At 35.9% G+C, this 72,089-nt stretch overlaps 5 protein-coding genes and 1 pseudogene across 5 annotated transcripts; all 6 read right to left on the minus strand.

Moving 5' to 3' along the window:
• Positions 1-12,809: 12,809 nt before the first annotated feature.
• Positions 12,810-14,439, minus strand: LOC112721888 (uncharacterized). The gene is made up of 3 exons (XM_025772909.1): positions 14,119-14,439; positions 13,881-13,982; positions 12,810-13,733 (listed from the first exon to the last, which is right to left on the minus strand). Exons 1-3 carry the CDS (start codon positions 14,437-14,439, stop codon positions 12,810-12,812), a joined length of 1,347 nt encoding a protein of 448 aa, XP_025628694.1.
• Positions 14,440-14,673: 234 nt separating this feature from the next.
• On the minus strand, positions 14,674-15,273 carry LOC140176224 (uncharacterized mitochondrial protein AtMg00860-like). The gene has a single exon (XM_072206149.1). The coding sequence runs from the start codon at positions 15,271-15,273 to the stop codon at positions 14,674-14,676; it is 600 nt and encodes a 199-aa protein (XP_072062250.1).
• Positions 15,274-33,234: 17,961 nt separating this feature from the next.
• Positions 33,235-33,588, minus strand: LOC112721889 (cortical cell-delineating protein). The gene has a single exon (XM_025772910.1). It carries the CDS (start codon positions 33,586-33,588, stop codon positions 33,235-33,237), a length of 354 nt encoding a protein of 117 aa, XP_025628695.1.
• Positions 33,589-40,767: 7,179 nt separating this feature from the next.
• LOC112721890 (uncharacterized) lies at positions 40,768-43,281 on the minus strand. Its single transcript, XM_025772911.1, has 7 exons — positions 43,059-43,281; positions 42,887-43,001; positions 42,361-42,775; positions 42,128-42,288; positions 41,725-42,040; positions 41,218-41,436; positions 40,768-41,133 (listed from the first exon to the last, which is right to left on the minus strand). The coding sequence occupies exons 1-7, from the start codon at positions 43,279-43,281 to the stop codon at positions 40,768-40,770; spliced, it is 1,815 nt and encodes a 604-aa protein (XP_025628696.1).
• Positions 43,282-43,409: 128 nt separating this feature from the next.
• On the minus strand, positions 43,410-44,333 carry LOC112721891 (uncharacterized). Its single transcript, XM_025772912.1, has one exon. The coding sequence runs from the start codon at positions 44,331-44,333 to the stop codon at positions 43,410-43,412; it is 924 nt and encodes a 307-aa protein (XP_025628697.1).
• A 4,890-nt stretch (positions 44,334-49,223) lies between these two features.
• On the minus strand, positions 49,224-49,998 carry LOC112721892 (dnaJ protein homolog ANJ1-like; annotated as a pseudogene).
• Between the last annotated feature and the right edge of the window lie 22,091 nt (positions 49,999-72,089).

The raw sequence follows: 72,089 nt of genomic DNA on the forward strand, positions 1-72,089 counted from the left end.
TTTTGCCTCCCCCCTTTCTAGTACCAACAATTGAAGCTGATAAGAGGCAAAGGGTGTTTGCCAGAATAATAAATGCCTAATTAGTGTTTTTTGTTTTGGGCCTCTGCCCCCTTCTCAATAAAAAAACATATGAACTCAAGGCAATTGACACTTCCTCATCACGGTTAAGAAACACTTTCTTTTTCTTAAATAAATTTGTGGTCTATATAAAATGTTCCAATTTTTTAAGCTTTATAAAATTTTATGTTTAATTTTGGTTTCGAAAATAATTCGTCATATCACTAATAGATCAAAACTAAAATATAAATTTTAAATTTTACTAAACCAAAACTAAAAAAAATTATAGAAATAAAAATTTTATTTAATTTTTTCTTTTTACTGTATTTTTTTTCGTAAATAAACTTTTAAAATGTATTTCATTTGACTTTTTTTTCTCACATAATTAATAATTCTTTTATTTAACTATATTTAACTATTTTAGGTTATGAATTATTTTTACCGTTCTAATATAATATACTTTTCATTATATATATATATATATATATTGTGTATAAAAGGATGAAAGATTTAATGTACAAATTTTTATTTCTAAGTGTAATTCATAAAAATATATATTTTTTTATTTCTAAAAGTTAAACTCAATATTACTTTGTTAAAATACAAAGTATTTAACATCTTAACCAATATATATATATACGGCGGTGTGGATATTGTTCGTTTTAATATTTTGAGTTTCGCAATTTTATTCTCAATAATAAAAATTATGGTAATAAAATCTATTATACCACTTACCAAAATGTATCCAAAAGATATTCATATTTTTATAAGGTATATTTGATTTTCTTTTTTGATGTGGGATTTTACATTATACACATTTAGTAAATAAAATAATGGGTTAATAATTCAAAATTTTAAATCAATATGAGCAAAAACTTAACTAGATACTTCCAGAAGTTATTGCTATGGGAAGTCTAACTATGTCGCATCCATTCCCTTGAAAAGGGTTTGACTAGGTGGCTTAGAACCGAACACAAAATAAGACTTTTAGACTTAAAACAATCTACCAATCCTTGCTTAGTAATTTTGAACCTCTTGACTAAGACGTGAAAGTGGAGAGGTCCGAAAAGGATCAAATATTTCATTTGGCTTATTGTGCATAAAGTCGTTCTTACAAATATTGAGAGAAAAAGAAAACATTTATCAAATTCAGCTATCTGCTCAAGATACATTGAACATAATGAAATTACTCTCTATGTCATTCATGATTGTTCATTTGCAAAATGTGTTTGGTAATTCATGAGGCCCCATGAAGTAACTCGTGACTTCTTTAGATTAGACCTAGGAGATTGGATGATAAACAATTTATCCAATAATCATGATTAGGCAGTTCTATTTGAAGTAACAATCTCTTCTCTTTGGTACCATAATTTTTTTTTTTTGTTTTTTAAGGAAAGAATATTTTCCTAGTTACAACTTCTAAATCGGCTAAAGTTTGTAGTATTGAAATTCTAAATGTTATAAGAAGTAATATTCTTTCCAACAAATTCTTAGGGGAGGAAGCTCGATTGATTCGGTGAATTTTCTCTTCAAATTAAAGGATATTACCAAGTTAAATGTTGATGGTTCCCTCTTATCCCATCCTAATGGTACTACTTGTGGTGGAGTTTTCTGACATCATCATTAAAGATATATGACTGGGTTCTTTTGTAGCTTGGGGAGTTGCTCAATCTTACATACGAAACTTTAGAGAATTGTAAAAGAACTTCAAGTGGTCAGTCCAAACAACTTTCACCACTTGTGATGGAGTCAAATTTTTGAGTGGCTATACATCTTATTAAGAAGGATGTCCTACAATCTATTCATGCAAACCACTTCTAATTGATATTGAAAATCTGGTAAAGAGGTTGCAGATTGTTGATTGGCACCATGCCTTGCGTGAAGCAAATAGTGTTGCTGACGTTCTTGCTAAAAAAGGACAACACCTCCCAGTTGATCTTCATTTGTTCTACCGTCCCCTTTTAAACATTGTGCAAGTTTTGGCATGGGATCACTCTAATACTTTTAGATTGACAGTACACAGTAGACTAGTTTTGTTTTAGTTTAATTACTCTGTTGATCCCTATAGTTTTACTAAATTTATAATTAGGACTCTATAATTTTTTTTTTCAATTGAGTTTTTATACTACTTTTAATTTTGTAATTAGATCTTTTCTAGTGTAAAAAAATCTTAGAATTAACTGAATATTTTTCTACAAATTGAAGCTATCCACAATTAAGAACCTAATTAAATATTTAACCATATATTTTTTAGGAGAAGTATTCCATTAATTTTAACACTTTGACATAAAAAGAACCTAATTACAAAATTAAAAGTAGTGTAAAGATTCAATTAAAAAAATATAAAATATAAATACAAATTTAATAAAATTATAAAAATTAATACAACAATTAAATTTTTTATTTTTTTTCTCTATGTTCTTGGGTCCTTGACCCCTTCATTCTAGAAAAAAAAAATGTATAATAATAGCGTGATTTTTATAGTTCTTTTTTTCTATTTAAATTTTAAACAAAATAATGATAGACTTATAAATAGTATTTATGGATAAAATTTTAGTAACAATTCATCTGAATAAAATGATTGGCATTTTAAATTATATGAATGTCTTAGACAGAAATAAGTTATATATCTATTTTAAATAATTTTGTAAATTGAATCAAGTCAATTTAATAGTATGTAACTTAGTAAATCGAAAGATGCTAGTTCGATTTGCTAGAGCAAAATCACACATTTAAAGCAAGGAAAAAATTATTGGAAACATTTCAAATACATTGGGAAGTATCGGTGCACCAATTGTTTTAACCGTTGATTTCAATTAATATATATTATATATATTTTTTATAAGTCAGATCAACGGTTAAAACAACTGGTGCACCAGTACTCTCAGTGCACTTAAAATGTTTCCAAAACTATTTAACAAGTCTAAGGTAAATCGTAGGGCCTTCTTCGATTTGTCTTCGTATTTTCTTGCTGGATTGATTATATTGCATCCCATCTACTGATGTCAATGGGGCAGGACGGGGGCGGAGAATGCCTTCCTGCTCCCCATCCCCGCCCTTAGATTTACTCCCCGTCCCCGTTCCCGTCCCCATTTTTCGCCGTGAGGGAATATTGCTCTCCATCCCCATTTCTCACAGGACCCCATTCTCTGCGGGGACCCATTCCCTATTTATCTGATAGTTCTAACTAATTATTAATTTCCATATGAATAGAGGTGTAAGTATCCATTCTATACAAAAACAACAAGATTTATACAAAAAGTATAAACGACAAGATGGTGACTTCTTTTGAAATGACGCAGTGGGGAGACGCAATGGCGAGCCAGAGGACAGAGAAGTGGACAAGGTGGAAGACGCAGCAACAGAGAGGAGAAAGGACACGAAGACAGAGTTACGGAAAGAAACGCCGCAAATAGAGAGCACGACACGGTGAGGATCATGGCACGGTGAGGTGTGACGATGCGGTGAGAAGAGAGAGTGGCGAGATGATGGCTGCAAAGAGGTTGGATGGAGTATGGACAGCGTTAGGAATTTCTAAATTGAAGAAGAGTTATGCAAATAATGATTAGGAGTTTTGGATTTCTATATATATAATAAACTATTAAGGACAATTCAGTAAATTTATGAATTTCGGGGATTAGCGATCTCCGCTCGAGTTCCCGCACTTACTTTGGGGAAATTTTGTCTCCCGTTCCCATCCCACAGAGAAAATTTTCCAGAGTCAGATCTCATTCGGAGCAGTCCCTGTAGAGATCCTCGTGTCTCGAGGAGTTTTGCCATCTCTAATCCCATCTCATATATAGAGTAAGAATTTTGTGGGCCATTGTAATAACTATGGGTGTCAACTTTTAAGAGGAAGAAACATATATATTATAAGAAAGATTTATAAATAAAAGATTATATACTAAAAATTAAATTTAGATAATTGAATAATTATTAATTATATATGTTTATTTTTTAATTACATTTTATCTATTTATAATAATTTAAACAAAACTTACTTTTACTTTTATATTAATGTATTTTCTGTTTTGGACAATTATTTTGAAATAAACGGATTAAAATTATATATATGTGTATATTTCATTGTTTATATTCATTGTTCTTTTAATGTCAGTTACTTCAGTTTTTTCTTCTTTTTTTATTCTCTAATATTGTTTACTCTCATTTTTCTGTATCAATGTGTATTTTTTGTTTACAACTATTTATTTTTGAAGCTTTTAACTACTTTTAAATTAAAAATTTGGAATGCGTTTAGAATATACATTATTAAGATGCTATAAGGATGGTATAAAAATTTCTTCTTATTAAAACACTGATCCCTTTCTGTTTATTCTTTTTATGTTGATATAAATTCTAAACAAAGAAAGAAAATTAATCATTTTTTTGGGTTAGCTTTGTTTTGTAGGGGAAAAAAATATAACTAAATCATATTTATTAACATAATCACGAGTAAATTTTTATAACGGTCCCTGAAATTCATACAATTACCTGATTTGATTGTCGAGATCCTAATTTTTTTATAATGGACTCCCAGATACAACTCTAAACACTATAGTGGTCCTTGTTCTTGTTTTCGGTTGCAGTGCTAACATGTCATGATTTGTCATGCTGGAGTGAGCCAAAATATTGTCGTTTTAGTTTGGCACCCACTTTAAGCAAAAACAATATCGTTCAAGTCAAATTAAGTATGTAAAACAGTTTTGATAAAACATCCTCATTTCACTCATCTTCTCTACTTCAACCTGCCCTGTTAATCTTCTTCTTATTCCTCCTCCTCTCTTCATCAATGGCGCTGTCGTAGGGTTTTGTTGGTGGGGTTAAAATTCTTGCATTCGGAAGACATCTGAATCAGGTCTCAGTTCATCATTCGTCTCCTCCTCCATCATAAGCAAGAGGTTCTGTCATTGTCGTTGTTAGCGAAGGTAATTTTTTTAATTCGTTTTTTGCAATGCGTGATAGTTCTTCATTATGTTTATGCTGTGAGTGTTGGTTAGTGTTTTTTGCTTTTTTTTTTGTCAGTATAGTTCTAGGGTTTGATTTGGTTAGGGTTTTACGAGGATGCTCTGTTTGATTATTTTACATTTAAATGAGACAAAATATTAATTTCTAATACTTTATAAAAAGAGACAAAATATTAATTTCTAATACTTTATAAAAAGATTATTTGGTTTTTAATCACAGTTTCATAATTTTTTTCAATAATTTTATTGTGTTTTTCTAATTATGTTGGCAATCTTTGCTTGTACTTGCTTTGTTTTTGAGCAAGTATAATAAATAAGATGCAGGAACAGGATTAACCCTTGAAAGGGCTTTATTGTTTGTCATTCTTTCACTGGTCATTTTTATTATTTTGTTGTGGTTGTTTTGACGTTTTCTTGTTTTCTGTTATATAAATTACAAGAAAAATGTTGAATATCGTCGGATGTTAGCAGCAGATTTATCGGCGGATATGGCAATAAATTTGTCGGCTAAAAAATTTACTGTCGGATTAGATTTTTCGACAATAAATTCGCCGGTAATATTTGGAGGGAATAAAAGAAAAATTGGTGTGAGTATTACCATCGGAATTACAGGCAGATTTATTCGCCGGTAAAGCTCAATTAATGAATTGCTACGTTTTGGTCATACGCAATGCATTACCGTCGAATTTATCCACCGGTAAATCTGACGGTAAACTTGATCTAAATTCAAAATGCGCGGCCGTCTCCCCTCACTTTCGAGAACACTCTTCTCTCTCCCCCATTCTCCTGTCTCTTCTCTCTCCCCTGTAACTACCTCCGGCAGCCCCTCCGACCACCCTCTACCAGTGCTGTCCACCTCCATTCTCCTCCAAAGTCTACATCAAGTCGTCTGTATCGTGTTTCATTGTCTCAAACGGAGTTTCTCTCTTTGTCTCCTCCACCGCCGTTGGAAGAGCTGCCGCTACTGCTCCCTCTGTCGCCAGAGTTGTGTCTCTCCTCTGTCATCTAGGTAGGTTACCCTTATCCCTCTCTCTATTCCATCTTGTTTTCATTTTTTCAAATAAAAAATTCTAACCCCTTTTTGCCCTCTCCGAGGTGCGTCCCCTTCCTCTCCCAGAGTTTGAAGCTTCGAGTTCCTCTGTCCACCACTCTGCGAGCTTTGCCGTCGCCTTGTCATCGCCTTCTGCCTCTCGTCACCGTCACTTTTAGACTTGCTTGCCTCCAGCTCCATTCTTTCCAGCGTTCAGGTATAGTGCACGACTCTGTTACTCGATTCAGTTCTTCAGCATCTTGTTGCTGATTGTTTTTCTTCAACCTCTGTCAGTTGTTCTTCTTGTTGCTAATTCTTCTTGTTAATTGTTATGTTGTTGTTGCATAAATGTTCAGTTCTTGTAGTTATTATTTTTTTTGCTGTTATTGTTCTTGATTACTTAAATTTTTTGCTACTAATTATTCAGTTCTCATCGTTATTGTTGTTATGGTTCTTGTTAATTTGTTAGTGATTATTGTTATTGTTGTCATTGTTCTTGTTGATTTGTTAGTGATTGTTGTTGTTGCTAATAATTGTTCAGTTCTATCTTGCTAATAATTCTTTTGCTAATTGTTTGTTAAGTGTTATTAAATTTTTTTCTATGTAATTATTGAAATTATTTACATAGATATTATTGTTCTTGCTATCTATTTATTGTTCTGGCGGTTATTTATTTGCATACTAATTTCTGTCTATTTATTAATCTTGTTTGGATATTTCTTTTGTTATTTGACTTGTGCAGACTTGGATGAGATTATATAACACTTTGATTGATGTAGAATTTTTAATTTGGATGAGATTTTATGGTTTATATTAGAATATAATTATGATTTGTGTGTTTATTTATATATTATTTTATTATAATTCAGTTATTCCAATTGAAGTACGGTTGAACTTTTGATCCAGTGAACCAGTAGCTAGATTGAATAATCATTCACTGTTGCTAATAAATTGTGTCAGCTAAAGTAATAAGATGTCGCTACAGCATTTCTTGGAATTTTTCGATGGCGAGCTAATGAGGTCTGATGCAAAACCTTGCTCCAGGTTGCTGAGACACACTGCCGGGATATACAGTGTTGGTGGAGCCTTAGAATTTTGGGTCCTTTATCAATTACACTTTGGTTTGTTTTATTCTTTTGTTCCCTTATTTATGTCTATGTATCTTATTGTTCAACCACACTTGCAACCCTTTGATTCTTCAATCACACTTGCAATTAGTCAAAGAATTGGGATCAAGATAGATGAATGGGAATATACGATAAATTAGTTAATTATTAATATTATAAATAGTTTAGTATGGTTGATTCTTTATGTAATATAGTAGTATTGGTATAGCCTAATCTCTAATGCTAATCTATATTGCTCTTTCGATTTCTAATTTAATTTTGTTATATTTTTGTAATTGAGGGTTTGGTGCATTTTAAATATGATTTTCCTACTTAATTGAATTCTCTTTTTTTTTTATAATAAACTTTGATATTTAAACTTGTTTGTGAACTTTCAACTAAAAATTATAGACAAATTATTATAAGAAATTGTAAAACTTTGAATTTTGTTAGTTTATAAATTATTAAATTTAAATATTTAAAATTATATATTGAATTTTCAAATAATTTTTTTTAAAAAAATTAAGATTTAAGTTTACCGTCAGTTAAATCCATCGGTAACTATTAATTTAATTATAAATAATAAATATATATTAATGTCGGATTTACTGGAAAAAAATTCGACAGCAACAAGCTCCAGAATTTTGCAATTAAAAGTTTATATCCGCCGGTAATTAGCGGCGGACGAAAAAATCTACCAGTAAATAGTTATTGGCGAGGTTTATATCGTCAAATTTATTCTGCCGCTAAATCCGATGGTAAATAGGTTACTGGTGGATTTTTTTTGGTAAATCTGCTTGTAAATCCGAACAACATTCTTGTAGTGGAAAAAGTTAAAGCTCAAATGGAAGGAGATTTTTTTGTGTAAGTGAGAGTTGAATAATCATATGGGAGTTCTCACACCAATCATTAAAAGTAGGTTGGACAATGTCAGAAAGGAGCCTAAGTCTTGAAAACCTATCTGAATAGGGGACAATGGTTATGAAAAGATTAAAGTTCATGGACATCCTACTAACCATGTGGTTGATTTAGGTAAAAGAATATGTACCTGCCAATTTTAGATGCTCACAGATAATATACATTAAAGTTATGAATTTTTATTAGCCTTAGTACATGTGGACTCTAATTTTGTTTGCAATGTTGATCCGATGCTGGAATTCCATATGTACATGCCTGTGTCGCACTTTCTCGGGTCAACAAGTTTCTAGAAGAATTTTGCCACAAATAGTTCACAATAGAGGCATATAGGGAGACCTAAAACCACCACATCAATCCGATTCCTAACCCACCTTTGTGGTTAAAGGTAGATGAATATTACAGGCCTCGAGCACCAAAAGTTAAGAGAAAATCAGGGGCACTTAAGATGAATAGGAGAATAGATGCAGAAGAAAATGGTAGAGGTTCTAAACAGTTACAAGCTTACCCCAAGGCCCTTTAAATTAGTGGAGACAATATTCATTTAAAGAGGCACCTTGGGGCATTCACATGTGGCTTTTATGGTGAAAATGAACACACAAAGAGAGTGTGTAAGAAAAAAAGAGCAACTGGCTATAAATAAAGAAATTGGAGGAGATGCACCTCCAACCGAATAACAAGATGAGAAAACTAAGCCAGCAGTTGAAGAAGTTGTATCTGACAAGACTCCATATGATCAACTGCCTATGACAATTATCAATGCACTAAACAATCATCATGCATATACTCAGGGTCAGCCTGTGGAGATCGAGCTCTCTTAGCCAACTGGGTCTGAGTTAGAAGACTCTCAGCAGTTACATTGATTAATATTCAATCTAAGTTCATAATTGAGTATTGAGGATTCTAATGTTATTTTTAATCATACAGGTTATTGTCTAACCAAGGCCTCCAAAGTTGCTCCATAGGAGAAGGTCCTCCCCATCAGCATATTCTGTACTAATGAATTCAATGCAAGGTGCTAGTTCTAGAACAGCAATAAAGATGGAAAATTTTTTAAAGTTCGTGCTAACTCCAGGATTCAAGACACCAAAAAAGACGAACTAAATAGTTTAGATAATACGTTTAGGGCTTTATTTTATCTAAAAAAAACTTTTATTGGTTTTGATGTAGCTCTCTAATTATGGTGGCATGTTGGTTTAGCACATTATTATCTTTTGAATTATGTTTGCTTATTTAAGTAAGAGTAATTATCCAAATCAGTTCCCAAGGATTTTAAAAGCGGACATTTTAGTCCCCAAGAAAAATTAATACACAAATTAATCCCCAAGATTTTACTCCGGCAGACAAATCAATCCCCAGTTTATTTTCTGGCAAAATAATTATCCAGATCAGTCCCCAGAGATTTTAAAAACGGACATTTTAGTCCCCAAAAAAAATTAATATACAAATCAATCCTAACGTTTTTCTCTGTTAGACAGAACAGTCATCCATAAAAAATATTATTATTATTATTATTATTATTATTATTATTATTATTATTATTATTATTATTATTATTGTATCATAATTTATTGTATTTTTTGAACAAAAGTAATAATAAATTTATTCATCAGAATTTTATATATATATATATAGTCACTAAATAATAATAATAATAATAATAATAATAATAATAATAATAATAATAATAATAATAATAATAATAATAATAATAATAATAATAATAATAATAATAATAATAATAATAATAATAATACATTCTTTTTCGTTAGAAACAAGTAAGGTGAATAATGATGATTTGAAATTCAAATTAAAACATTTTCATTTAATACAAACATGATTTTTAAAATAGGACATTTTTTGATTATATTAGATTCAAAAATATCAAATGGTTTCAACTTTAAATTTTTTGTAGAATAATCTTTAATAATTTATTGATTATTATTATTATTATTATTATTATTATTATTATTTAGTGAATATATATATATATATATATATATATATATATATATATATATATATATATATATATAAATCTAATGAATAAATTTATTATTATTTTTGTCTAAAAAATACAAAAAATTATGATACAATATTATTATGCAATTAATAATAATAATAATAATTTTATTTTTTTTGGATGGAGGATTGTTATGTCTAACGGAGAAAAACATTAGGGATTGATCTGTGTATTAATTTTTCTTGGGACTAAAATGTTCGTTTTTAAAATTCTTGGGGACTAATCTGGGTAATTATTCTGCCAGAAAATAAACTGGAAACTGATTTGTCTGTCGGAGTAAAACCTTAAAAATTGATTTGTGTATTAATTTTTCTTGAGAACTAAAATATCCACTTTTAAAATCCTTAGAGACTAATTTGGATAATTACTCTTTTAAGTAATTTTCCTTGAAGTTTGTCAATTATATAAATATATTACTCTTTATGGTTATTTGTTGTTTAGTTATTTACTTGAAGTTTGTCAATTATCTAAATATATTACTCTTTATGGTTATTTGTTGTTTAGTTATTTACTATCATATCTTAAGCAAGCACTAATCATGGAATAAATTCTTTAGGATCTCAACGATGCCATAAAGATCATTCATTCATATATATTATTTAGCTCATTCATTACATAGATTAAACAACAATATACACCCTTTACACCTTACATAACATTACTACAAATGACACCAGTTACAAACAGAACCAAACCAACTAAATGGATGATCGTTTTTTGACCCCAAACTTCATCTTTCAACTTGCCAATTCTCCATGCAAGATTCATCTTTAGTTCATCATCATGAGTTACAGGTTCTTGAATTTTCATTTTCATTATATCCAATATCAGCCCCCACAAACAATCCATACCACCTCTTTTCACTTATCTGAAATGAAAATAAAATTAGAATATGCTGAAAAAATAGAGAAAACGAACAAATCCACACAAAGAACTAACTTTTTCACTCACATTATAATTGAGACAACTAAAGAAAGGTTTGTTTAGATTTAAATTTGTTCCAGACCATCTCAAAACAGGACGACAGCTATAGCCACACCATTTAAGCACTCATACTGCCCTCCCTCGATTCTGCATCCTCACAGAGTAGCCATTAGAATATGATCGGATGGAGCTCCTTGCGTTAGTGCTACTATCTCCTATCATAGTTTCTAAACATCAACATTAATCATCGAAGAAGGAAAAGAAGATTAGAGTTATATACATATTGAGTGAGAGAACAAATTGAGTATAAATTGAAATTAAGCCACGTCACCTAGTTGTTGAGAATGTCCAGCGTGACAACAGATGACTACATCAGCATTTCAAAAATTGACTTATTACCGAAAATGAGAACAAAGACCACTATAATACTTGGAACTGTATTTAGAAAATCACTATAAAAAAAATTAAGATCTCAAAAATTAAATCAAATAATTACGTGAATTTCAAAAACCATTATAAAAATTTACTCACATAAAAACTGACGCCTTTATAATGGCCCACAAATTCCTACTCTATACACTTGAGATAGGATGCATTATAATCAAGTAGGGGTGAGCACGGATCGGTTTGGTTCGAATTTATGGTAAAATTAGAATCGAACCAATCAAAATATAATTGGTTCGGTTTGGTTTGAATTTGTATTTTTTTGTACATGTATCCTAACTAAACCAAACCGATTAAGAACGGATTGGTTCAGTTCGGATAATTGGCCAGGTACCCGATGACTTTGAAATTCATAAAAAAAAGCCAAATTTTTATCTTAAAAATTTAACAAGTACAATAAACATGTAACATCAATAGAAATAATCCAAACATGTTAAACACCAACTACATTAAAAACTAAACTCATTAAAATTCAAACATATTAATAATGAATAATCATTGTCTAATGAAAAATCATATATATATATATATATATATATATATATATATATATATATATATATATATATTATTTAATTAATATATGATCGGGTTCGCAGGTTGGTTCGGGTTCCGCACCCCCAAAACCGATACCCGAACCAATCACTAACAAAAATCATCGGTTTAGTTCGGATTAGATCCGATTACCCGTTGATTTCAGAACCAATTTAATTGATTCGATTCGGGTTCGGACAGGTAATCGGGTTCCTGCTACCTGTGCTCACCCCTATAATCAAGCCATCCACTGGAACAATACCAAAACAAATCGAAGAAAGGTATTACTATTAGAATTTTTAAGTCAGTTTTTGCCTTACTTTGAATTTGTGATTTTCTCTAATAAATTGAATTTGTGATCTCCTCTAATAAATCGAATTAGTATATTTTGATTTATTAGATTAAATTACATGCTAAATTAAATTGACTTAATTAAATTTATATGTAAATATTAAACTCAAGTCAATTTGATTTAATTTACATAAAATTATTTAAGATAGACATATAACTTATTTTTTTTTTAAAATATCTGATAGATTAGAAAAATTATAACAGGATTTGTGAAAAATTTTTATAATGGGAAGAAAGTATACTAAATTAGTGTTGTATTACTAGTGAATAGCATGAATGAAAAGGAGTACGAACATAAAACGTTTCCCTGCTTTGAGTGAGGGTGACACTTCAGAGTCCAATTCTCTAGTGGACAAATGATAATTCTCTACTCTTTTCTGATGCTACTTTTGCCCTATATCAATCATTCTCATACTCAATCGTAACTAACTTTGCCACATAAGCATTCTAGAAGCAATTTGTTACATCACATAATCCTGGTGCCAAGTTGGGCATTTCTTTCTTCTAGGGCCCAACATCTCTGGCCCATGACTCTCTTCTTTTTCATCTTCAATTGGTTCCTCTTCAGCTGGGCCTTGTTGGTTTGGATTTGGGGTTGCATCAATTATCCCCATCTCCACTATGACCTTGTTCTCAAGGTCCACATCTGGGAACTCCCTGCTAAGTTCAACCATATCTACCCACGTGGTCTCATGGCGAGGAACTCCTTCCCAATCAATAAGAAGTTCAATTCGAGATCCTGTCGGAGTGGAGACAACACGACTTACTATGATGGCGGCTGGGCACGGCTGCAGAGAAGATGAAAATTCAGCTGCTGATGGCACTGACACTGGCGGAGGACCGTGGAAGGGTTTCAGCACTGACACATGAAAGACCGGATGAAGGGCACACGACTCCGGCAACTCCAACCGGTAAGCTACCTTCCCTACCTTCTGAATGACTTTGTAGGGACCATAATATCTCTTCCGTAGTTTATTATGTGGCTCCAAGGATAGGGAGCGTTGCCTATAAGATTTAATCTTGAGTAAAACACAATCCCCAGGGTTAAATTCCATGTCCCTTCTATGTGAATCAGCTTGCTTCTTCATTTTATTTTGAGCCCTTTGAATAAAGTAAGTCAGTTCCTTATTTAGAACTTCCCTCACCTTTAACATCTCATCCACCTCTATAACACTCGTAGTACCTGAGGAGTACCCAGGGAGTACATTCATGGGAAATCCAAATAAAGCTTCATGCAGAGTCATGTTAATAGTACAATGGTAGGAGCCATTGTAACAGAACTCTGCCCATGATAAATAAGAGGTCCACTGTTTTGGATAGGTGTGTGTGAACACGCGTAGGTACTGCTCAAGTGTTCGATTAACCACCTCTGTTTGTCCATCACTCTGAGGGTGATATGCAGAGCTATAAAGTAACTTAGTCCCACTTAATTCAAACAAATTCTTTCAAAATCGACTCAAGAAAATCGGATCTCGATCCGAAAAAATAGTAACAGTAAAGCCATGTAACTGTACTACTAAATTGATGAATACCTGTGCCACATCCTTGGCTGTAAACCCAGGTTTCAAAGCACTGAAATGACCCACTTTGATGAAACGGTCCACCACCACTAAGATCCCTGTAAACTCAGCTGACTTAGGAAGTTGCACAATAAAATCCATGGAAATATCGGCCCATGGTCTAACCGGAATTGGTAAGGGCTGTAGCAAACCTTTAGACTTGGCGGGAATGTACTTAGTGACTTGGCACTCTTGACAGTTCTCAACAAACCTGTGAACTTGGGCTCGCATTCCAGGCCAAAAAAAATGACTCCCCAAGGGCCTTATAAGTCTTGAGAATTCCCACGTGACCGCCCCTAAGTGACGAGTGAAACTCTTGCAACAATAATTCCCTCAACCCTTTGAAATCGGGAACCCAAACCTGCCCTTGATACATCAAAAGACCCTCCTTCATCGCATAATCTGGTCCTAATTCCCCTGTTTTCAACTTAGCAAGGAGGCGCAGCATGGCTGAATCAGTTTGATTCCCTTCCAATAAATCCTCCATCAGTGTGAGATGGACTGAGGTGAAAGCCCTGAATTCATGAGCCATAGTTGTCTCTGGATGCCTGGACAGTGTGTCTGCCACCTAGTTTTGTTTTCCCGGTCGGTATTCTATGTCAAAATCATATCCCAGTAATTTGTGCAAATAAAATTGTTGTTCAGGGGTCAACACAACCTGTGTCAGCAGCTCTTTTAAACCCCGATGATTAGTTTTTACGGTAAATTTTCTGCCTAGTAGATAATGACGCCATTTGGCAACCGCCTGAGTAATGGCATACAACTCTCAAATATAGGCAGAAGACATAGCCAACTTTGGATTTAGTTTCTTGCTAAAGTAGGCTAAAAGGTGCTTATTCTGGGACAGGACAGCACCTATCCCAGTGTTAGATGTATCGGTCTCGACGGTAAACCTCTGAGAAAAATTCGGAAGGGATAGCACAGGTGTGTGAGTCATGGCTGTCTTCAATTTGTCAAATGTCATGTCTGCTTCAGCACCCCAATGAAAACAGTTTTTCTTTAGCAATTCAGTGAGTGGATGAGCCAGTTGAGCATAACCCAAAACAAATTTTCGATAATAGCCTGTTAACCCAAGGAAACCCCTCAATTGCTTAAGGGAAGTTGGCTTCGGCCAAGCTTGTATTGCCTCAATTTTAGAAGGGTCAACCTTAATTCCCATAGAGCACACAACATGTCCCAAATAATCAACCTGATTTTGACCAAAAGAACATTTAGAAGCTTTAGCATATAGATCATGAGTACGTAGGACAGCAAGAGTAGTTTTGAGATTCTCTAAATGATCCGCCCATGTACGGCTGTAGATGAGAATGTCATCAAAGAAAATAGCTATGAATTTTCGTAGGTAAGGTTGAAAAATCCGATTCATGGTAGCTTGGAATGTAGAAGGGGCATTAGTAAGGCCGAATGGCATTACCACAAACTCATAGTGACCCAAATGAGTTCAAAAGGCTGTCATGTGCACTGAATTTTCATTCATTCTGATTTGGTGGTAGCCCGACCGCAGATCAATCTTAGAAAAATATTCGGCACCAAAGAGTTCATCAAGTATCTCCTCTATAGTTGGTATAGGAAATTTGTCCTTAACCGTAATTGCATTGAGAGCCCTATAATCAACGCAAAAGTGCCAACCCCCATCCTTCTTTCTTACCAAAAGCACCGGGCTAGATAATGCACTATGGCTTTCTCTAATCACACCAGTTTCAAGCATCTCTGTGATCAAACGCTCCATCTCCTCTTTCTGAAATTGAGGATATTTGTAGGGTCGCACCTTAACTGGCTGGGCACCCGGTATGAGCTCAATTTTATGGTCAATCTCCCTAGTGGGAAGGAGCCGTGTAGGTTCCTCAAAAACCTGTTGGAATTCTTCCAAAATATGCTGAATATCTATAGGGGTTGTTGGTTTGTGTTGGTCTCTCCCTCAATCATTCTCAGGTGATAGAATGTAGTAATGACCTCATTTGTCACCAATTTCTGTAGCATTCTATTACTGAGCCCTTCTGATTGCAATAGCGTTTCCCCTTGTAATTTCACCTTCAAATCATGCACCACAAACTCCATAGTCTACAACCCGTAATGAGTAGTGACATAACCAAGACCCATAAGCCATTGGACACCTAGAACCAAATCTGCACCTTGCAAGTCCAACATATACGTGCTGATGTTAAACTTGTAGCCTTGGAGAATCAAGGCAATTTTCCCACACTGTACCTGACAGCCAATACTATCTCCATTTCCCACTAGTACTTGTAAAGGAGTCACATCACGCATAGGAATTGCAAGTCTCTGAGCCACACTGATTTTAACAAAATTATGGGTACTGTCCCCATCAATCAACACCATCAGGGGCTAGCCATTATATGTTCCCTTCAACCTGAAGGTAGCGGGCTGGTACTGCCCCACCATAGCGTTAAAGCTAATCTCAGGTTGCACCGGTTCAATAATTACCGGTTGTTCTAGTCCTTCAGTAATTACCTCCTCTGCTGGTGGTTCCCTCAACAGTTCCTGCATTGCATCCTCTCCAATTAACATAATAGCATAATCCTTTAGACATCTTTAGCTTAACCTCCTCTGCTGATAAGTGTTTGTAAGGGGTGTTTGGGATGTGCTTAGGTTGTGGTTGGGCTGGATGCTGGTAGGGTTGTTGTAGGATTGTGTGTGTGTGTTTTGTTGTTGGGTTTCGGTTAGTTGGTGGAGTTGGGTTGCTGAAGTATGTGTTGGTGTTTCGATTGTTAGGGTTTGTGTATGGTTTCAGAATTTTAATTGAGTGTGTAGGGTTCGTGTTCACACCCTGGTTTGAGCTATCCGATCCGGGATGATCAGCAATAAAGCGACCGACCTCTTCAGGTCAGGCTGTCCGACCTCTTCTCAAAAGAAGTTGGTCAAATCGACAGAAAAGCCCAGTAAAGGGCCCAAATAGAGGAACACGACCCAAATCCAAAGGCAGTCCAAGCCTATAGAGATAAGAGCGGTTCCCTTGAAGATAAGCTGACCACAAATCAAAGATAAAGATAAAATAAGATAACTAACTTATCTTATCTAGAAAGGTCACTCTACAACCACTATAAATACACTGGAGCACCCAGGTATAACTCATACTCTGATTCTACAATAAACCTGCTTAATACCCGTGCTAACTTAAGCATTGGAGTCTCTTGCAGGTACCCCCCACCCTCCGGTGACCAAGGATTAGAAGTGCAGCCAGTCCAACAAGTCGGACACAACAGCTCCGGCCGCCATCAGCCAGCCGGACACGTCATTTCCGACCAGTACAGAAGATCTCATCCGAGATCGACCTACAGTTTCAGGTAACCCTCGGAACATTGGCGCCGTTGCCGAGGAACCTGGAAGTCATCCCATCCCTATGGCGGACGACCATGACAACGACCACGATTCAGATCTGGAGGACAGAACGTCGCACAAAAACACGGATGCTACACCAAAAGATACTCCAAAATCTAACGGAGACAAAAACTCATCAAATCCAGGAGTAATAGAAGCACTTCAAAATCGTTTAAAGCAACTTGAAAAAGAAAGCCAGCATCAACGAGAAGTTGGCAAGGATCTACAAAGAGAGCTAAGGCGGCGTCGAGAGCTAGAAGATAAAATCCTACAACTCGAAGCCGATCTCATAGCAAAGGCTACCCGGACCACCCCTGAGAACAATTCACGCAAAGATCAAGATCCATTCACTAGGGACATCATGAAAACTAAAATTCCTAAGGACTTCAAACTCTTGGATATGACTCTGTATGATGGCACCACAGACCCCAACCATCACCTCAACAACTTCAGAAGTAGAATGTACCTCACCGACGCCTCGGACGCTGTTCGCTGCAAAGCTTTTCCAACGACCCTCACAAAGACAGCAATTAGATGGTTCGACAACTTACCTCCTAAGTCCATCTCAAGCTTTGACGACCTAGCCAAAAAATTTCTGGCCAGATTCTCCATCCAAAAAGCCAAGGCCAAGCACGCCCCCAGTCTACTAGGAATCAAGCAAGGAGATCGGGAAAGTCTTTGCAACTACATGGAGAGATTCAACAAAACATGCCTAGACATACAAAGCTTGCCAACAGAGGCCGCCATCATGGGCCTCATCAATGGCCTACGAGAGAGACCTTTTAGCCAATCTATATCGAAGAAATATCCCACATCTCTGGATGAGGTGCAGGAGCGAGCGGAAAAATATATCAACATAGAAGAAAACTCTCGGTTGGGAGAAACCTCAAAATCTGGATTCTCCTACCGAGACAAAGATAAAGAATCCAAAAAGAAGGAAGATCGACAAGGGGAAAAAATTAAAAAATATCACAATTACACCCTTCTTAGGGTATCCCTGGTAGATGTCTACAAAGAAGTCTGCCATACGGAAAAGATACCCCCAGCTCGACCACTCAAAGGCAAAAGAGGAGGAGAAAATCGGAATGAATACTGTGAATATCACCGAGTCCGAGGGCATTCCACCAACGAATGCTTCGACTTAAAAAACATCATAGAAAAATTAGTGAGAGAAGGAAAACTAGATCGGTTTCTGGCCACCCGAGATGATGATCAAAGAAAGAGAAGAAGGGATGAAGATGTCGGACGAATCGAGCGATCACCTCGTACGCCAGAAAGACATGTCCATATGAGACACGAAGGATTTGCAGGAGGAGGAATCTCCAAATCATCCCGCAAAAGATATCTTAAAGAAGTATATCATGTCGAAGGAAAGGAGGAAGCACTCGACATCCCTGCAATCACATTCACCAAAGAAGACGCATCCGGTATCATCTCAGGACAGGACGACCCCATGGTCATCACCATCATACTGGAAAACGCCAATCTCCACCGCACATTAATAGACCAAGGGAGCTCCGCCGACATCTTATTCAAAACTGCCTTCGATAAGCTCGACTTAGAAGAAAAGAACCTTAGAGCATACCCTAACAGCCTGTTCGGACTGGGAGATACCCCAGTACAACCGCTGGGATACGTGTCACTACATACAACCTTTGGAAAAGGGAACCAATCCAGAACACTCAAGATAGACTACATCGTGGTCGACGTGAGTTCAGCCTACAATGCCCTAATAGGTCGGACAACACTAAATCAACTCGGCGCAATAGTCTCAACTCCACATCTATGCATGAAATTCCCAACTACAGAAGGGATAGCTATGATAAAAGCAGATCAAAAGATGGCACGCCGCTGTTATAACGAAAGTCTAAACCTCAGAGGCAGAAGAGAAGAGTTCCATACAATTGAGCTTGGTGGAGTTTAGAGACGAGAAGAACTCCGTTCACAGCCCGAAGGAGAAATAGAGAAAGTTCAGATCGGAGATACCTCGGACAAAACAACTAATATTGGCACGATCCTGAAGGGAGACGCAAAAGAATTACTAGTACAGTTCTTACGAGATAATGTCGATCTCTTCGCATGGAAAGCTGCAGACATGGCAGGCATAGACCCCAAGCTAATGTGTCACAAGTTGGCGGTCTATCCAGGATCTCGACTGGTACAGCAGAGGCAAAGAAAACTTAGGCCAGAACGATCCCAAGCTGTGGAAGAACAGGTACAAGCACTACTGGAGGCAGGATTCATAAGAGAAGTCAAGTACCCACTATGGCTAGCTAACATCATCTTGGTGAAAAAATCAAATGGGAAATGGCGAATGTGCACCGACTACACCGATCTCAACAAAGCCTGCCCAAAAGATCCTTACCCACTCCCAAGTATCGACGCTCTGGTAGATGCTTCATCCGGATATAGATATCTCTCATTTATGGATGCATATTCCGGATACAACCAAATCCCCATGTATCCACCAGATCAAGAAAAAACCTCGTTTTTTACACCAAAAGCAAATTACTGCTACATTGTGATGCCTTTCGGTCTCAAGAATACGGGAGCTACTTATCAAAGGCTAATGAATAAAGTCTTTTCAGATCATATCGGAAAAATCATGGAAGTCTACGTGGACGACATGTTAATAAAGACACAAAGCGAAGAGACATTACTGTCCGACCTGGCTCAAGTGTTCGACACTATAAGGAAGCATGACATGCGACTCAATCCCGCAAAATGCACCTTTGCAGTAGAAGCAGGAAAATTCTCAGGTTTCATGCTCACACAAAGAAGAATTGAAGCAAATCCGGACAAATGCCAAGCCATACTCAACATGAAGAGCCCAACTTGTGTCAGAGAGGTACAACAACTCAACGGGAGATTGGCAGCCTTATCCAGATTCTTAGCGGGATCAGCGATAAGACCTCTCCCCTTCTATACCACTTTAAGGAAAGGAAAGAAGTTCGAATGGACAATGGAATGCGAGCAAGCCTTCCAGGATTTCAAAAATTTCCTGGGACGACCACCTATCCTAACTCGACCACGAGAGGAAGAACCATTCGTATTGTACCTTGCGGTAGGAAGTCAGGTAGTAGCCTCAGCACTGGTTCGAGAGGACGACAAAGGGCAACAACCTGTATACTTCATTAGTAAAGCGCTGCAGGGATCCGAGCTGAACTACCAAAAAATAGAAAAGTTCGCCTATACTCTCATACTGACATCTCGACGACTTCGCCCGTACTTCCAGGCTCACACCATTAATGAAATCTCTACGTGGACAGATCTTCGAATAAGACTGGAAACGGCGCAGGTGTGATAATAGAAAGCAACAAAGAAACCCAAGTTAAGCTTTCCCTCAAATTTGGGTTCCCGGCCTCAAACAACCAGGCGGAATATGAAGCGTTACTAGCTGGTTTGAAGCTGGCTAAGGAGGTTGGAGCTCAAAAACTCAACATCTTCAGTGATTCACAAGTAGTCACCTCACAAATAACAGGGAGCTACCAAGCCAAAGATCCCACCATGAAAAAGTATTTGGACAAAACCAAGGAATAGTTCGGACAACTCGGGGAATATAAGATCTGCCAAATATCCCGCGAACAAAATGCCCGAGCTGATGCACTCTCAAAACTAGCCAGCACTAAACCAGGGGGCAACAATAGAAGCCTCATGCAGGAAATGCTGCAGAACCCGTCAATCTCGGAAGAGGAAAAAGTCCTAGCCATAACAAGTCAGGATCAAGGATGGATGACCCCCATAATTAATTACCTCAAAACAGAAACACTCCCCACAAATGAGAAGGAGGCAAAGAGGTTAAAACGGGAGGCTCAGTACTACACTATCATAAACAACACCCTATATAAAAGAGGGATTTCAATACCACTATTAAAATGTGTGCCGACCTCCAACACAAGGGAAGTTTTAGAGGAAGTACACAGTGACATTTGTGGTAATCATCTCGGAGCACAAGCTCTCACTAAAAAAATACTCCGGGCGGGATTTTATTGGCCAACTCTACAAAAGGAAGCTACAGAGTTTGTAAGGACATGCCCACCATGCCAGAAACATGCCAACTTTCACATTGCCCCGCCAGAAGAGCTCATCAGCATAACCTCGCCTTGGCCATTTGCAAAATGGGGACTCGATCTTCTCGGACCATTTCCCCAAGGATCGAGACAAGTTAAATTCCTCATAGTCGGGGTAGACGTCTTCACAAAGTGGATCGAGGCAGAGCCCCTAGCCAACACCACTGCTCAAAGGAGCCGAAAATTCCTATATAGGAATATTGTCAGAAGGTTTGGGGTTCCATACTCCATCACTACAGACAATGGCACCCAATTCACAGACGCGGGTTTCAGAAAGTTAGTAGCCGACTTAAACATAAAATACCAGTTCACCTCCGTTGAACATCCCCAAGCCAATGGACAAGCCGAAGCGGCCAACAAAGTCATATTGGCTGGGCTGAAACGGAGACTGCAAGATGCAAAGGGAGCCTGGGCCGAAGAACTTCCACAAGTCCTATGGGCATATCGAACAACGCCACATTCCACCACAAACGAATCACCATTTCGACTAGCATACGGAGTAGAGGCAATGATCCCAGTAGAGGTCGAGGAAAGGTCGCCTAGAGTGGTTCATTACAATGAGGAAGCCAACTCTCAACTTCAAAGGGAAGAGCTCGACCTACTTCCTGAAACCCAAGAAAAAGCTCAGATTAGGGAAGAAGCACTAAAACGTCGAATGGCTTCCAGATATAATCAAAAGGTAGTGCCGAGAGGTTTCATTGAGAATGATCTCATCCTAATCCGAAATGATATTGGAACAACTCAACCCGAAGAAGGAAAGCTGGCAGCAAACTGGAAAAGACCCTACCGAGTCATAGAAGTACTTGGGAAGGGCTACTACAGACTGTCCGAACTCGAGGGATGAGAGCTTCCCAGATCATGGCACGCCTGCAACCTAAGAAGGTACTATAGCTAGAAAAAGTAAAAGATCTCATCATAGGATGCACTCTTTTTCCTGAAAAGGTTTTTTAATGAGGCACCAAGTTGAGATTCAGAAATTATCCGACTTAAAGGGATAAAAAACTCCCACATGTATATATTTGCATTTTCTTTTAAATAAAGCATATTTTAGATATTCTACAAGTTCTCAAGATGCATTAATCTGAAGCATTCATCGTCCGATTATAAAGCAACAGATCGGCAGAAAAGTGAAAAACAGATTCACTGCACGATCACGATAAAAACCAATAGAGATGAAAACGCGATTCATCTAAAGGTCGACCAAACAAAGATAGAAACCACCTTCTACAAATCGGCAAAGATGAACACAGAATAATGCAAGAAGTTATTGAAAGTGATCCGGAAAAAGAACCTGACGAGGTCTTATGGATTGCTAAATAATAACTTAAAGACTGGCCGACGTTAAAAAGTCGGACCAAGTCAACCCAAGTTATCAGCAAATCCCTGGAAAGAGGTCTGGCCAACCCTATAAAAGAGGAATTGCTATAACTTAGAAGAGATCGACATGACGAAGTCGGTCTCCTAAGAAAAACAAGTTATAAAAGTAATCCCTGAAAGAGACATGACAAAGGTCCAAGAAAGAAGATTACAAAAAAGGTCCAAGAAAGAGGATTACAAAAATAACTTAGAAGAGATCGACATAAAGAAGTCGGTCTCCTACAAACGAACAAGTTATAAAAGTAATCCCTGAAAGAGACCTGACAAAGGTCCAAGAAAGAGGATTACAAAAATAACTTAGAAGAGATCGACATAAAGAAGTCGGTCTCCTACAAACGAACAAGTTATAAAAGTAATCCCTGAAAGAGACCTGACAAAGGTCCAAGAAAGAGGATTACAAAAATAACTTAGAAGAGATCGACATAAAGAAGTCGGTCTCCTACAAACGAACAAGTTATAAAAGTAATCCCTGAAAGAGACCTGACAAAGGTCCAAAAAAGAGGATTACAAAATAACTTTTAAGAAATCGACATAAAGAAGTCGGTCTCCTGCAACAAACAAGTTATAAAAGTAGTCCCTGAAAGAGACCTGACAAAGGTCCAAAAAAGAGGACTACAAAAATAACTGGAACGAGAACCAACGTAAAGAAATCGGTTATGGATGGCCAGAAATAAATACAAGTAAGAGCCAGAAAACTGAAATACAAGTTGGATCCACACATCCACAACCTCAAAGGATCCAAGCTACAAGCAATAGGTACAAAGCAATCCAAAGAGGCCGAGCAGCAAGGCTTCAGCATTCTCAAAACCCAAAAAGGTGCCAAGACAAGTGCAAACAAGCATGATATGAAATACAATATTATAAACAAGCTTCAGGATCAGGCCCAAAGCTTGAAAGCTACTTGTTGTTTTTTCAAAACGAAAAGTTGCGAAAAAAGCAACCAGAAGGAGTATCAACAGTCAGCAAAATATTCAAATTACAAAATAAAGAGTTTAAAAGCCCACAAGTCGGGCCATCTACACAAACATCCAAGAAAAATCAGCTAAGATCGGGAGCCTTCTTGGCAGCATCAGTACAGGGAGAAGGAGGGCGAGTCTGAATAAGCACCGCATCCACGGTACCATCATCCTAGTTCAAGATCTGACAGTCCGGATCAGAAACGGAATGACCGACCTCACCTGGAGGAACAACAGAAGTTGACACTTTAACAGAAGGCACAGGGGGAGGCTCGATATCGTCATCATCCTGGTCATCAGGGACAATCTTACCATCCCTCACAACATTATCCAGGCTAAAAAGAGTAAGGTCGGCCTCGGGAGCAATAATTCGAACCTGCTCCTTCAGGTTCTCGTAAGCAGCATTCACACTGCCAACAGGATGACCCTGAAGCTCAGAATAATCAGCTCGGGCGTTCTCCAACTCCCCCTTCAAACGCATTCCCTTCCGATAGGACATAACGTAGCTGTCTTTATGCCTCAAGGCCGTGTCCTCGGCCAACCGCACAGAAGCCGCCAGAGCAAGGGAACTCGCCTTCTCATTCTCCAGATCCTTCTCCAGTTTGGCCACCTTCACCTCAAGCTCCTCTTTCAAGCCCTTCATCCGATCAAATTCCTGTTTTGCCTCCTCCATGAAGGCTTTGGTGGCATGGAGAAGAAGATTTTGAGCCGTTCAGTACAAGGCAGCTCCCATATGTGCCATTTTTACACTACTACGAGTTATAAAGTCCAAATGACGAAGGAGTGATACATCATCCATAGGGAGGACACCGTATGGACCGATCTGCTGATCTACGAACTCGACCGCGTCAAAATCAGGGGCATCAAGGTTGAAAGGCTCAATTGTTTTTTATTTCTTGTTGGGAGGAGCACCAGAAGTAGCAGCGGAAGACTGCGGAGGCTCGGCCAGGCAAACCCTAGGAGTGGGAATTACCCTCCTCGAGCCAGGAGAACTCGGCACGGGCGGCTTCACCGGAACTTGAGAAGAACCCTCTCCCGCCACCTTGGCCGAGATATTTTGAGCAGCTGCAGCCTTCTTTGCTTTCTTGTAGGCCTTCATGGAATCGTTGTTTTTCGACATCTCTAAAAATACAGAATCGACCACAGCAATGGGTTAAATCACAAAAAGAAGAAGCAAAACTAAAAAGCAAGTATAGAAACAAGTCAAACAGTACCCAAAGCAGTTCGAATCAAAGATGGATCACTCAAAAATCTTTTCGTATCAAGATGGGTTGGTTCCCCCCATAAATCTTCAAGAACAATTACAAAAGCCCGCTCAACCTCGTCAAGCATCTCCCATGTATAGCGAGACACTCTTACATTCTTTTGCCATTCTAGAGGAAAGACAGGCTCATCATTTTCATCAAGAAAAAAGGGGCGGGCCCCCTCAACAGCACGGACTCAGAAGAAATAATTCTTAAAATCTTTAAAAGACTCATCGTACATGGCAAAAACTTTATGCCCCTGTGCCGACCTGAAAGAAACCCAGGAAGCTTTCTTTTTGGAAGACCCTCCGGGCTTGGCAGAAACAAAAAGATAGGGGAAAAGAGTCTGAGAAGGTGTTATCCCTAACTCTTGGCAAAGCAGCTAAAAAATCTTGATAAAACCCCAGGAATTCGGATGAAGCTGGGATGTGGCAATATTACACGACCACAACAAGTCGGTCTCGAAAGCAGTAAAAGGAAAGGTAATGTCCAACTGGCTGAAGAAATATTCATAGGCGTAGAAAAAGGGATGCTCCCCCTCGACAGAAGTAGGAAAGCAAACCCTCTCGTCAGAGTCGGGCGCCACAAGCTCATAATCTCTCTCCCGGGCACCACCACCACAAATCCTATGACGTTTCCTCAGCTCTACACAAAACTCAGCATCCACAACAGAGACACACATTAAGACAAAGGAGTCCAGCCAATCGAACATCCCCTCGAGAACTTTAGAAGACATCTCTACAATGTTATGGCGAGAAGACATGAGGCCAATTAATCCTACAATAAGAAAAGAAGATTGGATTACTAAAAAACATCTCGGACGAGGGGCAAAACAACTCGACTAATATGATACAGAAGAACAAACAAAAAAGGAAAACCCCATGACTTAAACCAAAGCCTTGGGGCATCCTTTGGAGGCAGTAACAAAGCAAGGATTCAGGAAAAATCTACAGCTTACGTCCCGGCATCTCTCAAACAAGAAAAGTCAAATCACAAACATTTCAGAAAGTCAAAACCCAAAAAGTCATCAAAGCCACTATCTTTTTACAGTCTATTAGCAAAAAGCATCGACAACATCAAACACGCCAAGCGGAAATCGTCAAAGGCACAACCTTTTTTCAGAATCAAACAAAATCATCATCAAAGGCACAAACAGAAATGGTGATAACATGCAAAAGCCTTAAGAACATCAAGCAACAGGAAAGACGAAAAGGTTCATGCAAAAGGGCGAAGAAACTCCCAGAACACACATTACAACAGCAATCAGGCACAGCAAAAGCAGAAAGATCCAAACTTTCTCCAAATAAAATCAAAACTTTCTCAAAACCAGACAGGAAAATGACGTGAGAAAGGAAGAAAAACCAACCTGAACAAAGAAAGAAGCTTCAAAGGAGATTGAAGATGGAAAGATGGAATCACCCAGAGAATCGCCAAATGATGCTGAGGCAAAATGCAGGCGAAAACAGAAAGTGAGAGAGTGAATGGAGAAGTTACGAAGAAAGACGAAGAAGAGAAACCATTTTTTGATCGTGAATTTCAAAAATAAAAGCCAAAGAAACGGGCAATCAAAACCAATTAATGAAGGTATTTAAAGCTTCGCATATTCCCAAAGCCAAAGCGCTGATATAAAAACGCGCGCTCTTAGAGGAAAGTGTTCCATATTCAAAAAGGTTCTACAAAGAAAGGAATCGACAAAATGCTCGAGTTTGGCTTCACTAGAGAAAGATCGAAGTCAAGGACTCGACCTCAAAGCAGAAGACCGAGCTCGAGCAGGGGCACTGTTCACACCCTGGTTCGAGCTATCCGATCCGGGATGATCAGCAATAAAGCGACCGACCTCTTCAAGTCAGGCTGTCCGACCTCTTCAGGTCAGACTGTCCGACCTCTTCTCAAAAGAAGTCGGTCAAATCGACAGAAAAGCCCAGTAAAGGGCCCAAATAGAGGAACACGACCCAAATCCAAAGGCAGTCCAAGCCTATAGAGATAAGGGCGGTTCCCTTGAAGATAAGCTAACCACAACTCAAAGATAAAGATAAGATAAGATAACTAACTTATCTTATCTAGAAAGGTCACTCTACAACCACTATAAATACACTGGAGCACCCAGGTATAACTCATACTCTGATTCTACAATAAACCTGCTTAATACCCGTGCTAACTTAAGCATCGGAGTCTCTTGCAGGTACCCCCCACCCTCCGGTGACCAAGGATCAGAAGTGCAGCCAGTCCAACAAGTCGGACACAACAGCTCCAGCCGCCACCAGCCAGCCGGACACGTCATCTCCGACCAGTACAGAAGATCTCATCCGAGATCGACCTACAGTTTCAGGTAACCCTCGGAACAGTTCGCAACATGCTTTTGTTCATGCAATTTGGCTAAGGCTACCGCGGTATCATAATCTTGAGGTTTAGCTATCATCAACTCATATTTGAGATACTCCTGCAAGCCAGCAATAAACAAGAATACCAACCATTCCTCACTCAAACCAGTCACTTGGGTTGATAATTCCTCAAACTGAGTGTGATATTCTGCCACAGAATCAGTTTGTTTTAGCTCCTTAAGAGCTGCCTTTGGGTCATAGAAATAATTCTGGCCAAAACGAATTAACAATGCATCCAAGAATGAGTCACAAGTATGTCGAATATCATTTTTTACTAACCAGCGATACCAGGAATAGGCAGGACCAGTTAAATGGAAAGAAAGCATCCTGATTCTCATCTCCTCAAGCACACTAAACCATTCAAAATATTCTTGCACCTTGAAAACCCACTCCTCAACCCTTTCACCATCAAAAATAAGTAGTTCAACATGCATACCTCTATTTCCCGAGTGGAAGTGATTAGAATAATGATGCTGCTGCTTGTTGTTGTTCTCACCGTTAGAATCAGAGTCCTCTTCTCTAATTATCTTCTTTTTCTTCTTAGAATCTGCTAACATTTCTTTGATTTCTTTCAGGAATTCTTCCATGGAATGCAAGCGGTCATTAGTGTCAGAGACTTTGCTGTTAATCTCAATCTGACCCCGCTGTAAGGCTGTAATTTCCGCTTGAGATCGTTGGAGTTTATCGGTATCCACCATCTCTCAATGAAAGCACCAATGATAGATTAGAAAAATTGTAACAGGATTTGTGAGAAATTTTTATAATGGGAAGAAAATATACTAAATTAGTGTTGTATTACTAGTGAATAGCATGAATGAAAAGGAGTACGAACATAAAACATTTCCCTGCTTTGAGTGAGGGTGACACTCCAGAGTCCAATTCTCTAGTGGACAAATGATAATTCTCTACTCTTTCATGATGCTACTTTTACCCTATATCACTCATTCTCATACTTAATCGTAACTAACTTTGCCACATAAGCATTCTAGAAGCAATTTGTTACATCATATAATCCTGGTACCAAGTTGGACGTTTCTTTCTTTTAGGGCTCAACATTTCTGGCCCATGACTCTCTTCTTTTTCATCTTCAATTGGTTCCTCTTCAGCTGGCCTTTGTTGATTTGGATTTGGAATTGCATCAATATCTATATAATTTAAGACGTCAATCATTTTATTAAGGTGAATTGACCTAATTTTTTTTTATGATAAATGAATTATCCGTATTAAATTTAGGCATATGTAGCAACAAAAATTCAGATACTATCACTACCACAAAAATGGGGTTTAGCCACCAAATTTTAACTACGAACACTAAATCGTGATAAAAATAAATGAGCGTGTCTTCTATTTATCACGAAACATTGTTACGTGGCTAAAATTTAACCTTTTGCCACACACAATATTTACGCATGTACTTCCTGCTTACATTAACGTGTCATGACTATCCTTTTTTGAATAAATTAATTTCTTAAATAAGTTTATTAATGTATAGTATCATTTTTTTAAATATTCTGGCATTAATACACATTTATGAAATTAAATTTAAAAATATAAAAAATGAATTTAGATAAAATAAAAAATTATAAAAATAAAGATAATATTTTAATATTTGAGTTAATTATAAAGATAAAATTTATTTAGCTAAAATAATATAATTTGAATAGATAATAAAAATTTCAATAATTTTTAAGTATAACAAAAAATTTAGTTTTTATTAAAAATAAATTATTTTATCATTTTTAAATTTAAAAAAATGAGGATAAATAAAAAAAAATTAGTTTTTATTTACATAGTTTAGTATTCACTATATATTTTTGTGAGTACTGTACTCTTATTATATGCATAATTATCTTTTTAAAAATTATTTTGTGAAATTATAAATTAAATTTTTTATTTATACTATTATTTAATTGGTATATTTCATTAATTAATTATTTTATAATAATTTTTCGTTTTATAAAAATTAATACTAATTAATTTATGAGTCACTTATATAAAAGTTTGCAATTTTGTTAAGTAACAAAGAAATTGATTTGTAAAATTTTTTATAACAATTTTATGTGATAATTAATTTGTCTAATGTAATAAAATTTTAGTAACTAATTTAGTAATTAAAATTTATTAAACATTAAATTTTTTAGGTAAAAATATTTGCAAAACTTACTTAATGTATAACTCTTATTATATTGTTTCGTGTATAATAGGTAAATAATTAAATAATAGTGAATTGTTTAAATCGTCAACTATCAACTGCATGAAATGAGAGATTGTGAGAGTCATATATTTATTAAAGTAGTTTGTTGGTTATTTATTGTTATTATAATAAAAATTAAAGATAAAAATATTACAGACTCAAAATTTAAATTTAAATTTAAATTTTTAATCATATTTAACCATTAAAAAATAAATAAATAAATAACTATTGTATTAAAAATAAAATAATTTAAAGTATATTTAGTAGATAATAAACAGTAGAATGGAAAGAAATATTCTTAAGATTAAAAAAAGTTAAAAGACGATCTAAACAACAATAACCAAGCTGAATTTTTAAGATTTAAAATTTTAATGTGCGCTTAACCTGAGGTAGTTTTTGGCGGAAAGTTAAAGTAATCACTAATCACGGACAAATTCCAATATAACTTCCCATCATTCACGTTGTCTTTTAACTCCTACTTTTGTGCAGCACCTTAAAACACTTTCTTTAACCACACTATATGAACCCTATCATATGATAAGGTATCCTCCAAACTCAAAATACCGATTTTTTTTCTTTCTTAATTTTGGTGTTATTTGTTGGTTTTTTTAGCAGATTTTTTCGTGGAGCAAAAACCTAATAACTTAGGAGAGACCTTTTAGCAGAACTACGATAACCACAGGTCAACAACAATGAAGAATTTGCAGAAGATTTGGACGAAATAAGTTTCAAGCAACTGTACCTACCAGAAAAGATTATAATGACCCTTTAGTCGTGAATGTCAAAGGTATATGAAATTTTAATTTTTTTACGTGATTTTTTGAGTTCTAATATTTAATTTATTTCTTTTATTCAATTTTGTATTCAGTTGTAGACACTTCTACGGGAGAAATCACAACTGGAAAAAGGACAACAATTCAAGTTTGGCATTTGAAGAATGATGAAAAAGACATTATGGAACTTGATGGGCATGGACAAAGTCGAGATAATGACGCAAATTAATTGGTAGGTTTTTGGGTGTAATAGCCCGTGGAGCAATGTTGTAAATTGGAAAAGTCTTTGGTGCTGAAAATGTAGACGTGTGATAAATTTAGAGAAGCTGGTTGAAACTTCAGAGAAAAAGCTATGGATATGAAGAAACCAATGCAAGATTCAGTTGGCAGCTCTGTATAAATTTTTGTTATCAATATACAGTGATAAAGCACCTAGTTTATCTAGGGATATGCCAGACATTTAATTTGTGTATTTAATAAGTAATAGTTGAAATTTTAAATACATTTATTCTAGAAGGGATTAGAATTTATTTTATTTATGTTAAAAAAAAATTATTTTTTATTATATATAAGTTTAGACTTGTATTATTATTGTTGTTATTATTATTAGTATTTTTTTTATGAAAAAATGTTAGATATTATATATTTAAAAAGTTTGATTTTTGTTATTAATGTTATATATATAAATATAATTTTAATTTAATAAAATTGTTCAATTAGAGTAAATTAGCACAAATTAGCCACTGATTGTATGTGAAAAGCCACAAAAAAATTGTGGCTGAAAAACCCGGCCTGCACAAATTATTTAACCATGGCATTATACGTAGACAATGATATATAAATTGTGACTCTTTGAAGGTCTCCACAATATTTAAAAATGTGGTTAATAACGTTAAAATCGTGACAAATTGAAAATGCAACCCCCAATTAGCCACAAATATTCTTTCGTGGCCAATGTATGGTTGCTACGGTTATCTTAGAATTTAGCTACGATTTTTTTCGTAGCTAAACTCCTTATTTCTTGTAGTGTATCTTCATTTTTTCGATTAACGGTGTCTTTTATGATATGGTATAAATGAAATATTTATATGTGCAAGATGACCAAAAAAAATATTAATTAATGGAACATAACTTGTTAATAAGACATTTATTACAGGAATATTGCTCACGAAAGGGCAAAATAGTAAAAGGAGAGATTTAACTAAACGAAAATGTTGGATCATAGTTTAGAAATCATAAATGGTCATCATTTGCTTGTTTTGACCTTTTTTTAATACATCTAAATTTTTATTTTGTATGACATAATTATTATTGAAATAAATAAATAAATAAATAATTATAGATGTAATAAACGTATGTATAAATGTTACATATATATTGTCACAAAAAAAATGTTATATATATATATTAATTTAGAACAGAAATATTAGACAGTCAAATATTATTTTTAAACTATATCTAACCAAATTACGTTTATGTACACGCACATCTTTTTTAATCTGATCTTTATCTACGTCTCTTTTCCTTCTTGTTTGTGTCCTTTTTTTGGTGTCTTTTTTTTTTTTTTTGCATCATCCTACATCTTCTTTTTTTTTTTTGTTTTTTGCTCTAAAAAAAAGAACGATAACAAAAAGATGAAGGAAAAAAAAAAAAACTAACAATGCAACAACATTCAAGCATTTATCATGGACAAAAAAAATTCATTACCAATTTAGAAATTCAATATAAAAAAAGATAGATATGTAAACTAACAAAAGAACATAAATATATTTTGTCATAGATATACTACGTCATGTTTAAGAAATTGTGTCACAGTAAAGAAATTTTTGGTATTATTTTTGTTTCTGATATTGTCTAATTGGTTAAGAAATTTTTTGTGTCATGGTTAAAAAATTTTTAGTGTTATGATTGAGAGTAGTGCTAAGGAGCCCAGATTTGGAACTCTAATACCATGTCCTGAAACCACTCATCCCAAAAGCGTAACCTGATAGGACAATGTAACACTAATAATCATATCTCTAATACTTTCTAAACCTTCATTGTACACATTGTACGCTTAGGTCATTGGCTCCCTATACTTTCTCTATGATTAATTAAGAAATGGTTTCTGTGTTTTTTTTGTTTATGATTCTTTTTTTAAATAATTTTTTATTTTTTTTTTAATTTCATTCTCTCATAATTCTTCTTATTTTACTCACTAATAAAAAAATAAAATAAAAAAATAAAAAAATCAAACAAAAAATAAAAAATAAGATATACTATAATAACACCAAAAGAAAAAAAAAGAAAAAAAAAGAAATGTGAAAAAAAGAAAGAACCACACAAAAGAAAGAAGAAGAAGAAAAAGAAGGAACACAAATAAAAAAATGTGTGATTCACACGCATATTGTGTGAGTAATTTTTGATAAATTTTGATCAATTTAATTAGACTTGATTAATAAAAATATTTGTATAGATAATCGGATTATTAATTATAAATATTTAATTAAATAAAATAATTTTATGTTATTGTTTTTCTAACATGATTCTAATTAAATAGTACAAGGAAGAACCAAATAAATAATTACGAATAATTCACATTATTTTCCACGGATAATCAAAATGTTATTAGTTGTCATATATATAGTCAATTCAATCCCTAAATAATTAAAAGCTCTAGAAAATAGAAATTTCAGAAATATATAAAAAAAAAAGAATAAGTAAAGCAATTATTTGTTGAACTAATTAAGAATCACAAAACTTGCTTTAATTTATTAATTATTATACCACTGCAGATCATTGCTCAGTACATAATGCAACAACGAGTCGTCTTAGTAGTCCTTCCAACATACGAAAATGACAAATAAGCAGGAAGCTAATGCCTAATATCATCCATATTGTTAAACATGCAATAAAAGAAAAGCGACAAAAGAAAATTAAAAGAGATGCAGGCGATGATGACGATCACTTATTGACACTTCATAGATCGGCGTAGTGCATGCATGCATGTAAATTTAATTATCAGGGCACTTGAAAGAGGTGTCCCTCCTACAGTTGTTAAGAATGATGCTTAAGGAGAGTGGAATGTTGAGGTGGATGCCGAGAATGTTGGCTTTAAGGGCAGTGCAAAGACATAGAGCGGCTTCAAGATCAACCAGGCCTGCAATAAGGCTACAGCATGGCTGCTGTGGTGGAGACCCTGCACCTATGATCAACACTTTGGCGCACACTGCTAACTTTAGGGTATCAATAGGACAATGATGGCTCCCCGAATTCCATGAGGGCTCTACGGCGGTAGAATTCACCGTGGTAAATAGAAGGAGGAGGAGGAAGAAGGACACGGGTGTAACATTCTTGTTGGAAGCCATTTCAATTTAGTTTGAATAGAGAATCTGTAATGTATTGGTGTGGTTTGGAGGTGAGAATTGAGGGCTTATTTATATAAAAAAAATATTTTATATATACTAAAATTAAATATTAAAATTAGTTACTAATATATTATATATAAATACATATGTGATTTAATTTATTTTTAATGTGTATTTATATTTTGAATATATATTTTATATTTATAATTTATGTTAATAATTAATTTTAGTATACACGTAATATGATTGTATTTATAACAGAAGAATTTGTGAAGTTTATTATTTTTTAGTGGTGTATTAAATTTTTATTTGTTAATCGAAAATGCAATGTTGATTTTCTCTCACATCTATAATTTGAGTTTCTCTTTCATCATTTAGTTTATTTACCTTAAATTTAAAATTATATGTTTTATATAAATGAAATTAATTAGATTCGATTAATAAATTAGAATAATGCAATCTTCATTTTCTCTCACATCTTTAATTTGTTGTGTAAAAGTTTCTCTTTCATCTTTTAATTCATTTTATTTAGATTATTAGTATGCATTAAATCAATAAAATTAGATTCGAATAACAATTAGTTATGCGCGGATATTTTGCTAAGTTGTCGTATTTATGTCTTGGAGATATTTTAGACACGATATTTAGGCTGTGTTTGTTTTTGAGAACCGAACAAGACAAGATATTAAGAATAAGATACAAAAGACAAAGACACAAAATTTTGTGTTATTATATTCTATTTGATGATAAATTAGAACAAATTATGAAAATAAAAAAATAATTATGAAAAATATAATAATAAAAAATATAATTATTAAAAATTAATAAGAATAATGAAAGAAAAAAATAAGTCGTATCCCTTATTAGTATTTCTGTGTCTTTCCTGTCAGGATGGACACAAAATACACTAATTTAGTATCTTTGGACACAATGTCTCTGTCCATGTCTCATCTGTCAAACACGATTTTGTGTCTCTGTGTCTCTTATCTCAGTGTCTTGTCTTTATAAACAAATGCTGCCTTATTGACATTCGTCCAATATGCGTGTCTACTGTGTCCAATCGTATCTTAATAAAAAATAAAAAAAAATTTTTTGGACACATTTAAACACACTTAAATACCATTACGTATTAGCGTGTAAAACCTTATTCTTAACATATATTTTTTAAATAAATTTAGAAATAATATATATTATTATTTATTAAAATAAAAAATATTTTAAATATTTTATGTAATTAAAAAAATATTAAAATATTATTGTAATTTATCTAAAAAAATATTATATATATATATATATCGTGTTTTTATATCTTATAAAATTTTAAAATTTTTATTTATATATCTCATATCATATTATGTACCATATTTGTATCAGTGTCCTATATCTTATAAAATTTTAAAATTTTTATTTACATATCTCATATCATATTATGTACCATATTTATATCAGTGTCCATATATGATAGGTTATGCGTATTTTTTATCATTCAAATACATTAAATGCTTTAGTTTGTAATGATAATACTTTTCAATATGAAGCTTAAATATTATATGAACATCTGTAATAATTTGATTGAATTGAATAAATGAATTATATTATAGTGTCCATATTAAAATCTACTGTAATATAAAGTAATGTCCATTTGGCAGAAAGTTTTAAAAATTTGGAATTGAATTAACAAGTGGCAACATTTAGGAATCTAGCGTCTAACATTATAAGAAATATCGTTAAATTTGACGGCTAAATTGTCGATAATATTAAAATTCAACGGAAAAATAGACGGCAAAGATGGTCGCTATTAATCTTGTCGATTTTTTAAAATTCTAATAAAATTAACAGTGTTTCTGTCTATAATATGAGTTTGAGAATTTTACATTGTTACTAAAATCGACAACATTGCCGTCAATATTATTATATAAAATCGACGTCATTTCTGTCGATATTTGATTCAATAAAATCGACAATGTTTTCATCTATAATATGATTAATAAAATCGACAACGTTGCCATCGATATTTGATTCAATAAAATCGACACAGTTAGCGTCGATTTAATTATTTAGATACCGACAAATTCTTTGTCTATATTTTGTTTTTTTTTTTGTCTATTTTAATTTTAAAAAGCGACAACTTTACCGTCGATTTTAATAGTTATATGTTTTAATTATTTTTTCTATTTGAAAAATAGTAAACAATTAATACAAATAAACTGTTAAATATAGAAATAAATTTATACAGAATATTAGATAACAAGACAAATAAACTTTTAAATATAAAAATAAAATTTATACTAAATATTAGATAATGAGTTTACAAACTTATCAAAATAATAAATAATCCTCTAAAATAAAGACTCAAGACAAGATAAATAACTAAACCTAGACTTATATTCGTTTAAATTGCAATCCACTAATAATACAAAATATTCAAAGTAAAGTAATTAAATAACCTACTCATACTCATCTAAATAATCATCTGAGTCATCAAGATCGTCAGAATCATCCTCCCTTTGAGAACTCTGTGATTGTCCTGGTCGCTGCAGAATAGGTGGGAGTTTTCTACCTGGGACTGGAGCTGTGCTTTTTTGAGAGCTTGAAAAAGTAAAAGGAGGAGGTGGGGGAACACGTGATCCAAAACTACTAGAACACATGGCCCTCACATACTCAGTCAAGCTGCTCAATTGATGACTAAACTGATCCATCTGTGAGTTGCTGGTGTTGAGATCCTCACGGAAGGATTCAACAGTTTGTTGCCACTCTCTTTTTTCTCTCTGGTAGAAGTCTTCAAGCTCTCTATATTTAGCGGCATGTTGTTCAACTTTCCTATTGAGTATTGTGACTCGTTCTCTAAGATCCAAAACATCAGTGCTGGTGGTCGTGGTTGGCCCATCAACTCGAGGTCGTACCATGGAAAAATCCCTTACCTCACCCATGCCATATACCCTACCTTTTCGTTTTTCACCCACTGTCTCAATCCATATGCTTTCCTCAGAGATAGGTGGTAGATCAGTTACACCAGCCTCTATAGCAGCCTACCGCTCTTGCTCAGCTTGAAACATACGCTCTTGAAATATATCCTACAATGAGGAGAAATGATTGATAAACTACTATAAGTATCAATAATGTAAAAGCTAAGGGGATATGTGAAAAAAATAAGTCCAACATTACAATGAAGGTAAGTTACCTTTGTCTTTCGAGAGTGTTCATCAACCCATTGAGTCCTATCCTCTTTGCGAGTATGAGTGTGCTAAAAAAACTCATCCATACATGATGGTCTTCCAAGTGAATGATTCTACATAATGTAATCAAATTATCAACAAATATGAGTGTACATAAACGTCCCAAGTTCAATCATCTCCACAAATTGTTTGACTTTATACTCACTCAATACATCACAGGTTGAAAGAAATTGCAAGGCAACATAATAAAAATATATCAATTATTGATGGTTAATTAAGAAGTTGGCTTTTCCTTTTTTTAATTTCTTGTTTGACTTTTCACTTTAAATACTACATATGTGCATAGGTATAATAATTCACCATTTATGATTACATAATACGTACATGGTTTCCATCTCAGTTTTGACATCACCACACATAACAAAGTCATCCAATTATATGTGAACCTTTTTAATCAATTGGAATAATAAACCATAATTCTCTTATTCAGCAAGTGTTAAAACAATTTTTATAGGTAGGTTAACATGTTCAATAATAAGCTTAACAACAAAAACATGTACAATACACACAGATGGAAGTGCTCAGAGGGTAGGTAAACTATAGCTTCATCATTGAGCTCAATACCATTAGACCTTACTCAATCAACAAGTACTTCAATCAATCCTTAAAAGGCTACACAATCAAAGGCCACACAGTTCGAAGCTCCGGCATGTACTCATTGTCCTCATTAATTTATGTAATTCATCCTTGTTGCAGCTGACTAATTATTGTTCATTTGAGGGAGTTCTATATTGCAAGCCTTATTTTGATCAACTTTTTAAGATGACTGGCAGCTTTGACAAAAGTTTTGCAGGTAACGAATTAAATCAATTAATTTCACTAATTACTAACTACTTGTTTAATTCTTAATGCATAAGCACTACTTGGATTATTGTAATACACACTGAATTCATCTTATTATTGTAAGCACTACTTGGATTATTAGTATTTATCTCCTTTGATCTGATTATTGATAAATTTAGGAGTTCCAAGTACTAAAAATGCTGCAGGTACAAAGCAATAGCAAGGTAGAGTACTAGGAAATTTCACTACATTGGAAGTCATGACCTTATTGCATGCGAAAACCATTAAGAACCAGATTTTTTTATACTTGCTATTATTTGTATATACTTTGGAAATATCTATCTATTTGGATTTTGGCAACGACACTATTTATATATGATAAACAATCATAAAAAGTGATAATATGTCCATTTAGAGGAATTATAATGGCAACTGATAGTATAAAGTAAGAAAAAGATTTCTATAAGCAATTTACCAAGCGTAACCTCACTTCTGGAAAGGTGGTGCCTCCTGCAGTGTGAAGAGAGGTACCTCGAATCGATTTCCTTGGCAGCTATATTTCTCGCCTATAATTGTCTATAGGCATCAGTGTCCCAACGTCTCATCAATTCTCCAAGAACTTGTGGTGGGATCTAATATGGACGGGCACCTTTTTTTCGAATGACATGGAGCATACCTTGTAAGCGCTTGGCAGCTCTAAACCTCCAAGCTTGATAGATATCATCCTCTTTTGTGTCAAAAATGTCAAAGCATTTCTATTTTAAAAAAGAAATAACATCTTGTTATTATATAACATACTATGATACATAACATTGTAAAGTACGTAAAATAAGGTAGATAAAATTTACCCTCTACTCTGTCCACCATATTTTTCGAGTATCATCATCTGCCTCATCAAAACTCAGCCAAGACTTGTTGTAGTTTCCCTTAAAAACTTGAGAAATACGCTTCAAGCCAGGCTTAGGTGGGTGCCAACTACATCAAAAACAAAAAAAAATGATAAAGACATATTACTTAGTAAAAATAAGACATTCTATTCATAAAATTTAAAGCAAATAACAAATCATTTGGCACCATCAACCGCTGCTAAATAGAATCTGTCAGCGGTTCTTGTGGCGGTTTCAGGGGACGCTACCAAATGATCTCATTTTGCAGTGGTTTTTCGGTAAACGCTGTGAAATGTACCCATTTTGCAGCGGTTTTAGAGGACGCTACCAAATAATCTCATTTTGCAGTGGTTTTTCTGTAACCGCTGCAACATATACCGTTGTTGAATACATTGATACTTGTTTTGCAGCGGTTTTTTTCTAACAGCTGCAATATTATTTTTAACTTGAATTTTTTTTATATAAACATTATTGCCGTCTTAAAACTATTCTAGTCCTCGCTATTTTTTTTACTGAAAAAATATGTTTCAAATACTGCAATTTAATGCATTAAATAAATTTTCATTTTTGTGTTACATAAAAAATAATTCATTAATTAAAAAAAATTTATAAATGAATAACAAAATAAATTTACGAATCAGGTTTTCTCTTGTACTATCAACCATTTTGAGTAAGTATTCAACCATAAATGGTAACATAAAAATCAAGTGAACGTCCGAATTCATAAACTCAAAACAAAGTTCAATGGAGCATAAAAATCAGAATTACTAAAGTAGACAAACAAGTTTTGAGTCAAAATTTCTCATCAACATCGTATTGACCTGGTCAGAAATACTCTGTCAGAAATCCGCTGCAGTGACGTGATAACGGATCTGATAAGTCATCTCCAAACCATGACAACTTGTTCAGATTGAAACCCCTTTTTGCAGCACGTACGGCATCTTCTCTATGTTGGGTGTTTAAAGTTTCATTGTCTTCTGGAACCTTATTGAGCTCAACATCCCTGGAGATGTCATATCCACCGGAGGAAATATCATCTAAATCATCTTCTGAATCAGTGTCTGCTCCATCTAGAGTGTCAGCAACTATTTCGCCTGAATATTCAGCTGACACTGAATATATGAACATGCAACCAACAACATCTAAATCTACTTAAAAGATAATGATAACTTCCAGGTCATTACCTAGTTATTAAGGAAAAAAATTGTGGAATTATGGAAAGAGGACATTCAAAATTAACAAATACAAAATTAACTATTACCATCTCCTTCATCGGTAGTTTGGACAGATTTCTTGGAAAGAAGCTCTCTAATAGCACGTTCTATATACTTCAATTCCTCTGTTGAAGCAATCTCCAACTCAACACCATGCGAGTTATTAAAGCGCATCTGAACCATAATAAAATGTATAGTTGATGGTCTTTTTTGTAAAGCATATTGTGTCTCTGTAATTCACTTTCTATGCTAGAAATTTATTTCTAATCTTTAATTCAGCAAGTATGTCTTCAGATGTCCTTCCAGCTACAAATGTCACAAAAACATAGCCAAATTTCTTCTCGTACCTTAATCCCCATTCATAAAGTTCCTACAAATTTTAGCATGAACGTAACAACTATCATTGGTTAAATGTTGTACGCATATATCAAAGTAAAATACTTATTAATCAAATAATGTTTAACTCAAGTGTTTAAGGGTACGGCTAATGAACAGACCTGTATAGTAGCTTCGTTCGCCGTTTTCAAGTATTCATTAGAACAAGATCGTCCTGATAAAGTCTCCAACCAAGACCTAACATTCAACTTACGGTACCATATGTCTCTGGCAACCGTAATTGCATGTTCCAATGAAAAGAATGGAGAGGCCATAGCCATTTTGTTAGCAAATGTTGTGCCTGCAACATGATGAGAAATCCTCCGTTTTCATTACTCCTGTTACAACACCATTTTATATTAAATATATTTGTCAATGATAACAATATCGTAATTCAAGATAATTTACTCGATATCATAATATTCTTTATTGGAGGTTAAGAACAATAACAATGATGATGAGAACAACAAAGCCTTGAAAACTAACTTTTAAAAGCAAAAATCGTTGGAAAAAATGAGGAACTGGTGGTATTCATGAAAATCAACTTAAAATGAAATCTTAATTCAAATACGAAAACACAGATAGTAATGTAACCAGCAAACTGCGTACATCATGAACACTGATAAACTTATCAAACACACACATATACTCTAAAAATGATGTACATGTTTTGCCATATTTTCACTATGCCACATAATTGATGTTATCAGAAACATCTGCTACTAGGTCTTCTATATCATCATCCCTTGTCAACTGTAAATCACTGATGTCACCTGCTGCTGACAGGTTCAACCTGGGCTGAGGAGAAAAAGTAGCTTTAACATCTTCATTCTCTCCTCCCATGACATACAAGTCTCGTGGTTTTACATGAACCACTACACTCCATTCTGGATCTACTTCATCACGTACATAGTACACGAGATGAGCTTCTGATGCCAATATGTATGGTTCATCCTCTTCTCGATCACCGGTGTGAATTGGACGAGCAAAATTAACGCTGGTAAGGCCCAGATGGTCTTGTTTGATTCCTCTGCTCGTAGTTGTATCAACCTAAATACATTTGAACAAAACCACTATGAAATGGCAGCTGTAGTTCAGTTCGATTATGTCCACAATTTTTCCATAATATGGAACACTACCAATAGCCACTCTGTTGTCACGCATGCTGGCATAACTTCTTGTATTAGATGAGACATAAACTCCACTATTTTGTATTTTCAGCCCGTCTTCCTTTGTGATAGTTCTAAACTTGTACCCATTGACATTATATGCCCCAAAACATCTTGCCTGAAGCATGGGACCACATGCCAGCAACTTCATTTCTTTCGAATGTACAGTACTGTCCATTGGAACCTAGCACCATAAATTAGAGTTTGTTCGTATAAAAAATTGGAATTTATAATTTATAATTCTAGGGCACAAATAAGTCGGTCAGGTTAAATTTCTATGAACTTCACGCTTGAACCGGCGAGGAAATTCTGCATGCACAACACGGTCTATCTTAGATTACGACCTTGTTTGATCCCGTAATTTTTGCTTGATTTCTGCCCTAAATGTACTTTACGACATAACAAGAAATTAGTCCGATGACTGAGTGTTTGAAATTGGTTATAATTGTGCTTAATGATTACATGTGCATACGTACTCAATAAACGGAGCGACGGCCTCGCAATTGACTAGCACATGACGATGTGCCTGATCTCTTTCCATTGGGGTCAGTACAAAATGTGATATAGCCCCTGAAGCTTTTCCAATTTCTGGGAACATATTACATCCTGTATTGTTTGTAACATCAACAGGTCGATCGTCAACTCGCGCTGGTCGATTAATTCTAGTCTCAATATTATCCAAATATCTGGAGCAGAATGTCAAAATCTCCTCGGATAAATAGCCCTCCACAATTGAGCCTTCTGCTTGTGCCCTGTTACGTACGTATTGCTTCAATCGTCCTAAGTACCTTTTACATAAATACGACATAACGCTTAGTATATACGTAACGAATTTGAAAAAAAAATGTCTTGAATGCGTTTAGTAGCAAGCTAACCTTTCTATTGGAAACATCCACCGATAATGTACCGGACCACCAAGTTTTATTTCATCAACGAGGTGCACCGTAAGGTGAACCATGACAGTGAAGAAGGATGGAGGAAAAATCATTTCCATCTGACACAGAGTTTGCACAACATGATTCTGAAGGGCACCAAGCTGCATAGGATTTACAGCTTTTTCACAGAGTTCTCAAAAAAATGAGGACAGATTCGCAATCACATTCGATACCAGACTTGGCAATGCATTTTTCACCAAAATTGGAAGTAATTGTTCCATAAGAATGTGGCAGTCGTGACTCTTCAACTCATACAACTTGCGCTGCCGGATGTCAACACAACGAGCAATATTGCTCGAGTAACCATCTAGAAAGACCACATTCTGTAGAGTCTTCAGGAATACATCCTTCTGTGGATTCGACATTGTGAAGATTGCTGAAGAATATTTACCACCTTCGTCCGGCCACAATTCAGACCTTATGCCCATACTTTGTAAATCTTTGCGAGCCTTAAGATTATCTTTTGATTTGACGCTATCGTTTAAGATAGTGAAGACCACATTGTCACAAATGTTCTTCTCTATATGCATCACGTCAAGGTTATGACGCAACATGTGATCCTTCCAGTACGGGAGTTCAAAGAACACACTTCTCTTTTTTCAATACGAGTCATCTTGATCTACATCTTCACCAATGCGTCTTCTTTTGGCTGTCAAAGTTGAGTTCTTCCCAAACGACACTTGCATGTTACACTGCTACCTTAAGACATCTGCTCCAGAATATTTCTTCGGTGGATCTCTGCTTTCAACTTGTCCGTCAAATCTAATCCGGTCTACTCTATATTTATGGCCCTGATTCAAGAAGCGGCGATGGCCTGTGTAACACCATTTTCGACTGAATGTTAGTCACTGAGCCTTAGCGTCCACATTACACGTGAGACAAGCTAACCCACTATACGTGTTCCACCCAGATAAATTTCCCAACCCTGAAAAATCGCTAATAGTCCACATTAGCGCCGCACGCATCTTGAAAGTGGTCCCCTTATTAGCATCATAAGTTTCAACGCCATCCCAGAGTTGCTTCAACTCATCCACCAGGGGCTCCAAATAAACATCGATGTCGTTACCCGGTATCTTAGGACCGGGAATAATCATAGATAGTATAAAAGATGCCTATTTCATGCATAGCCAGGGAGGAAGATTGTACGGAATAAGAATTACAGGCCAAATGGAATAAGTGGTACTCATATTTCTGAAAGGATTAAAACCGTCACTTGCTAAAGCTAAGCGAACACTGCGAGCATCGTTAGAAAAAAAAAAGGATACTTTGCATCAAAGTCTTTCCATGCTTCAGCGTCCCTTGGATGCCTCAAGTACCCATCGTTATTATTTGCCTCCTTATGCCATAACATGTCAGATGAAATTTTGCTACACATGAATAACCGTTGCAGTCGTGGTATAAGAGGAAAGTAACAGAGAGTCTTCGCTGGGAGAGGCTTTCCATTTTTCCTGACAGGTATTTTGAGTTTTATAACGGAACCCTTTCGCGTCTTCTGCTTCCATCGTGAAGTCCTACACTGCTTGCATTTGGTTGCGTCCTCATCCTCACCCCGATACAACATGCAATCATTTGGGCATGCATCTACCTTTTTGTACTCAATCCCTAACTTTCGGATAGTTTTCTTGGCTTCATACAAAGTGGACGGAAATTTGGCTTGCTCAAATGCATCCCGCAATAAGTCCAAAATCATCGACATAGCCTTGTCACTCACACCACACATACACTTAATGTGATGAAGCTTCACTAGGAAAGACAATTTTGAGTATTTCGAGCAGCCGGGATATAATTTTTCCGCTCCATCCGCAAGAAGATTGGCAAAATCCTGTGCCTCGCAACTTCGACCATCGTACAAGTACGGCAACTCTATATCATCGTCTTCTACAGGATCCGCTGTTGTGGTCTCCTCATTTTCAGGAGGCATTGTGAAGTTAAATGCCTCGTGCACTATTTGAAGATATGGATTCACCTCGGGTGTAGGTTTCTCAACTATCGGTGTGCAAGTAGAGCTCTCCTCAGCTAGTTTCTCACCATGACGCAACCACAAAGTATAGCCAGCGGGAAAGGGCTTTATCAACAGGTGGTCATACGCATCCTCTCTTATTTGCATAAATTGAAACCCACATTGAGGGCATGAACACTTTATCATGTTATCCGACGATGCATTCGCAAATGCAAAGTCTAGGAACTTATTAAGTCCTCGTCTATATTCTATGCTATCTCGTGGCTTAAGAATCTAGGTTTTGTCCATATCTATTATACACCAAATATATGGTTTAATAATTAATGTGATACAACTTTTTCATCACTAAAATAATGTTAAGTATCTTGCTGTATTCATTCCACATGATATAAGAAATACCATTCTAAAAACATAACATGTATGGTAAAATACGTGTGCAACTACGAACATTAAAATTTATACTAAAATGTGCAGTAAAGGTAGAATATAAAACTAATATAGAACAAAAAATATGCCTCATAATTACAGTTATAATACGACGATAAAATTTACGCCAATTACTTTTTTGCAAAAAATAACAAGATTCATTTTTACATATAATAATAGTCATTCATATAAGTTCATTCATGGAGTACCGTACGACAATTTTTGTACGTAAAACACTCCTCCTATATACCTTTTTATAGGAGGGGATTCAAAATTTCTGTACTCTTATTTGTATTCAAGGTTTATTTTTATGTTTTATTTTAGGTATGTTAATAAAAAATTTTAGCATTAGTTTTAATTTTTTTGTATATTCTAGAGCTATTTTTTTCTAGCTTTCTTAGAGGGGGGCGAGTAGTGGCATCGGCCCCCCTCAAATTTTAAGAAACTATACTTATATATGACATATGTATTTTAAGAATAAAAAAACATTACATAATTTAATAGTTTTATATGTAATTTTACTACCTTAATAATTTAATTCACTAATATTTTTTACTTAACTAATTTAATATCTTTCCCTCAAGTCTTTGTACCTTTCAAATTAGTCTTTATAAAATAATATGTATTTATTTTAAAAACATCATTTATTTTTTTATAATACTATATTTAATATTTATATTATTATATTCAAAATGACTTACGTAATTATATTTTGGTAATCACGTTATGTACTTTAGATATTATGTTTCTTGTAAAAAATACTCATTTTTCTTCTAAATTTACGTTCTTAAAAGAAAAAATAATATAAAGATATCTTATATCTTGTATCTATAAGAGTACTGTGTCTTTCAAGTAATTATTAATTTATAATTTATTTTCAAATTTTTTAAAATTTTTGAAAGAATTAATTTTTGAATAATAAGATATGTGATAATTTTTAAAATAAACCCGCTATATATTATTGGTTTTTTTATAATTTTATAATATACTCTTGATATTGTTATATTTTTTTTATGTAATTATTATATTAAAAATAAAAATGTGAAAAAAAATTTTATATATATATATATATATATATTGATAAATCTTTTCAAAAACCAACTCTAATAACTATATGCTAACAATTTTTATGGAATTAAAAAATTTATCTAAATTTTGGCCCTACATATTAAACTTTCTGACAACGTTCCTGTATATGGTATTTGACTGATTAAAGAGAACATGAAAAGAGATTAAAAATATGAAGTAACTTCTATAATAACAAATTCTTTAATAATATGTATAATAAAAAAATCTTTAAAATGATGTAACCCACCAAAAATTTTTTCTGGTATAAATTACAAATTATCAGTAGAGTGACGACTAATTAGTACTCAGCGGAGGAACACATCAAAGCCATAAAAAAATGAGTCAAACTATTTTAATTAAGTCTTACCATTTTTATAAACTAGGATTAATATTTATAATTAGAAAATGAAAAAGCTAGATATTAATTCAATATGTCAAATAATAACGATATTCATTAATAAATGACCATTTCTTAAAATTAAATAATCAAGACACACGTTGAGAATATTATTATGACAAACCAATAAGGGAACTAATAAATCCAAGATACTCCAAATAGTACAACAAATACACATAACTCATTACGCACCTTATGTTTATGGGTCAAAGATGCCAAAAAAAAATAGTCTGAAATGTGTATCAAATAAAAGTAAAAGAGTTAGTAAACAAAAAATTACGTCCAAAAAATTATTCTCTTCATCCAAACATTTCAAAAAATTTTTATCATAAAAAATAATATAAGATGATTATACTCTAAACCAATAATTAAGGAATAGTTTATCTTAAATAACATATTTCACGTACAACATACTTAAAAATAGAAAAAAAGAGATCAACAGCATAAAAGGTACACAAAACCAATTTATTGTTTTTCCTTATATAGAACATGATTAATCAAAAAAATATATATTGGAACCATCATTAAAATTTTTAGTATAATATATTTATAAACATTAGCTAATTAACCGAAAATTACTTTCGGCATAATCAAACAGACTTATTTTCTTTTTTATTGTTTTCTTAAGTGTTGTCGGTTGATTAAGCAAAAATTGGATATTTTAAAAATTAAAATTAAACCGATGAACCGGTCAAGATCCGGTTCGGGCGAACCGAACCGTGACCTGGCCGGCTTTTTTAAGCAACATCACAAAATCCTCCGTTTCAGCCCACATTTAACCCTAATTAGAACCCACTCCAAGAGAAATGAAGAGATCCAGCTTCTAAAGTTCAGACCGCCACCCTCACGCGAAGGTCTCCGACAAATCTCCGCAAGCGCCTCACCCTTCACCTGCGGCCAGCCATATCCGCGTGCCGCCGCCGTTCTTTCCCAGGTCGCTCCATTTCCCTCCGTCGCAACCCTCCTTCCCTTCCATTAAGCAGCCATTGTAGTCACCGCGAAGCCTCCCTCGCACACCCAAGCTGTCGCAAGCTCTGTTCGTTTCTCGGTCTGAAGGTGCTCCTTTACTGCTACTTGCCTTGGTCACTCGGTGGCTCTGTCTCCCCTCCATCAACGTTGACATTTGGTCGAGCTTCCAGGTATTTTTCTCTAGTTATTTAACTGAATATGCATGCTTTTTTTAACTGATTTTTGTTTGTTTATTTAACTCAATATTCATGCTTTTTTATTTTTAGATTTAATTTTTATTCTTGTTTGTTTTCAGTGTTCCTTGTTTGTTAATTTGAGGAGGTTATATTTGTTTGATGTAATGTACCGGCATGCAGCGAATGTGGTCTCTGTGCTGCTATTTGCTTTTAATTACTTTCAGTCTAAAACTGTATTGATTGTTTTGGAGGGATGCGAGCGATAAGTCGCGGAGGCTAGCAACGGGGACAATGAGGAGAGGAAGAATGAAAGCATAATGAGGTTGTCATGGGCTCTTGTTCATTCAAGGCAAAAAGAAGATGTTCAGCGCGGGATAGCCATGCTTGAAAGTAAGATCACTTATTGAATCTTTTTTAGTTCTTCAAGTTGCTTTTCCATTTATTTTTTTAAGTATTTCTTCTTGTTTATATGGCACCTTGATCTGCTTTTAGTAAAAAAATTTTTGTATAGTGTTAATGTTTATGTTGCTGTCTTTTGCCACTAGCCTTTTATGGTTATTTGAAAACAATTGTGTTCTCCTTTTCTTCTGAAAACATTTGCCTTTATTTATATGAAAGCTTAATTGGTGGCTTTAATTTTAATAATGCTAGAAGCTATGTACAAAGATAAATCATATGATGATGATTATGGTATGTGTAATTGATGACTATAAATTTTGATAATACTTCAAAAATCAGCTTAAAATCAAAGTTATAATTTTATATTAAGATAAATCTATTACTGAGATTTTTACTTGCTTGAAAAATTAAGAACATCGAAAATTTGAGTTTAAAAATTGGGGAAGAGATTAGTATCTAACACTGAAACTGGTGGTATCTGGATGAATGTGTAATTGGAAATTGATGAAACTTATAGAAGACTGGTGTTGGCTCCTAACATTTGAAAAGAAGAAGAGTGGAGATTTTTTAGTTTAAAATTATATGGGATGAAATATGTTTTTATATAGATGACCAAACACCTTTAAAATATAACTAATAATCAAATTTATTTTGAAGATAAGAAAACAAAAATCGAATTTGCCATCATTGGCCGGATTTACAGTCACTTTTTTAACAGAAGGCATTTGTTCAGATACAAATAATTAATTAAAAGGATAAATTAATTATATAAAAGGTTAAATTTATTAGAAGTAGAAATGGGTTACTCAAATCCTATAAATTAAAATTTTAAATTTGAAATCAAATAAGGTAGTTAAGGAAACGGCGAAAATCTGATTGAGATGAAGTTGTTAGGATTTCAAAAAATCACCCAATATTTTAGCAATCACTTTCTCCCGTCTTGTTAACATACTCTGCGCATCCTTCACCCTGAGCCACTTTATAATTCTGATTTCGTATAATCTTTTCACGAATACTGAGCTTACTCCTCTGCACAGTAATCATGTCTTCTTAATCATTGAGAAGAAGGCTCTTAAATTAAGTTAAAGGGTTGAAGTGATTCTGAAACAGTGGTTTTTGGCTCTATATTTTCTGCTCAGTCACCTAAGGTGAATGTATTTTACTTCATTTTTCCTTTTGTTCATTCATATGTATTTAATTCCTGTAGTGTCTATCTTTCTGCATTTCATGCTTAGGTTGATGATGATTTCTCCTATGTAACAGATTTTCTTTTGCTTTCGCATTTGTTTTTGTTGTTCCTGCAACATAGTTCCAAATAACAAAGATAAGCATGTAACTTGAACGTGAAGATGAATTGAATTCAGTTAGCTTTTCCAAGTTTGTTGAATCATCTTAACAAAGTTTTCATTACATATACTTAGACTCATTATTAAGTATCTCTTACTGTTTTTTATTTTATTTTAGTTCTTTGTTTATTTGTGTTGAGTCAGGTATTAGGTAGATAATCTGAGTCATACTAATAAATTGCTTTAAAATTTACTACTTTATTGAAAAATTGCTGAAATTCTTGTGTAGAAATTTACTACTTTGTTGAAAAGTTGCTGAAATTGTTGCTGGAACTAATGAGATTGTTTAATCCTATTAATCCACATGGACCTCAAGAACCTTCTTCTCTTGCACAACCTTCTTTCCTTTGCACTGTGGGCAACGGTCCCTGTCACTGATGGTTTCGCCAGTACCCTTACATTCACTGCAAGGATGCTGCATTTGCTGAACAATAGAGGGACCAAGGTGCCTGATGGAAACCTTCATACCAGTTCCTTGGCAACCAGCACACTTTGTAGAATTTCCAGACTTGTACTCTTTGCTGCAAAGTTCAATAACACAAACAACCACACAAACGTAAGAAACCAGTGTACATACAATCAATCACATCATAATAGAGTACCAATAACTTGAAATTTTGATATGATTATACTTACCCATTGCACTTTGAGCAAAGTACATTGTGAGAGAGCGAGAGCTTCTTAGATGTTCCGAGGTATAGGTCTCCAAGCGAGACCTTGAGGGGATGAACCACATCGTCTCCCCTTTTCTACCTCCTCCCTCTGCTAATACCACCTGTTCAAAGAAGCCATCAACAAATCTCTCAAAACCCAATCAAAATACAAAATTAACACAACCAATAAAAATTTCCCAAAACTGTATAAACATCTGATTATAACATACTGCCTCCAAAAGGACTCCCACCAAAGAAAGACTGGAAGATATCAAATGGGTCGTGGCCGCCACCCATTCCTTCTTTGAGAGCATCCTCACCATACTGATCATAAATCTCACACTTTTCAGTTTCACTCAGAACCTCATAAGCCTGGGCAAGCTCTTTAAACTGCAACAAACCAATCCAAAATCCATATTAACATCTGCTCCATTCCTCACCTCAACTACACACAAAATTCACAGAACTAATCTATTTCACAAAAGCAAAACAAGAAACAATGTTTGACCATACAACGCATCATCATATATTGAATCAGCTAAGCTGAACATACCAGTTTCAACCACGCTAGAGTTAACATAATCTTCATCATTTTCATCAAAATTCTCAGCCGTACTTCCGCTCCCATTTGAAGGTGAGTTGAAACTGCAATGCACAGTCTTGCTCTTGCACTTTCGCATATTTATATGGAAAAGAAAGAACAGTGGCCTTATCTCTGCTACACCTGAGTCCCCAAAATTCAGTTCGAATACACTTAGCCTTCATTGGTCCAATTAAAGGAACACTGCAGAGCCCTGCTACTTTGGCACAAATAGTGGGGATCACAACCGGTCCCTTCAGATTCAAAGAACCAATTCTGCCTTTATAATATATATATTCTCACAACCTTCACCAAAAAATTCACAAACCTATTTGCCATCATGATCTAAAACTTGCATAACCCCTTTATAAGCATGTTGAATGATTATTAATTAAATTTAAAAGCAAAACGCACCTCGAACTCGAAGTCTGAAGTGTGAAGCTTTAGGATCAGACAATGATCCAGTCACCGATCAACGCAAGAAGAATGAAGAATCAGGTTAAATAGGTTTTTGAATTCAGAAGGGGAAATTAATTATATGTGTATTATTAGTACATGTCTGGTCAGATCAAGGTGGAAAGTGAAAAGACGAATTGAGATTTGAGAGTGAAAAGAAGGAACGGAATTGAATTGGATCGAATTGAAGTCATGAATAGGGCTCAGAAAAAAAGGGGATATAAGAGAGGATAAGAGATTCTTCTTCGTGTGTTGAGGGAGACTGAGAGAAGGATCCCAAATTAATAATCAATAAATAAATTTTACAAAGCAATCATGGATCCACCACATGCATCAGCTTCAGCATCATCTCATAGTAAAATATGAAATCATTATTCTACCCTCCTATGTCCTCTCTCTCTCTCTCTCTCTCTCTCTCTTAAGTCTTAACTGAACTGAGTTTATATATATATATATATATATATATATATATATATATATATATATATATATATATATATTTGCACGACATAAATCAGCTCAATCTGAAGTCCAAACACATCTCATAGTACGAATTGCTGTTTTGCCTTATTTTCATCATGCTATAATGCTATTCTTGAGTTTGAATTGCAATTTGTTCGGATATCTGAGATATTGTTGAGATATTGCTGCTGGGATTTGTGAGTTTGAGTTGTATTTTGATTAAATGATTTTCATTCTTAGTTCTGTCTCCAACCACTAATCTGTGATTATGTTTTTATACTTTAAGAATAAGATATGATTTTATTATTGTTATTCATTCATCCATTGACTCCAAAATTGGATTGTTCTTGGTAATTAATTTCTTCTCCTTTTTTGTTTAAGTCCTTTGCTGCTTTTTGTTGAGCTTGAGCTCTGAAATTTTGCTATTCATTTTGTTTATGTTGATCTACTTTTTTGTTTTTTAAATTTTCTCCACATAAAAATTATAAGCCAATTATAAGCTTCGTTTTTCTTTTGTTGGATTTGCTTGTTCCTTTGGTTTGGACAAGAGGGTTAACAGTAACCAAATTATTGCGTTTGTACTTCTCTATATAGTAGCTTTTTCCTTTCAGTTTGAACCTATCTCTAACACAATGTATATATTATCATATGACATTAAAATATAATACACAGTAGTAATCGATTCCTTTGCATAGTCAAACACACATGAATTAATTCTTAATATGTGCAGAAAAGTGTATGGTTTATCCCTCTTGTTCATGTGACGAATTAATGCTTAGATGTTATTTAGATTAGCTGTTGTCATTAGATTTATAAAGAACCAAAACCTAGTTGTAATGAAGTTAGATAGTTTAAAAAGGCTATAGTATTAATTTTACTTTTTAAAAATTATGGTTTGAAAATCAGAATTTCTAAAAACTGGTTTTAAAACTGGATTTTTGGTTAAAAAATCTGGTTTGGAAATGGATTTCTAAAAACTTGTTTTAAAACCGAATTTTTGGTTAAAAAACCAGATTTATAACCCGATTTTAAATTTGGATATTAAAAAACTGGATTTAAAACCGGTTTATATATAAAACCGGATTTAAATATTAAAACCGGTTTAAAATTAGTTTTATTTTTTCAGACCAGTTTAGAACCGGTTTCTCTTTTTAATCCGGTTATAGTTTGGCTTCATGAACCATAAAATTGGTTCTGAAGTGCATGCAGTTCGAATTTTTGAAAATCCAAACCATGCCCACCCCTAAATTAGCAAGGGACTATGAGGGTGTAAATTAATCTTTATTTAAGATCTTCAGTAGTGAATGACAACCGTTTTTTAACATAATTTCTCACAAATTTCTTAATCCTTGAATTTATGTATAAATTAAGTTCAACAATTAACTTCTTTTTCTTTATTGAATCTTATTTGAGGTTCAAAAAGTGGTAGACTATGCAAAATATCAACAAAAAACAGCTTTCAAAATTATTAAGTTCTCACTTACGAATAAAATTTTTGCAAAACTAAACTCACTTTAGTTGAGCTGCTGCAACAAAAAGGGTTTTGGTTTTTTGCCATTTTTACATACTCACCCACTTTATTGGTTTTTACCTAAAACTTCTTAGAATTAAAAAATGCAAGTTTCACTTTCTGTGTACACATTTCCTGTTCTATAACAGTTGATATTGCGAAAGAAACAATAAATTTTTTGGCTCTGCCTAAACAGCTATTTTAATTTTATTTGTTTACTTGAGATTATTTGTTTACTTGAGTTATTTTAATAAAACATAATATTATATTGATATAAGGTTTTGGATTTAATGTAATATATATATATATATAGTTATACGTCAGAAGCTTGATCATAAGAGGAATAGAACTCAAGCATATGCATATATAAGCTAAGGCAGAGTATAAGTAAGACTAGTTTATATTGTTAATTTATAATAATATATTCTCGAATTTATTCTTATCTAAAAGGTTTTATTTTAAAAAAACAACTATCAAATATTGATTCAAAATAGAAACACATCAATTATTGAGTGTCTATTTGATTTGCAGGCTGTTGATTTTAGGAGCTCTCATCCGAACTTGAATGTGAACTTTATCCCACAGGCCATAAAGGTACGTAGTATGGTAGGAAGGAAGAAATAATCCCTGTATATATAATATGTAATGAAATTAATAATGAGTCATTCAACATTCCTGCTTTAGTGTCTTTAGTGTTAAAATATTTGAGATCTCATGCATGTATATATTTGACTTAATATTGTAGTAATTTTGTTGTCTGAAGCTGAAATTGCAATGCCTCACATGTGTTGATACTTAATTTTTCTCCCTTTCGTTCTTGATGATCTGCTACTTTACTTGCAAGATAGCCCAGTTACTACGCTACCAAATATTTACAAAATTAATTAGATTTACTTCTAAAAATTGTTGCTATATAAAGGTTGAATAACTATCAATATTCACTGACTCTTACCCCCAATCTTTGGATTAAGGCCTCAAAACTGGACATGACTTGTTTAGGGAAAATTTAATGCGATAGATGTTTAAAGGTCGTATGATTCTATATACCAACAACTGTAATGCTCGCTTTGCTTTGATTTAATCAAGGTCGCAGTTTCATTAATTTCTCACATCACTTGGAGACTTATTTTTTGGGAATAAAAAATTTTTGTCATGTCATCTTTAACACCACCAAGTTTGTCTCATATATTAGCACCTTTAAAAGTTGATACCAGAGCTTTTTTTGATTAATTAATTTCATGTATTTATTACTATTCAGACATTAAAATTATTAAATAGTGCACTATATTGTTTGAAACTTGATTCATGTAATTAATATAATCATTGTGCACTATTGAGTTTTACATTGTTGTTATCTTGCTAATTGTCTAATGACCTTGTGTTGTGTAAAGGAATAGTCAAATGCCAAGGAAACCTCGGTACACCGTTAGTACCGCAGTCGGACCTATAGCTGCCCCTGATAGTCAAACACACGCTACTCCAGTGAGTTATTTAATGCACAACTTAGATCAAATGTTCATTTGCCTTTTAGGATAGACTTTTATTCAATATAATTTGTGGGAATACTGAAAAAAATTGGTTGATGTACTAACTACTTTGATTTTAGCACACGGATGGAACACATGATACGGGTGCAAATACTTCTAGTGCACAGCGACGTGCTAGAGCGCCTCCACCTCCGCATTCCGGCAATGGTGCTCGACAATCCTGGGTTAACGCTATACTGTTTAGACCACCACGCAATGAAGCACGGCTGGATCCGTCAAGTGACATTGGGGACGCTCGAGCTCCTGCGACAAATAAAAAGCATCCGGATTTACATGAAGTTGTAGACGACCATTCAGAAGATGAAGACTATGACCCGGAGGCGGATGAGGTCGAGTCATTCGATGACCATGTGGACGACTTATTTGCTGCACATGAAGTTGAACGCCAAGGCAATGCCAACGGCAAAAAAAGGACACCGATTATTGGGTTGTTGATGTCATAGGTATTCTTTTGATGCTCGTTTCTTAGAAAGTGTAATTACTCTTCTCTGTGCATTCTAATTTGCTGAGTAAACTAACATTTAAATTTTATTCCCTCTGTTAGAAAATGGTGTGACTTATTGTATGGAGCTGATTGTTAAGGAGGCATTAGCACTTCCTCCTGGAAAGAAGATCGTGCTAAACCATAACAGAGAGTTGCAACAAGTTGGTCAGGCAGCGAGCCTATTGAGCGGGTTCTTGGGGACATTGGTGTCTGATTTTTAATAGTTACCAATTTGTGAAAAAAATTAGAAGACAATGAGCAAGGCTTCCAAGGAGCATGCCTTTGACCAGTTTAAGGTAATGTTTAGTATTTCTTTTATAAAGTAAGGCGTTACCAATGCTTAGTGTAAAATGCTTTTTTTTTTATCTATTAAATGAACACTACAATGAAAGATTAAGATGCACACATGATATCGACCATACAGATTTTTTTATAGAATATCGAAAAATTTCTAATGACTTTTTTGTATAGTGTAAATTGCAGTACATTATTATATAACTTAATCCCCAATTAATCCGGTCCTTCATGTATAGCAATGTAACTACTAGTGGTAGTAACAATAATAACAATAATAATGAAAAAACTTATAAACCTCATGAGAATGTTAAAGTTGCTCCTATTGTAAACAATTAGAGAGTGAGTAGCTATAGGTTATGATTTCCGGTTAAATGAAAATGTCAGGGGAAAATAAATATGGAACACATTTGCTCGTAGTTGATTCTGTTACCTTCCTAACTTTGAAATTTTGAATGTTTTGTGATTTTAATTATTTGTTGAGAGATTATTTAATTATTTCCTATCTATGGGGTTGCTGTTTTTATGTGCTGCTATTCTCTATTAGTAGGTGGAACCATTTGGTTTTCTATTTTTTGTTTTAGCCTGGTAAATTAGAGAAGGATATTGCAAGTTGGGTTTCTTTTTGTTCACTTCTTTGAATTTTGTTGCCGAGAATCAATCATGTCTAATGATGTGTCGTTTGATAATATGTAAGTCTGTTTGAGGTGGTTAATGATTATATGTTTTCTTTATCTTACTATATTGGTCTGCTCCTTGTCAACCCTCCCGACCAAAAACCCCTTCACATTTCAACTTGGTTATTGTAGTCCATGCCTGTAGAAAGTTATTGTAAAAGAGATTCAGCCTGATTCCTTTAATAGGATTTGAAGGGTTCCTTTGCCAAAAAGTTCTAACAGATTGTATTAGTAACTAGAATCATTATTTAATAAAGTGATATATATTTGATCACTACTAAGCTGGTCCAGCAAAGGGGATTCGGTTCCTACTTTGAAGGTGATTAGGCATGCTTATATTGGAGGTGATTCTTGCTATTTATATGCTTATATTGGTTGTCAAACTTGCATTTTGGACTTAGCCTTTAGGATAAAGTTTTCATGGTAGAAAGTTCTCAATCATATTTGTTTGTGTGTTGAGTTGATGAATCGTGTATATAGGTTCTTCTGTGGTATAGAATGGATTTGGAGTTAAAGTTAATGGTTACAATGACGATGTGAAAGCACTGATGTCAATATCATTATCATCTTTATTGTGTTATCTTATGATCTGAACTACTTGTAGCGAGTCTTCCACTATGAGGACGATGGAAGAGGGATCATAAAGCGGGGAATTGTACAAAGAATAGGAAGTTCCTGGAGGAACGCAAGAAATCATTTGTTCCATAAGGTTTATGACGAAGAACTGACTTTTGTGGAAAACCTCAAGCATAAGCCAGCAGGAATAGAGGCAAATCACTGGAGAAAGTTTCTTGAATATCGGTTGAACGAGGACACACAGGTAACAAATATTTAGTTGATATTTTGTTGTTTTCTAATATAAATCGTCATGAATTACTACTAAATATGCTGAATTTATTGTGATAGTGGAAAAACTACTACCAAAAAGTTCATCACCTTATCCTTTTTTGTGTTTCCTGAAGTTATACATGCCTGACTTATAAAACCATTAAAAGTGTAGTAATTTATCCCGATAACATTTATGTTTGTCGTTTTGTGTGTAGGAGAAGTGTAAAAAAAATGCCATTAATCGTTCAAAACAACTGTACACACACATCGGAGGTTCGAAAATGATGGCAAGAAAGAGACACGAAGAAGTAATTAATTTAAATTTAGTTCCAGAATGGTGACGTGTTTTTGGTAATATAGTGTTGTCTGTTATATGATTGTGTGTTGATGATTGTTATAGGAGCTACGACAGGGAAGACCTATTGGTAGAGGAGAGGGATGGACCATGAGTCATAAAAAAAAGAATGGTTCGTATATGAATGAAGATGCACGTCTGGTTGGGGTAAATCATCTTCTTTACTTTTTCAAATTTCTCTTTGCAATTACTACCATTGAATTTAAATTAGTGTAAATCTGGATCTCACATGTTTGCAGGAAGCAATTGAACTTATTGAGAGCCAAGACCCCTCCAGTAAAGAATTTTCACAGAATGATTCCCTTGCACAAGTGCTTGGGAAGGAGCGCCCAGAAAGAGTTCGTGGACTCGGTTTTGGTCCATGTCCTAGTTAGTGTTTTTGTAACATTCCACAGCAGTCTGACTACGGTGTACAGATTGAGGAGTATCAGATGGAGATTGTAAAACTTAAGGCAGAGGCAGCAGAACTTAAGGCAGAGGTAGCAGAACTGAAGGCAGCAGCAGCAGAGAAAAAGGCAAAGAGACAGAGAATGGAGGCAGAGGCAGCAGAGGAAAAGGCAGAGAAACAGAGAATGGAGGCAGAGGTAGCAGAGGAAAAGGCAAAAATGCAGACTCTGGGAAATTTGTTAAGACACATAATCCAGCAACAAGGAGGTAATTTGCCACCTGAAATAGTTGCAGATTTGGATTCTTTGAGAAGTGCACCAACCTCATCCCATGCAAGATGATGTGCGGGCAGCTGCTGATTTGAATTATCAATGTTGGAATCTGAATACTCTTTAATTTTTTACTATCATAATGACTTTTGAGATATTTATTTGTAGTTTTTCATTTTGGTGACTTTATCTGTATTTTACAGTCATCGATGCACTGAATTCAAATAACTATTATAATGATTCACTTTTGCATATATTTTTGTTTTGTTTCGTAATTTATAGTTTGATTCGCTGTTAGTTATTTTAATAAGTTAACACAACTGAGTGGAAGAACGTATAAAGAATAAAAGAATTGGCATATTTTAGTGTAAATTCGATTTTTTTTTTTTAAAAAAAGTGTAACTCAACATTTGGGAGCGGTTTTAAATCCGCTGCTATATCTTAACAGAATAATTCAACAGATAGTATTTTGCAGCGGTTAACAACCGCTGCCATTTCCAAGCAGTCATATTCTTATGATTTTGTAGCGGAAAGAACCGCTACAAAATTATACCGCTGCAAAATGCCATTTAGCAGCGGTTGTTCCAGCGGTTGCTATTAACCGCTGCAAACGGTTTAGCCGCACGCTATCTTTTAGCGGATATTTCAACCGCTGCTATCCGTTTGGCAGCGGTTAAAAACCGCTGCTAATCCTTGCCATAACTGCTGCTATTTGCCGGATATGGTGTAGTAGACCCTGAGTATCTTGGATACCATTAGATGTAGTTTGTCTTTCCCCACAAAATTCTGCTCGATTGGGAGCTACAATAGCTGGATCACTCTGAACACCATGTGAGGCAGTGTTGGAAGATTCATTGGCTTGTTGAGTGCATGATTTTGGCATACCCGGAGTAGGCATCATGTGTATCTGAGGCTCCTGACGAGAGGGTGTAGTAGTAGCAATAGGTAGCGGTCTCTCATTGGCCAGAGCAGTCGTGCCTGATGATGACCTAACAAGAGTGTATGGATCCGCATACAAGTCAAGGGGGGTGACTGGTAGAAAGCCTAGGCCTCCCTTTTCGGCCTCAGCCACGGCCGCAATCTCTGTCTCTACCAACCATATCCTGTACACATTTTATTAAAAGGTAAAACAGAAAATTAAAGAAAATTATTAAAATGACATTCTTTAACAATTCATAATATATTCAGATATTGTTCATGCCCTGGGTCGAGCTGTACGACCCGGGCTGATTGATGACAAGTCGACCGACCTCTTCAGGTCCGAACTACCCGACCTCTTCTCAAAAGAGTTCGGCCAAATCACCAAAAAGAAGCCCAAAATGGCCCAAACAGAGAAACACGACCCAAAATCCAAAAGCAGCCCAAAGCCTTGAGTGATAAGGGCGGTTCCCTTGAAGATAAGATGACTTCACTCAAAGATAAGATAAGATAACTATCTTATCTCCAGAAAGGTCACTCCACACCATTATAAATACACTGGAGCACCCAGGTATAACTCATACTCTGATTCTACAAAAAAACCTGCTTAATACCCTTGCGAACTTAAGCATCGGAGTCCTTTGCAGGTACCACCACCCTCCGGTGACGAAGGATCAGCAGCACCCTTAATCCAACAAGTCAGACGCAACAGCTCCGGCCACCACCCATAAGTTGGATACATCAGCACCGACCAACACAGAAGATCTCGTCCGAGATCGACCTACAGTTTCAGGTAACCCTCGGAACATTGGCGCCGTTGCCGGGGAACCTGGAAGTCATCCCATCATCATGGCAAACAACCTTGACAACGACCACAACTCTGATTTGGAGAACAGAATGCCACATAAGAACGCGGATGTCACACCAAACGATACTTCTCAGCCTAACAGAAATAAGAATTCGCCAAGCACAGGAGTCATGGAGGCACTTCAAGCTCAACAAGATCGTCTCAAACAGCTCGAAAAAGAGGTCGAATATCAACGGGAAACCGAGAGAGACCTACAAAGGAAAGCTAGGCGGCGCCGAGAATTAGAGGACAAGCTCCTAAAGCTTGAAGCCGATCTCAAAGCTAACACTACCCGATCCAGTCATGAAGATAGCCCCCGCATGGGTCAAGACCCGTTCACCAAAGAGATCATGAAGGCCAAAATCCCAAAAGACTTCAAAGCCCCTGACATGACTCCGTACGACGGTGCATCGGACCCCAGCCATCACCTCAGTAATTTTTGAAGTAGAATGTACCTCACGGACGCCTCTGACGCCATTCGATGCAAAGCCTTCCCAACAACCATGACAAAGATAGCAATTAAATGGTTCAACACTCTGCCCCCTAGATCCATCACAAGTTTCGACGACTTGGCCAAAAAATTCTTGCCAGATTTTCCATCTAGAAGGACAAAGCCAAACATGCCCCGAGCCTACTAGGAATCAAGCAAGGAGATCGGGAGAGTCTTCGTAGCTACATGGAGAGGTTCAACAAAGCGTGCCTGGACATACAAAGCCTACCAACGAAAGCAGCCATTATGGGTCTCATCAATGGCCTGCGAGAAGGACCTTTTAGTCACTCCATATCAAAGAAACATCCAACATCTCTGAATGAAGTACAGGAATGAGCTGAGAAGTATATCAACATGGAAGAAAACTCTCGGCTAGGAAAAACCTCAAAATCTGGATTCTCCTACTCCTCCCGAGATAAGGATAAAGAATCCAAGAAAAAAGAAGATCAATACGGTGAGAAGCCAAAAAAATACAACAACTATACCCCTCTCCAGGTGTCTCTTGTGGATGTTTACCGAGAAGTATGCCATATGGAAAAGATCCCGCCACCTCGTCCACTCAAAAGTAAGAAAGGAGGAGGAAATCAGACAGAATATTGTGAATATCACCGAATCTACGGACATCCTACCAATGAATGCTTCGAGTTGAAAAATGTTATTGAGAAATTGGTAAGAGAAGGACAACTAGATCGATATTTAGCTAACAAATCGGATGAGCCTCGAAAAAGAAGAAGGGACGAAGAAGTCGGACGAAGAGAGCGACCAACTCACACCCCAGAGAGACACGTTCACATGATAAATGGAGGATTCGCAGGAGAAGGGAGCTCAAAATCATATCGCAAAAGGAACCTTAAAGAAATATATCATGTTGAGGGAGGAGAAGGATCACCCGACCTCCCCACTGTTACTTTCTCCCAAGACGACGCGGGAGGCATCATCCCGGGACATGACGACCCTATGGTCATCACTATCATAGTGGCCAATGCAAATCTTCACTGCACATTGGTAGACCAAGGAAGCTCGGCAGATATCTTGTTTAAATCCGCCTTCGATAAACTCGGCCTATAGGAGAAAGAACTTAAAGCATATCCTAACAGCTTGTTTGGACTAGGAGACACCCCAATCCAACCGCTTGGATACATCTCACTACACACAACCTTTGGAAAAGGAACCCGATCAAGGACACTCAACATAGACTACATTGTAGTCGATGTAAGCTCAGCCTACAACGCCCTGATAGGTCGGGCAACATTGAACCAGCTCGCAGCTGTAGTTTCAACTCCAAATCTATGCATGAAATTTCCAACTCCAGAAGGGATTGCTACGATAAAAGGAGATCAGAAAATAGCGCAACGCTGTTGCAATGAAAGTCTGAACCTCAGAGGCAAAGGGGAAGAAATTCACACCATCGAACTCGGCGGAGTTCGAGGTCGGGAAGAACTTCGTCCACAACCGGAGGGCGAAATTGAAGAAGTCCAGATCAGAGATACCCCAGATAAAACAACAAATATCGGGGCAACCTTAAATGAAGATGTGAAGAAGACCTTGATACAACTCCTAAGGGATAATGTCGACCTATTCGCATGGAGGGCTGCAGACATGCCGGGCATAGACCCCAAGCTAATGTACCATAAACTGGCAGTATACCAAGGATCTCGGCCAATACAGCAGAAGCATAGGAAGCTCAGACTGGAAAGATCCCAAGCTGTGGAAGAACAGGTACAAGCTCTACTTGAGGCGAGATTCATAAGAAAAGTCAAATACCCACTATGGTTAGCTAATGTCGTCTTGGTAAAGAAATCAAATGGGAAGTGGCAGATGTGTACCGACTACACTGATCTCAACAAAGCATGCCCAAAAGATCCCTACCCACTCCCAAATATCGACACTCTAGTGGATGCCTCCTCCGGGTACAAGTACCTCTCATTCATGGATGCTTATTCAGGATACAATCAAATCCCAATGTATCCCCCTGATCAGGAAAAAACCTCATTCCCAACTCCAAAAGCAAACTATTGTTACGTCGTCATGCCATTTGGACTCAAAAATGCAAGAGCTACTTACCAAAGATTAATGAACAAAGTTTTTGCTAGCCATGTCGGGAAACTCATGGAGGTATATGTGGACGACATGTTGGTAAAAACACAAAGTGAGAAATCATTACTGCCCGACCTCAGCAAAGTATTCGACACCATAAGAGAGCATGGTATGCGACTTAATCCCACAAAATGCACCTTCGCAGTAGAAGCCGGCAAATTCCTGGGTTTCATGTTAACACAACGAGGAATTGAGGCAAATCCGGACAAATGCCAAGCCATACTTGACATGAAAAGTCCGACCTGTGTTAAAGAGGTACAACAACTCAACGGGAGACTGGCAACCTTGTCCAGATTTCTAGCCGGATCGGCCATAAGATCTCTCCCCTTTTACGCCACCTAAAAGAAAGGAAACAGGTTCGAATGGACAATGGAGTGCGAATAGGCTTTCTGGGATTTCAAAAAGTTCCTGGGACAACCACCTATTCTAACTCGACCACGAGAAGGAGAACCACTTATATTGTACCTCGTAGTAGGAAGTCGGGTGATAGCCTCAGCACTAGTCCGAGAAGACGGAAATGGGCAATAACCCATCTACTTCGTCAGTAAAGCTCTCCAAGGGGCAGAACTGAACTATCAAAAGATAGAGAAGTTCGCCTATGCCCTCATACTAACTTCTCGATGACTTCGTCTCTACTTTCAAGCTCACACCATCAAGGTTTAGACTGACCAGCCCATAAAAAGTATTCTACAGAAAACGGATCTAGCCGGAAGAATTTTACAGTGGGTAGTCGAGCTATCAGAGTTCGATCTTCAATACGAAACTCGAACGGCCATCAAGTCCCAATATTTGGCCGACTTCATTGCTAAGTACACGGACACTCTGGGAACTCCCACAGAATGGAATCTCTATGTAGACGGCTCCTTGAACAAAACTGGAAGTGGCGCAGGCGTGATAATAGAAATCGACCAGGGAACCCAAATCGAACTTTTCCTCAAATTTGGGTTCCCTTCTTCAAGCAACCAAGCTGAATATGAGGCATTACTAGCTGGTTTGAAGCTGGCTAAGGAGGTTAGAGCTCAAAAGCTTGTCATCTTCAGCGATTCACAAGTAGTCACCTCACAAATAGCAGGGAGCTACCAAGCCAAGGATCCCACCATGAAAAAGTACTTGGACAAAACCAGGGAACAGCTCATACATCTCGGGGAATATGAGGTCCACCACATACCTCAGGAACAGAAGTGCTCGAGCTGATACACTCTCAAAACTAGCAAGCACCAAACCAGGGGGCAACAATAGAAGCCTCATCCTGGAAATACTACAGAATCTGTCAATCTCGGAAGAAGAAAAGGTCCTAGCCATAACAGGTCAGGATCAAGGATGGATGACTCCTATAATTAACTACCTCAAAACAGAAAAGGTCCCCACAGATAAGAAGGAGGCGAAGAGGTTAAAACGAGAGGCACAATACTACACCATCATAAACAATACTCTATACAAGAGAGGGATTTCAACACCACTGTTAAAATGTGTGCTAACTTCCAACAAAAAGGAATTTTTAGAAGACGTACACAGTAGCATCTGTGGCAACCATCTCGGAGCACGAGCTCTCGCTAAAAAATACTCTGAGCCAGATTCTATTGGCCGAATTTACAAAAAGAAGCAACATGATTCGTAAAGACATGTCCACCATGTCAGAAACATGCTAATTTCCACATCGTCCCACCAGAAGAACTCATCAGCATAACCTCACCCTGGCCATTTGAAAAGTGGGGACTCAACCTCCTTGGGCCCTTTCCTCAAGGATCAAGACAGGTCAAGTTCCTCATCGTAGGGGTAGACTATTTCACAAAGTGGATTGAGGCAGAACCCTTAGCTAACGCCACTGCTCATAGAAGTCAAAAATTCTTATATAGAAATATCGTCACAAGGTTTAGGATTCCTTACTCCATTAACTAACTAATTAACTAACCAACTAACTAATTAACTAACTAAAATAAATGGTTAATCATGGTGTTTGGAAGTGTTGGATGAGGGGTAGGAGAAGGGAAGAAGAAAGGAGAAGGAAAGAATTGGAAAGAGGGGAAGAAAAGAAAAGTGGATGGGAGAAAGGGCATCCACGCGCACGCACGCATGGCGCGCGCGCGTCGTTGGCTTATTTCGAGAGTGGCGCGTACGCGTCATGTGCGCGTACGCGCGAGTTGGTTTGTGCGAAAGGCACAACATTGGCGCGGCGCAGGCACAACTCTCTGGAAAATGTATGGAGGTTGGAACTTCTCAATCCACGCGTACGCACGGATGACGCGCGCGCGTGGATGGTCGGAAATGCTGTAAGTGCGCGTACGCGCCATGTACGCGTACGCATGAATGGTGCTCTGTTTTTCAAAAAATTTTTTCTATGTTTTTGCACCAATCCAAGCATTCCAAACCTCCAAACAGCTACCAAAACACCATAAAACCTTATTTAACATACTTAAACTACCAAACATACTCAACTAACTAAACAAAACATGAAATTAAGCTAATTCTACCAATATATACAAAAGAGAAAATGAAAGGATTTTACCATGGTGGGTTGTCTCCCACCTAGCACTTTTGTTTATTGTCCTTAAGTTGGACTTATGGGGAGCTCCTCATCAAGGTGGCTTGTGCTTGTATTCATCTTGGAACTCCCACCAATGCTTGGTTCTCCATTGTGCCCCAAGATTCTTCATGGATTGAGCCAAGTCTTGATGGAGTTCTTCACAAGCTTGGGGCTCCCAATGTTGATCCTCATGTGTTCCCGGATCCCATATTTTGTTTTCACACCCATCTCCAAGTTGATTATCATTAATCCATGTGGGTGGTGAGCAAAGTGAATTCTCAAGGAAATGACCAAACATCCTTCTAGACCCAAGCGATCTAGTTCTACACCAACTCTTACAATTAAGCTTTGAGCATGCACCCATAATGAACCTAGAATGATATTTCAAACCACTAACCATCTCCTTTTTACTCTTAAAGCCACAAATATGTCTTAGTTGACCATCCGTCTTAAGCAAACCATATTCAAGGGGAATAATAAAGCTTGAGCATAAGGAATTTACCCACTTGAATGAGAGAATGGATGGTGGTGGCTTGGGGAGAGGTATCTCCAATGTGCTAGCGAGCTTCACTCCCTTGTGTTCTTCCTTGTCAATCTCCACCTCTTCATAAACCTCTTCATTCTCAATCCTTTGTTCATCAACTTCATCTAGCTCGTCTCCATCACTCAAGTCATAAATGGGAGGTTGAGAGAAATCTACCTCCACATCACTTTTAAATTCATTGGGAGAGGATTCTTCAAATTCAAAGGATTCTTCACCAAGAAGATTGGATGCATGATCTTCATCACCAAGGGAACTCAATTCTTGCTTCATTCTCTCCAAGTCTTCATATAGAATATGCCTTGGAGGTTGTGCACATTCCTCCTCAACATCAAATTTACTCTTCTTGGAGGGATTTTCTTTGATTTTTGCTTCCCATGGAAGTTCCGCATCTCCTAAGTCTTCAACCACTTCTTCCTCTCCTTCAATGGTCATATGTTCCTCCAATTGTTCTAACACAAAGTAGCCTTCCTCCCTTTCCACCGGAGTTTCCAATCTCTCCTTCATGCTATGCTCTTCTTGAGCCATGGGAGTTTCTTGAGTGTCCAAAAGTTGGGATGCTAACCGGTTTACCACCGCATCCAAGGCGGTCATGAATTGTTGCACATCCCTTGTCATCTCCTCATGTCCTTGAAGAAGAACACCAAGGGTTCCATCCATTAGAGGTTGGAGTGGATAAGAAGGTTCATTGTCTTGGAGAAAGGGTTCATTATAGGAAGGTGGTTCTTCTTGGTGAGGTGGTGGTGTGTATTGAAGTGGTTCTTGGGAGTAGTAATCTTGGAATTGTGGTTCCATGTATAGCTCATATGGTTCAAAAGGAGGTTGGTATGGTGGGTAAGGATCATGGTCATGTGGAGGTGTTTGTTGAAAATAGGCTTGTGAGTGTGGTTGAGGGTCATGTTGAGGATATGACTCATAGGCATATAGTGGTGGTTCTTGGAAATCACAAGGAGATCCACCATAGCCATTTGATTGATATGCATCAAAGAATGGCTCTTCCCCATAGTGCATTGGTAGGGGTTGTTGCCATGATGATTGATCATAAGCATATGGCTCTTCCCACCTTTGATTGTCCCATCCTTGATACACATCTCCATTATAGTCCTCATCGCCTACAACATAGTTGTAATTACACTCATAGCCAAAATGAGAATTCATAATGGAAAGAGAAAACAAAAATCAAAAGATAATGGAAAATAGGAGAAATAAAATTCTACAACTAGCAAATAAAGCAAAAAGCAAGATATTCACACTATTCACATATGTACAATAACCAATAACATAACACCATTGCAATTCCCCGGCAACGGCGCCATTTTGACGATTGGATTTTTGATGGTTTAGAATTTCACAAATGAATTCTCGTTGCAAGTATAGTTCCTAAACCAAAAAATAATCCTTTCATGCAAAAAGTTGTTTGTCACTAGTACAAACCCCTAAAATTTATAAACCGAAGTATTGGACCTCGGGTCGTTCTCCCTAGGAATTACAATAAAGTGTCTTGTTATTGGTTATGAGTTATTTTGGGGTTTTGGACAAGAAGCATGAAAAGTAAATGGCAATGAAAATAAACTAACAACTATAAAAGGCTCTTGGTAAGGTGTGAGAACTAGAAGTCCTATCCTAGTTATCCTTCTCAATTGTGATGAGAATTGTTCATTGCTACCACTTAGTTAACCCTTACTAATTAAAGGAAAGTCAAGTGGATGAATTGACTTGAGCCACAAGTCCTAGCCAACTCCCAAGGAAAGACTAGCTTTAGTGCACTCCAAACCAATTAGCAATCTCTCCAATTATCAATCAACAAAGGAATTAGATAACTCAAGTGTCACTAATTACTCTACCTAGGCCAAGAGGAACAAAATCTACACTAAAACTAAAAGATGCATTTCAACAAACACATAGAGTGCAATAGAAGTAAACATTATTAATTGCAAGAATTAAAGGAATCTACAACTACAAAGGCAAGAGATCAACAATAGAGAAGCAAAGAAGAACAATTATTATGAATTACCTCTTATTAAATTGGAAGAAAGTAGAAGGAACAATACTAGATCTACAACAAAATATAAGAACAACATAAAGGAAATTACAATAAAAGAATAGAAGAAGATGAATGTAGCAACAAAGAATTGAGAGATAGAAGGAGATGAAAGCATGAATTAAAACCTAGATCTAAGATTATTGAACTAAACCTAATCCTAATTCTAGAGAGAAGTGAGAGCTTCTCTCTCTAGAAACTAACTCTCACTACTAAACTAAGCTAATTGGTAACTAACATCTAAAGTATGAAAAGTATGAAAAGTCCCTATTCCCCCTTCAATCCTTGGCTTAAATAGCATCAGAAATGAGTTGGATTGGGCCCACAAGGCTTTAGAATTCGTTGGCCACGTTTTGCTTTAAGTGAACTAGGTGGCAGCAACGGCGCGTGCGCGTACTTTGCGCGTGCGCGCCACCATACGTGTAGCAACTATGGCAAATCTTATATCGTTTCGAAGCCCCGGATGTTAGCTTTCCAACCCAACTGGAACCGCATCATTTGGACCTCTGTAGCTCAAGTTATGGCCGATTAAGTGCGAAGAGGTCGGCTTGACAGCTTTCCGGTTCTTCCATTTCTTCATGAGTTCTCCAACTTTTCATGCTTTCTTTCTTCATTCCCTTGATCCAATCTTTGCCTCCTAAACCTTAAATCACTTAACAAACATATCAAGGCATCTAATAGAATCAAGGTGAATTAAATTTAGCTATTTTGAGTCCTAAAAAGCATGTTTTCACATTCAAGCACAATTAAAGGAGAATATACAAAACCATGCTATTTCTTGAATAAATATGGGTAAACGGTGATAAAATCCCCAAAAATCAATACAAGATAAACCCTACAAATGGGGTTTGTCAACCTCCCCACACTTAAACCAAGCATGTCCTCATGCTTAAACCAAGAATGAAGTAAGGGTATGGCATTTATTCAATGGAAACTAACTAAATGCAATCTACCTATATGCAACTATCTAAATGAATGCAAGTGCTTGGTCAAAATAAATCAATTCCCAAGAAACATATATGCACAAGGGCTAAGGACTAGCAAGTCTAATCCACAATTGAATTGAGTTATTAAATATTTTTACAAACTTGCATGAAGAATGATGATCATAGGTGAAAACATGTAATTGAGCATCAAACCCTCACCGGTAGTGTTTGCACTCTATTCACTCAAGTGTTTAGGGTTGATTCACTCAATTCTCCTCTATTTCATGCTTTCCAAGATTTGTTTTTCTTCTAACAATCAACATTTATTTCATGCATGCATACAAGTATCATGAGGTCTTTTCATTGGTTGTAATGGGGCTAGGGTCAAGGTAGGATGCATATTTGGTCAAGTGAGCTTGAAATTTGAATCTTTGATAAGCTTAAACTTCCCACCTAACCTATGACATCCTATACAATTAAGTTCTAATCTAGCTACCCATTCTTCACTTTTTCATATACTCATGCATTTTCTTTTTCATTTCACAACACTTATGCATTGATTTTATTGGACCTTGCCTTGGGGCATTTTGTCCCCTTTTTATTATTTTTTTTTTCTTCTTTTTTTTTCTATTTCTTTTTTTTTTCTTTTCCATATTATTTTTCTTTTCTTTTTCTTTTGTTTTTCTCATTTTTTTTCTTTCTATATACAAGAGCATCAATGCATAAGGTTTTACATTTGATCAATACATGAGTATGTACCCAATTCCCAATATTTTCAATAACAATACAAAACTACCCTTTTATTTACCCAATGTCCCAAGGTTCCCACACTTGAATGATACACACACTCTAGCCTAAGCTAATCAAAGATCCAAATAAGGACATTTATTGTTTTTCGCTTTACGGCTTGTAATGTGCTAAATTAAGAACAAGTGGGTTAAGCGTAGGCTCAACTTTGGCTAACAAAGGAAGATAAAAGGTAAGGCTATTTGGGTAAGTGAGCTAAATGAAATGATTACCTCAATCATATAAATGTATGAATACACAAAATAATGGACATAAAGAATCAAACAAATCAAAGATTACAATCATAGAAAGAGAATAATGCACACAAGAAGGAAAAATAAGTGGTTATAAGATGTAACCACACCGTTAGGCTCAAATCTCACAAGCTTGTGTTCTTAGCTCATAAATCATGTTCCACAAAATATATAATTCAAGCAAGTTCTATGAAAAGTTTTCCACTCAAATCAATTGGTGCCCTATAGATAGAAATCTTGAAAAATTCTCATTATCTTGACTAAGCTTATTGTGTATACATATGCAAAAATAAGAAAATGCAAGTAAAAATCCTAAAATCCTAGAATGAAATGCAAAAGTATTGGAGTTAGAAATTTGTCACCCAAGATTGCCGATCGGTCGGACGACCTCCCCACACTTAAAAGTTGACACCGTCCTCGGTGCACTCAAAGATGAGCAAGGGGGTACGGCGACTCTCCGGATTGCTATGTGTTCTTTCTTCCGCTTCCGTGGTTGCTTGTGGTGCATTCGTTATGAAAAACAAAAATATAACACCATAAGATGAGAAGATATAAAAGCAAGGAAGCATACATGGTTGGAATGAGGTAAATCACTAGAATGAGGTGAGTGAATTAGTGTGACATTAAGAAATATTAGGTGTGTGAATTCTAAATTGCGCAGTTTAGAATACACATTAGCATAAAAGCTATGTCACAAAAGAAGCATGCACTTCACTTATCCTAGTGTGCTTGAGATGCTTTAAGTAAGCTTGTAAGGTAAGACAAGCATTAGAGAAGCATGAAAGCATTCAAGTCAAACATATGGATGGATATAATCATGAAATACAATGCATTAAGGTAAATGCTCAACATTATCCATCAAGAGATTGCCTAATCAAAGAATACGGTTCAAATCACATGGTGGCTAGCTACAACATGCAATTCAAAAGAGTTATAAGATCGAAGACAATTCTCATCACTTGGTATTTTTCAAAAGGTAAGCATGAAGAACTCAAAACCAAGTAACAAAATATAACCTCAATCATAGAATCCAACAAAGATTATCTAAAAACATTCATGCTAAAATAGCATTTAGGTAATAAGGGATATAGCAATGTATAGTAAACAAAGTCAATACTCCAACACGTATAATGAAAAGAGAGAAAATAAAATGAAAGCTAAACGAAAACTAACTAATTAACTAACCAACTAACTAATTAACTAACTAAAATAAATGGTTAATCATGGTGTTTGGAAGTGTTGGATGAGGGGTAGGAGAAGGGAAGAAGAAAGGAGAAGGAAAGAATTGGAAAGAGGGGAAGAAAAGAAAAGTGGATGGGAGAAAGGGCATCCACGCGCACGCACGCATGGCGCGCGCGCGTCGTTGGCTTATTTCGAGAGTGGCGCGTACGCGTCATGTGCGCGTACGCGCGAGTTGGTTTGTGCGAAAGGCACAACATTGGCGCGGTGCAGGCACAACTCTCTGGAAAATGTATGGAGGTTGGAACTTCTCAATCCACGCGTACGCACGCATGACGCGCGCGCGTGGATGGTCGGAAATGTTGTAAGTGCGCGTACGCGCCATGTACGCGTACGCATGGATGGTGCTCTGTTTTTCAAAAATTTTTTTCTATGTTTTTGCACCAATCCAAGCATTCCAAACCTCCAAACAGCTACCAAAACACCATAAAACCTTATTTAACATACTTAAACTACCAAACATACTCAACTAACTAAACAAAACATGAAATTAAGCTAATTCTACCAATATATACAAAAGAGAAAATGAAAGGATTTTACCATGGTGGGTTGTCTCCCACCTAGCACTTTTGTTTATTGTCCTTAAGTTGGACTTATGGGGAGCTCCTCATCAAGGTGGCTTGTGCTTGTATTCATCTTGGAACTCCCACCAATGCTTGGTTCTCCATTGTGCCCCAAGATTTTTCATGGATTGAGCCAAGTCTTGATGGAGTTCTTCACAAGCTTGGGGCTCCCAATGTTGATCCTCATGTGTTCCCGGATCCCATATTTTGTTTTCACACCCATCTCCAAGTTGATTATCATTAATCCATGTGGGTGGTGAGCAAAGTGAATTCTCAAGGAAATGACCAAACATCCTTCTAGACCCAAGCGATCTAGTTCTACACCAACTCTTACAATTAAGCTTTGAGCATGCACCCATAATGAACCTAGAATGATATTTCAAACCACTAACCATCTCCTTTTTACTCTTAAAGCCACAAATATGTCTTAGTTGACCATCCGTCTTAAGCAAACCATATTCAAGGGGAATAATAAAGCTTGAGCATAAGGAATTTACCCACTTGAATGAGAGAATGGATGGTGGTGGCTTGGGGAGAGGTATCTCCAATGTGCTAGCGAGCTTCACTCCCTTGTGTTCTTCCTTGTCAATCTCCACCTCTTCATAAACCTCTTCATTCTCAATCCTTTGTTCATCAACTTCATCTAGCTCGTCTCCATCACTCAAGTCATAAATGGGAGGTTGAGAGAAATCTACCTCCACATCACTTTTAAATTCATTGGGAGAGGATTCTTCAAATTCAAAGGATTCTTCACCAAGAAGATTGGATGCATGATCTTCATCACCAAGGGAACTCAATTCTTGCTTCATTCTCTCCAAGTCTTCATATAGAATATGCCTTGGAGGTTGTGCACATTCCTCCTCAACATCAAATTTACTCTTCTTGGAGGGATTTTCTTTGATTTTTGCTTCCCATGGAAGTTCCGCATCTCCTAAGTCTTCAACCACTTCTTCCTCTCCTTCAATGGTCATATGTTCCTCCAATTGTTCTAACACAAAGTAGCCTTCCTCCCTTTCCACCGGAGTTTCCAATCTCTCCTTCATGCTAACCGGTTTACCACCGCATCCAAGGCGGTCATGAATTGTTGCACATCCCTTGTCATCTCCTCATGTCCTTGAAGAAGAACACCAAGGGTTCCATCCATTAGAGGTTGGAGTGGATAAGAAGGTTCATTGTCTTGGAGAAAGGGTTCATTATAGGAAGGTGGTTCTTCTTGGTGAGGTGGTGGTGTGTATTGAAGTGGTTCTTGGGAGTAGTAATCTTGGAATTGTGGTTCCATGTATGGCTCATATGATTCAAAAGGAGGTTGGTATGGTGGGTAAGGATCATGGTCATGTGGAGGTGTTTGTTGAAAATAGGCTTGTGAGTGTGGTTGAGGGTCATGTTGAGGATATGACTCATAGGCATATAGTGGTGGTTCTTGGAAATCACAA

Source organism: Arachis hypogaea, chromosome 11 (genome assembly GCF_003086295.3).
Source record: "Arachis hypogaea cultivar Tifrunner chromosome 11, arahy.Tifrunner.gnm2.J5K5, whole genome shotgun sequence".
Classification (NCBI taxonomy): Eukaryota; Viridiplantae; Streptophyta; class Magnoliopsida; order Fabales; family Fabaceae; genus Arachis; species Arachis hypogaea.

Coding starts and splice junctions, on each gene's coding strand:
- LOC112721890 (XM_025772911.1), bottom strand. CDS start 43,281: ATGATTATTCCCGGTCCTAAGATACCGGGTAACGACATCGATGTTTAT. Junction 41,437..41,724: donor TCGCTCCGTTTATTGAGTAC/GTATGCACATGT, acceptor TTATGGTGCTAG/GTTCCAATGGACAGTACTGT. Junction 41,134..41,217: donor ACAGAGTGGCTATTGGTAGT/GTTCCATATTAT, acceptor AAATGTATTTAG/GTTGATACAACTACGAGCAG.
- LOC112721889 (XM_025772910.1), bottom strand. CDS start 33,588: ATGGCTTCCAACAAGAATGTTACACCCGTGTCCTTCTTCCTCCTCCTC.
- LOC112721888 (XM_025772909.1), bottom strand. CDS start 14,439: ATGGCTCATGAATTCAGGGCTTTCACCTCAGTCCATCTCACACTGATG. Junction 13,983..14,118: donor ATGCGAGCCCAAGTTCACAG/GTTTGTTGAGAA, acceptor CAACTTCCTAAG/TCAGCTGAGTTTACAGGGAT. Junction 13,734..13,880: donor CAGCCAAGGATGTGGCACAG/GTATTCATCAAT, acceptor TATCACCCTCAG/AGTGATGGACAAACAGAGGT.
- LOC112721891 (XM_025772912.1), bottom strand. CDS start 44,333: ATGATAAAGTGTTCATGCCCTCAATGTGGGTTTCAATTTATGCAAATA.
- LOC140176224 (XM_072206149.1), bottom strand. CDS start 15,273: ATGAATCGGATTTTTCAACCTTACCTACGAAAATTCATAGCTATTTTC.